Genomic DNA, 64,269 nt, shown 5'->3' on the forward strand with positions numbered 1-64,269 from the left:
AGCTCACAGGAAGTGCACCCTTTTCAGCTGTTTGCAATACTGATATTGGATTTCACTTAGAGATTGAGAAATGATATAGTCCATAATCAAACAGTTTTATCTATTAGGAAGGCTATAGATCAGTTGGGCTTCCTCTATCAAGAATATCTATCTGCATGGCAAATGAAACTGAATGAAAAGCAACCACAGCTATGGCAAAACCCTCATCTCAACAATGTAAGCATTTCTTTTGATGCGGCAGTTAGGACTACTTCCTCTTTCGCCTCTGCAGTAAGTCGTGATTCTGGAGGAAGTGTAATTGAAGTATGGACAGAAGAAATTGGAACAACAAATCCAGTAGTAGCAGAAGCAATTGTGGCAAGACTTGCAGTTAATATGGCTAAACTTTTAATGTTCCCAGATGTCACAATTGAAGGGGATTCTCTACTTGTAATCTCAGCAATTCAAGGGTCATCATCAGTCTGGCAAATTTCTACCATCTTTGAAGATATTGCTCTTACCATGCTCTCTCATAAAGGATGGTGTTTTAAAAAAATAGATCGATCTCAAAATCGATTTGCACATTCTTTGGCGCAATGGGCCGCAATAGTGCTGCAATCACTGTTCTTAATACCTTACCGTACCGATCGGTATTTGTAGTACCGACCATTGGGCCGGTACAAGTATTGGGTCGGTACAGGTACTATATATATTTCATACTGGCCCAAATATCAGCCGTACCGACCAATATTTCGACCTGTACCAACTGATATTTCGGTCTTAATTTTTTTATTTTCTTTTATTTTTTCACACTACAAGCTCATTTTTTGATCCCCAATTTAGTCTAAGTTATTTATAATTTATATATATATGTATTTATATATAATTTATTCATATTTTGACTATTATTTTGAAATATAATTTATATACATATATTTATATATATAATTTATTCATATATCGACTATCCCGAAACGGTACACGAAACAGTACCGGTATCGAAATATTTTGTTCCAGTACCTTGACCGGTACAGTATCCGGTACGGTATTCAAAACATTAGCTACAATGCCAGTACTACTGGCTTATGTATTTACAATAATTTCTTTATTTTAACTTATAAAATATATCACTAAACTTTACTTTTATATATATATATATATATATATAATTTTTATAATATATCTTACATCAATTTATTGATTTTTTTTTTCCATATCATTTAAATAATATTTTTTTATTCTTTTTAAACATTTCGTTTCTACTAATAAATTTATAATATCCATATATTTTTTTATATTTACGATATACTATTACATAGAATGTAATATAATTTAGTCCTATACACACAAAATAAGAATATATAAGTCAAATAAAAATATGAAAAAAATAGATAAATAATATTTCCAAGATATATTTTAGAAAATAAAATAAAATTGAAGTGTTTTAAATGATGAACAATAAAAAGTATTTGTATTGAAATGTAAAAGTAAAAAGAAATGAGAAAATAAATAAAGTATAAATAATAAAAAGAATTGTTCGAAGGATGAACAGTATATGCTACATGCAGTAACAGGTTACTGTAACAATTTATATTTTACATGTTCTTTTACATAATCGGATGAAACTCATTTTATGAACAATTCTTTAAATAATTTACATTTTTTATATTATACATAAGCCATTGAGAATGCTCAGGCTTAGATCTCTCCCATCCCAGCTTGAATCATGAATTTTATATGAGATTGAGGTCAAATTATTGATAGGATTTATTATTTTTTCAACTTTTCATAAAAAGAATTTAAACCCATCTCAATTTACTTTATACATTTAAACACATATCTCAATCTATTTACATTTAAATACATCTTAATATGATTAACAAAATATTACTATTTACTAATCAATTAAAATCATCTAAAATCACCTCAATATCTAAACGCACTTTTATGTCTTCTTAATTGGAAGGGATCTAACGTTTAATTTTTAAGTGTGTATGTGTGCGCACGCGTGTATCATGTGTTGTTTAGGAAAGACGTTTATTATGTGATCTCAAAATACGATAATGTGATACTTTCAATCTATCATAATATGTCATTACATCAATTTTAATAATATGACAGTTTATAATAAATTACAAATACCATATATTTATACTATGAGATTAGTAATAATTACTCTTTGCTTAGTTAGGAAAGACATTGATGTTAAAGTGAGAACTTCCCTTATCTCTTGTTTCTTTCTTATCAGACCCGAAACACCACACATGACTACGATATTTTATTCTCTTTCTTTTTCGAATTACACTTAATTTTATGCCGTAGATGAAATGAGATAAAAATTAAAAATTAAATAAAATATTATTAAAATATAATTTTTTAATATTATCATTATTTTAAAATTTGAAAAAATTGAATTAATGTTTATAATATTTTATATAGGAGTTTGAAAAAGTTATAATAATTAAATAAGATGATTTGTATAACCAAATGGGGCCTAAATTAGTCAACTGTGCAACATTTTATGATTTAGAAAAATCTTCCCTAACTTTTTGCAAATCTTCTATATTTTTGTTCCTCCTTGATCATGATGTTTTTTGAAAGATTTTCGGAGCAGACGATTCAACCATATTAACTGATCACTAGTAAAGTACGTACTACATGACTTTATTTGCAACTTCCAATCGGGTGAGAAGAACAAGGAAAAAGAAAGAAGATGATTAAGAAGGTACGTAAAAACTCACATACTTGTGTTAAAAATAAGACACAAGAGTCGTGTATATATATATATATATATATATATATATATATATATATATATATATATATATATATATATATATTTCTCAACCTACTGCTGTAATTCAAACTAAATTTGAGCAAGTCTCCCTATCAGTTCACCTCTAAAGAAAACACGTACACCTGGGAGAGGGAGAAGTTGATGCCCCTCGCCTTTTCCCTCCCTGTTATCATCCATATACTCAGTTCATGTTAAACCATCCCTGTCCCTTAGGCGTCCCACCATTGAAATCTCCTCCCCCTGATCATCATGATGATCTACTTGTTGATGTGATCGACCACTTTCCAGCTTCTACCAACGCTTGAGGCTCATCATGTAGCCCTGCATGAGTCCCATGCACCTCCTAATTATTTGGCTCATTTCAGACTTTTTTCATCGTCTGACCATTTTCTCAGCCACTTTACTCTTAAATATCATGTTCTATTTATGTATTTTTTCCTCTTCATTTTGCCTTTTTTTTTTCCTCAATTTTGTAAGAATTTTGGAGTTCAAACCTGTGGCCATCCACCAGTGTCTCCACCACGCACGTACTATGCTGTTAACGGCCTCCTAGTACTGTCCCAATAATCTACCATATTCAGTGGTAACATATGATCATTTTGACTGGTACACGTGAGATATGTGCTGCCACCGATGTCCAAATCTACCATGCTCCATTCATGCTGCCGCCAAGCTACTTTGTGTGAAATCACCACTTGTTCAAAAAATTTAAATAGATAGGAAGATATATATAATTTTATTATTTATATCATATTCTTAACATTCATTCTCATGTGTGAGTCAAACTCCTTCTCAATGAGTAGTCCAACACGTAAAATATTTAATTAAATGAGATGAAGTGTAGAAACTTAAACACCACTTGTCCTATAAACTTAATCAGATTAAAAAATATAGATTTTATTATTTATATCATATTCTTAACACTCTTCAGTTCTACTACCATTTTGGTTGTACCAGCTACTTTGCTGGAAGTTTTATACTCTTCCTTCCTGAAACATTGTTTAATTTGGAGTCCAACATATTTTTTGGCCCCGTTTGGACATGTTGAACCGAGTTTAGATGAATTGAGTTCTTTATGAATAATAGTGAGTTGAAATGATGAAGTGAGTTTTATGGAACCTATTTAAGATGAGTTTATATGTATTTGGATATTAAGATGAATTTATATATATTTATGGGAAGTTAAAAAAGGTTATAAGACCCGTGTATAAAGAGGTTTTGATCAGTTGAAATGGATTTAGTGATTTGAGGGTTAGGTGTTTAGATATTAAACTCAATTTAAAATAAATCAAATTGAATTGATCTCAATTCTGTCTAAGTTCCAAATGGGGCCTAACTAGAACGTACAGAGCACACTTCACTTGAGTTGCACTAAAAACCATTGACGTGATGACACCTTCTTATATCGCTTCATGCCAAGAAACATGTGACCGGCCAGTTTTGTTTAGTCATTTTCCATTGACTTTTAACTTCTTGCTTTATATTAACCTATATATTTGGAGTATTTGTTGGGGGTTGTCTATATCGTTTATACCATCCTTTAATTTACTTCTTTTCCTTGAAAAAAAAAAAAAGAAAAAGAAAAAAGAAAGAAGAAGAAGAATTTCTTAATTGAAAACACATCGGTAAATCATAATGCTTATATAACAAATGGGACAAGGTGGAAGATGTGAAAAACTCTCCAATTATGCAGTACTGCATAGTGCATATATCTTTAACTTGGCCACAAGTAAGCCAAATGGTGAGGATGTATGTTGGAACCGATTGGGCTTGGAGGTCTAATCAGCAGTGTCATCTTCCTATCTTACACATCAGATAGGCCCCAGAAATTAGTAAACATAGTTATCCATCCCATGCACATAGCCCATTTCACATACCCTCTCCATCCAATCGCCTTCTTCAATTTCAATTATGCAAACAGAAAAATAGATATGTTTGTCTTTTAGCTTCACAAATTCTCTCGAAGCTAGCCTTTCCCTATCAGCTATATATAAGGCCCTGTTTGGTCTGTCCCACTTTTCAACTCTCTCTATGTGATGTAGCTTTCACCATAATACACAGAGAGACGATTAGTATCCCTCCACGCCACCAGAATTCTCAAACAAAATCTGCTCGAGATGAAGAGAGAGAATTAGAAATAACCTGCATGCATGAATGCTGTTATATATGCCTTCAATTGGTGTAAAAAATCTCCACATATTCAGTCTAGATCTCACTGACCCCACACAAAATAGAGTTATGATAAAGAGTAATGCTACATACAGTCGTGAAGTGCACAAGTATCGTGCAGTCGTTTTAAAAAACAGTAGGGTTCACTATTAAGAAATTAATTTTCTTTTCATATGAGTCTCATATTTATTCACTTTTTTCAAAGTGATTGCACGACGCTTGCACACTCATGACTGCAACAATCATTTCTTGATAATAAATTTTATTTTGAATTTTATCGTTCTCAATTATAGTGTTCGATATAACAAATTTTAAGTGATTTTATCTGTAAACTATTTAAATGGAAAACAAATTCAAATGTAATATGTCGGTCGATAGAATTAGAGATGATAAAACATATGCCATGTGTACGCAATGAATCCCCATAATCCTGTGAACAATTCCCCAAAAAAAAAGTTTGACAAGGAGAGATGGAGAAAACTCGATTTGGGTATTTGATAGAAGTTTTTAATCAACTTTACACGCATTCTAGCTTTAGTAGTTCCAAATCTAATCAAATAATTGCTACTATCATTTACAACTTTTACCTTAAAATCCTGTTGATCAACAAGCTGTGGAAATGATGGCTTAATCAATTCAAGCTCAACACAGAATTCTGTACAACGAGCTAGGCCCCCACTAATTAGTCTCCAATTGAACGTATGTACCTACCAATTTGCAATTGGCCCTTCAAATCAATCTACTTCTCTTGGCTGTTCACAGATATAAGCAATAATTGATTGAACCTTTTATTGTTTTTCCCGACTTTTAGTTCTTTAACTTCAGAACCAGTTGACTAAAGATCGATCTCAGCAAGCTATGGATCGAACAGATATGACTTATCCAGTTGCAAGTAATATATAGCATTGTATTTGCATATTAATTAGTTAGAAAAAAAATAATTATGTATTAATCTCACACAAAGTGTTAAAAGAACCGACGGGAAAGCAACCAAAGAGAAAGACATGAGGAAGAAGATAAGAGAAGAGAAGGGAAAGAAAGTAGAAACAGTTGGGGTAGGGCCTAATGACTGCTTGCTTAGCTGTATGGAAAGCGAAGGTTTATTAATAGCGCTTTCCATTCTGAAAGCAGCAGTCTTAATCACTTGTCCTGATTATCTTAACATACTTTCTTCACTGCTATATATACTATCTTCCTCCTTTTTCTCTTCTAAATCATATTCGATCAAAACCTCTAATTGATCTTTCCAAAAAAGTACCATGGTCATGTATTCATCCTTACCACATGCTGTTGCTTACCTTTCTCTGTGTATGCTTGCATTTGGTGTCTGTGTTATGGGACGACCAGCCACTTTTCTTGAAGACTTTAGAGTCACATGGTCTGATTACCATATCAAGCAGATCGATGGAGGGAGGGCCATCCAACTCGTTCTTGACCAAAATTCTGGTAATTACTCTTTTCTTGGGCTCCCATGTATAATATGCCCTTTTTTTTTTTTTTAAAGTACATTAATATTTCTAAAGGTTTAATTGGATATTATCTGAGTAGAAAGTTGTTTACGTTTCAGGATGTGGGTTTGCTTCCAAAAGCCAGTACTTGTTCGGGCGTGTCAGCATGAAGATTAAGCTTATTCCTGGAGACTCTGCTGGAACTGTCACTGCATTTTATGTATGTGTTTTTGCATTTAAATTTTCAAATAACTTTGCTCCCTATATATGAATTCACCTTATCTTGGTATTCATTTTTTTGCTCTGAAATGGTTGGTACTAGATGAATTCAAACACGGATTCTGTTCGTGACGAGCTGGACTTCGAGTTCTTGGGGAACCGAACTGGGCAACCGTACACTGTCCAGACCAATATCTACTCTCATGGGAAGGGTGATAGGGAGCAAAGAATCAACCTTTGGTTCGACCCTTCTGCCGACTTTCACACTTACACAATACTCTGGAACCACCATCATATTGTGTAAGCTGTTAACACTAAGCTTGTTTAATTAATACCTGAGCAGTGGTTGAAGTGCTGCTTTTAATCATGTTGTTGATGGGACTGCAGATTCTACGTGGATGATGTGCCCATCAGAGTCTACAAAAACAATGAAGCCAAAGGAATTCCATTCCCCAAGTTTCAGCCGATGGGGGTGTATTCCACATTGTGGGAAGCCGACGACTGGGCAACGAGAGGCGGGCTGGAGAAGATTGATTGGAGCAAAGCACCTTTCTATGCTTATTACAAGGACTTTGACATTGAGGGATGCCCCGTACCAGGACCTTCTACCTGTGCTTCCAACCCCAGAAACTGGTGGGAGGGAACTACTTACCAAGCACTTAATGCCCTCGAAGCCAGAAAGTATAGATGGGTTCGTATCAACCACATGATCTATGACTATTGTACCGACAAATCGAGGTACCCGGTGACCCCACCGGAGTGTTTCGCCGGCATCTAAATCGCTGAATAGCCGGACATACAGTACCTCCATATATCCACGTACCAAGTGTTACGTACATTAATTCTTATGTCATATTGTCATATATTTACGTACATGTAAAGGTCAGAAGGATATATATATATATATATATAAATAATTATATTCTTGTATTCATATATATGTCAATGAATCCTAAGGCGCTCAGGGTGGGGCAAGAGACGACAAAAGTCAAATCTCAACTTGTGGGCAATATATATATATATATATATATATATATATATACATGTTCTCTGTATTCATTTGGTAGGCATTTTATGTGCTAATAAAGCTTTGGCTAATTGTGAAAATGATATTCTTTATGATTGCGTTTGGATAGTGAAGTAATCTCAGATATTCTGTAAATAATAATAAAAAATTAATGATAGAATTTTTTTTTATATAAGAAACAGTACTTCCATTAATAAAATGAGATTATAGACATTAGTCAAGTCAAATAACTTGAGAAATAAAGTCCGGAATACAATTTCACCACATAGCAATATCATCCACATTTTTCGCATACCAAGCTAAAGTATGAGTTGCCCTATTTTCTTCTCTAGGAACATAGACAAAATTACAATCAACAAAATATGAGGAAGGGGACCTAATCTCCATGTATAACAGCCCCAATAGAGAGCCATCCGTAGCATTTTGCTCCAAAGCCTCCACGGTCAACAAACAATCAGATTCAACTTGAAGTCTTGAGATGCCCATACTAACACACAGTTGAAGACCCCGAAAAGAGGCTTTTAACTCCACAGCTTCTGGATCCTCAACTTCACTCTCAATCTTGGAAGCAGCCATAAGCACCTTGCCTTGATCATCTCTCAATATAAAACCAATACCGGATTTGCACAATTCTCCAAAAACAGCTCCATCAACATTAAGTTTGAGCAATCCCGATGGAGGAATTTTCTAGCAAAAGTGTTGTTTTACTTGCACCCTAGACTTCAATCGAACTTGTGCATAATTTCTGATCAAACTCAAAGCTTGTGAATATCGAATAGTAGTGAAAAATATATAAAAAGTAATGATAAAATAATAAATAATAATGGACTGCTCAAAATAACCCTAACTCTATGTACATGTTTTTCAAACCCTAACCAAAAATCTTTCTTACTTTTCAACTGATGGACCAAAGCAAATTAAAGGTCGGTCTATAATGGCGGTCCATCATGTAGGATGCCAGCCAATAAAGAAATGAGGAAAACGTCGCCTGCAACACGTTGCTGAATTCTTACGCATATATTTTTGTCTTTGACCAATAACAAAATAACCAATTGACTTATTGATTTTTTCTTTTTTCTAAGTGTATTTGCCCTAAAAACTTCACGAGAATAGGGCTATATTGTGATTTCTAAAACAATAAATTTATATTATATAACTCATTTACAAGTATTATATTTCAAATGGAGGATGTAGTTGTTTAAAATTAAAATTATTTTTAGTAAAGCCACACAATTATATATGTATCGTTTGGTTTGAAAATATAAGCTATAAATAATTAGTAAAATAGACGTTTCTGGTATATATATCATTTCAATTCTTAGCCGTAGTCTTTGAAAATAGAGTAATACTAAGTATAAGTTTTAAATAGATAAATTTCGTGTATATAATAGCTCTATTAAACCGGGGTGGTTTACATGCACGAGTGGGAGATTGAAATGTAGAATAATGATAGGGTTACTACTCTATTACTACCTATTTACTATTCTTTTTGTATTTAATTTTTTTTTACTTAATGATTAAGGAAGTGAGTATTAGTAAATTTATATATTTTTTTTATTTTTTTTCTTAGTAATTAAAGATGTTAAAAAAATCCTTAAAAAAAGGATAAAAAAAATAAAAAAATTTGAAATGAAGTTGATTGGTAGATGAAATGTAATCTCATGTTGAAGTCAATATAGGATTCAAATGCATTGTCACGAGTAATGACGTACGATAGGGCACAATTTCTTCACACTTATTAAATAACTTTATATGATAGCATCTTGTGCCTTGTGGTCAGGTTTTGTAATAATTATGTCCTTATCAAATTTCAAATTTATAGCATAGGGTTAATGATGGAACTCACAGAAAAGTATCGGACCTTTTTTATAGAGGGCTTATATATCCACCTATAAATAGTTTTATAATGAGAAAAATCCATGTATAAGTAAATAATGAAAGACTAACAAAATCCAAACACACTCTATAATTCGAAGAGAGATATATAACATGTGGCATTGTTAAAATTAGAACTAACAAGTAGATCTTTTATTGAATTAAAAAATTGTTAAATTTATAAATAATTAATATGTAACTAGTTTATATTTATCCATAATAATCATATATTATATACCTACATAAATTATCAATAAATATAGATAATATGACAGTATATATCAACATTTCATATATAGTTCCTACATACTAATATATAAAATTATTAAATCTTACAGACTAATTATTGTATAAATTATAAAATAGCTATGAGATACATTCAATATATAGGCATAAGTAATTAAATTACATACCATATATTTAATTATAAAATGTGCTATGATTATATTATTAACCAATATGTATATGTGTGTGTGTATAACACATTTATCAATGTATGAATGAGTTTACTCAACGAGTCAACTTGAATATAAACAAGCGAACCTTAACTTAGTCTAGTCGAATCAAATTAACCGAGTTTGCGTCATTTACAAATCGAGCTTATATCTACTGTCACAAGCAAGCTTTTCTTTCACGAATTGAGTTCGATTCGAGTTTAACGGAACGAATATCGAGCATATTATCAAACAAATTAGTTCATTTACAACTTAACTGACAGTGACAAGATTACATTTCTTCAAATTCACTAAACCTCCCTTGAGTTCATTTAGGTGCGTTAATTATCTTTTACAATCATCATAAGAAACGGGATGCGTGAAAGTGAAAATGATCAAAATGACACAATTTGAAAAATACAAAGATTTAATTGACAAGAAAATTCAGAAGGAGACTCAAAATTCAGGAGATTTTTCAGGGCCAGGAATATCAGAGAAAAAAGGATTCATTGTTCTAGTATTATAAATTATATGAGCAATCCCATCTTAGATGGGTGTGAAATATGGGGACCACAACATCAACCGGCTGGATAGCAAGGCATTTAAAACTAGGGACCTCAACACAACCCCTAATGGTTTGACTAAGCTGTCAAGACAAAGGGACCATCCGGTAATACACTTCAGCAAAGCAAACGAGTAAATATGAATATGAATATAGAGCTGTGGCATATAATATAAGATGCTGCCGATATAAATGGAGTAAAAAATGTTATCGGTTCTACCCATTGATATGAATATAAAGCTGCTCACACTCATACAAATATAAACCCAACTATATGATGGCATATGAAGTCTACAGGTTAATTCACAACATATCTTTCAAAGAAATAGCCAGCAAAATGGTCGAAAGTAAGGTCAATTGTAAGTGGGCATCTAACTCTATGCTGTCAAGAGTAATTCTGCATATAATTATGAAGTGCGTAAACGTCACGTAATCGCTTTGAAAAAGAGTAGTACACTATTAAAAAATTAATTCTTTTCATGTGAATCTCATGTTTTATTCACTTTTTTCAAAGCGATTACGCAACGGTTGCACAATTCACTATTGCAAATATCTTTCTCATGCTGCCAATTCTCCATGGTTATATGTAGAATTACTCATGGAGGAAAAACGTGAGCAGCTCTACCTGTCGATGTCAGAGCTGTTTACAAGCATGGTACATACAGCCAAAGATAATGATTGCTGAAACTAAAAGTCTCTGCTACAAACCATAAAGTTAAAATAAGCTATCTCTTAGGCAGGTCCCATTCGACTACAAAATATATTGAAGGAAAAGAGTAGGGTGGATTAGATCAGGACATAATGCATTGAAGTTATCATCAGTATTAGATAGAAGGGTCATAAGTTTATGAAACAAAAGAGTCTCAAGTAAAAATTACATTGGATTCAGCCACAATCTACCATAAGTATGCTCACTATTGTTGATGAATAAATTAAGCGAAGAATATCAGATGCATCAGTGCAATGTGATGCTCACAACAAGAGCGAGGTTCTGATCTTGAAAATTTGTTGTTTGCGGGGTGTGTCGGGAAAGGAATCGTCTGCTGAGTGAGAAGGTAATAAGGACCTATAATTTACTTTCTAGAGTTGGTGATTTTCACAGCAACTGGCTCTGAACAGTATGGACAATTCCCGAATAGAACATCGAATGACCTGTTGTGATGTATGCACAGAATTTTAAATCTAGCAATTATAAGAAGAAATATAAAACTCAGTAAAAAGGACACCGTCGTTGAAAAAATCAGCAACTAACAGCTAAAGCTATTCTCATGCATGAACCAATTAGAAAGCTGTAATGATACTTAAATAGTCATTCTATTAACAAGCCGGTGTGACAATACACCTTACATATCATTGATGTGGCACGATTTGATTTGCAAGATTTAAATTTTCAAATTTTTTCTTACAAATCAAATCTTGTCATATTAGCAGTATGAAATGTGTATCCTACACACGGCTTATGAATATAATTTTTTTTTATAAGTACTTAAAACCCAACGTACTGCCTTGTTGTGGTGATGGAACGCAACCAGTCCCCAAGGCAAATGCTATGGAAAGCCTTATTGCAAGAAGTATTATCACATCTATAGTCAGTTCCACTTCCACTGTTAACTCCCAGCTCATCATCTACATAAATATAAAAAAAGTGAATGATGTGTGAAGTGAGAATAAGTTGCTAAATATATAGAAAATGCAAAGAGCAATACCAACTGGAAGACATTGAGCATAACAAATTCCACATTCAACTTGTTGGTCATTCTTCTGTACATCAATGGGCCTTGGCAGTTGAGTCTCCAGAAGACATGCAATATTTTCCAGGCATGGTTTGTCTTTTGTCCTGTGCAGATGAAGGAGTATACAAAACAAAAAAACATATTACAGATGATTTTTCCTTAATCTCTCTTTCTGAGCAAAGGGTATGGCAGGGTAATGCTACAGTTGTGGATGAAGCAATCTCTTTTCAGAAAAATAAAGGAAAATTCTACAGTATTTCCAGGAACTTTGGCAATACATGATCGCAGGATCAAGCAACAGGTATCTAAAGCTTCACTCATATATCCAGCTCACAAAAAGAAATGGGTATTACATCATTTAATTATGAACCATCAACATTGTATATCCTTTTTATGGGGTGCCACCAACCAAGGGAGGGGAGGGGTTGCAATTACCAAGTAGGAGAATGCAACAGATACTGAGCCATAATCGATTGTTGCTAAATAGAAACAAAGGAGTGTGACCCTTCAGTAGAAACATTGTAATTGGGCACGAAAGCAGCACATCCAGGAAAACTGCCATCTCTTTCGTAAATATATAAATTTTGAAATTTTGTAACCCTTACACAAGAATTATAAATCAAGGGCATACCATTTTCTGCTGTTTCTCTGCCATATCCTTCTCAATGAATCCACAACTGGACCTGGACCCAAAAAACGACACCTACCACAACTTATTCAATACAGAATGAAAAGCTAAAACTAGCGGTTACAATGCCAGGAAATAATAGTGGATGAAATCTCACTCTGGTAAAGATTTAGGGTCATCGGCATTTATATACAACATGATGTAGCAATCATTTCCTATCAAACATAAACTAAAAGATTTAATATCAACTAAAAGAAAAGAGAAATGCTTTATCAATATATTTATAATCTACAAATGGCTCACCAATATTGATTTGGCGATAGCACATTGAACGTGAAGGCTGTTTAGGGTCAGCAACCCAAAGAGATTTGTCAATATCATCCAAAGTAGACCAAAATTCCTGAAGTTTCTCCAGATGCTGTAAACAAAATACTAAATAGTGTAGTTGCATCCTTTAGTGAAAGTAAGAAAATAGTGTAGTTGCTATAATTTGCTATGCAAGAAATACCTTTTGAAATTGCTGCACCACATCCTTTAATCTTGAGCTTATTGACCATTTTAAGTCAAAAATATATGGTACATCCTGACAGAGGAGTCAGAAGGATAACTGAAGTCTATAAGGCGAAAATACAACTACCAAAGAGATTGAAAAAGACCAACCGCTGATACTCTAGGTGGACTTTTGGGATAGGTTTCATCCAATTCGATTTCCACAAAGTGCACCCTGCTCTTTGCATCCCTGCCAATCAAATTTAGGAAAAGGCTCAGCCCACTACATGAATAAGAAGTAAAAACAAGGGAAGGAATTGAGGGAAACACAATATACGTTAAATATACAAATTCACAGCAATTCAGACTTGACAGCAGGCCATGCAAGCATCCTCAGAGGAAACACCAAGTGTTGACATTCAGGTGGACTCACGCCTAATTAAAATACCAAGAAATTTAATATAGATCATCCATCAGCTGCCAAAATGTTCTCACTGTACTTCAGTTTGGACACTGATATGCTCCATTGAAAGTTAAGTGATATTTGTTTCCTCTCTATCAGTGCATCAGGCTTTGCTGAACCTTTTCAATGCCCTTGCTAGTAAAGTACTATACAAAAGTGAAGATCACAAATGCAGTTGCAAAAGTCAGTGGAAGAGGAAGCTGGATTCTGGAAGAAAAGGCAAGATTTTGAACACTGGGATAATCACCCCATTTCTACTCCATTGCATACATATAATAGTTTTTCATACTCTCATAAGAAAAGTTTCAACTTCTCACACGTAACATGCTCAGAAGACTCCACATTCTGTTAAGATTCCCCGGCAATCATGTTTTACAGCCAATTTTTTTTTTATATCTTGACAACAAACATTAAAATGTCAATTTTCTCAATATTTTAGGCTTTTGCTTCTGGCTTCATAGCATGACGTCTTTGGCCAACAAAACAAAGTCTCAGCATAAAAAACCACAGATTAAACTTGAAGCACCAAAGTAATCCTAGTTTCTGTTGTACATGCAAAATACATAGAAATAGGGGGGATTTGGGAAGATATAAGCATGTGAAATGAAAAGGGCTAGAGAAAACTGGGAACCTTCTTCACAAAAGAGAAAATAATTTTAATTGGATGATTGATGCAAGCAAGAACATCTTACAAGATGCGAAAGCTGAGATATGTCAGATCTCCTCCTAATCTCACTAGACGCTCCCATCCAACCTCTTCTATCTGTACATACAATGATCAAAATCAATGCATTCTGTTTTGATCTTTAGTGTAGTACTCAAGTTCCCAGTCATCAACTACACATAATTTTTTTATGACAAGGAACACCAAAGACGGTGCAAATGCAACATGCCTTTTACCCGGGTAAACCTCGGAACCTTGTAACATGCCCACATAACACAGATCGGGTAAAACATAGAAATTTTGCCGATAAGACATGGACCCTGGAAAATTTTTGCACCCAAAAGTTCGAAACTTAGACCTGTGGGAACCGACTCCCAATAACAAAGCCCTTAGCACTGGAGCCAAGCCCTGGAGGTTCAGATCAATTACGTTTTATGAAGTACCATTTCAAGATTAAACACTGCTGATATTAGTTTGTATCAGTACCGTGCAAGGAGTCAAGATCCTTCACGTTAGCTGTACCATATTGGAATGGACAGAAGGTAACAGTATTCATTAATTAAAAAAAAAATATATATGCATGTTGCATTACCAACATGCTCCATTTCAAACGAAGGTTTTGATAACTTTAGGGCTTTGAAGGTTTACAGGGAAATAAAACCACAAGAAATAAGTATCAAAGGAAAATGGCTATTGATGCAATAAAAGATAATAGTGACTAAATTATAAGGCTATCCTCTTTCCAAAAAACCAACTTTGGAAGGCGGATGATTTGCTTTGGAAATATAGAATTTGGGTTCATCCAATCATTACTTTTTCGACAATTCAAGAATGAGTAGAGGGAGTTTTCTGAACTCACATATATGGTTGTTCATGATTCCAAAACCATTTTTACAAGTTAACTGTTTCTTGGAATCTTGGCATTATGAAGGATGTTCAAAGAGATGAACCCATTATTTTTCACAATAAACTTAAGGGACATTATTGAACCAAAACAATACAATATAAAAAATTAAAATCCCTTGAGAAATAGTTCAGATTTGTCAAATATATAGGAAAGAGCAAGAATCATTTTTTCCCTTTGACAAGTACACTCAGTTTCTCAATTTTTACAAAGAAGATATAAGCCATTGTATAGCTTGATTAGATTTTTAAGATGAATGTATTCAATGATCGTAGGCGATGTTAGAAAATAGACATGGGAAGATAATGAGCATAATTTTAACATATAGACTAGATGCAAGTACTGTTATGCCACAACATGAAACTTTCATTCCCGAATGGTAAAACAAAACTGAATACACAAGAATGGCAATAGTATCCATCTATGACAGTCAAATTACCTCGGAGTACAGTGAGCGGTAAAATGTAGATGATTTGGCCAGCCCTGTGCATCTAGTCTGTTCAGTATGTTCCTACAGATGAAAGGAAATAAAAGAATTTTTAGAAGTACAAATCCATGAATTATGTGTCCTATGTACATGGAGATTTCCCCGGCCCACTTTCTCTCTTCTACATAGCAGTTTCAAAAAATCCATTGTTACATCAATACTTATCAAAAGAAACATACATCAATCAATTACATCTTCAAGTCAATTATGTCTTTTCCATTTTTCTTTTTTTAATTTTTTGACATCTTAAGTCTCAAGAAACATTAAGGGCTGAAACCATCTCATCTCATCTCATATAATCATTACAACTTTTCCAAACTCCCACACAGAATAAAATAAACAATTCAACTTTTTCAAATCCCAAAATAAAAATTATATTAAAAAATTATATTCTAATAATATTTTATTTAATTTTCAACTTTTATCTCATCTCATCTCATCTGTGAAACCAAACGTGACCATATATTTGGTCTAAGAAATAAATTTTTTTAAATCCAGTGAAGTTTCTGGTTCTCTTACTATTTGAAGTTTCGTGCAGAATTTCATCATTTGAGTTTCTGGATTGACGTATGTTTCTTTTGATAAGTATTTGAAGTTTCGTGCAGAATTTCATCATTCAATTAAACCAGTTGTAGAATGAGAATGATTGTAACAAGCTTGAAGAAGTGGAAACAATCATGACATAACCAATGCATTCAGAGTATAGATGGGGGATCAGGGATGGGTGGCAAACTGGCAATGATTACAGCGAAGTCGGTTGCAAGGGTGGCAGCAATTGGAATGCACCCAAACATGACTGCAGGACTACGTTGGTGATTTTACGAATAGCATATTGCCAGGCAGTGCAAACCATAGTAGTGAAAGTGAGAAAAGCAATAATTTTGAGGCTAGAAAGGTGGAGATGGTGGACATTATAGTGATTAAGGTAACACAATAATGATACAGTCGGTGGTGGGTCCTTGGTGGTTACAGTGTTATTGTTATCAGAAATGACAGCAATGGTGTTGGTAGTGATTGAACTGGTTCCACGGCACTAGCAGAGGGAAACAGTCACACTGGTGGCGATCATATACTAGCAATATTTGCAGAGATAATCTCGATGGTGGAAACAGAATCTAAGTTTAATACCACGTCAATGTCGTTGCAGGTATTCTTAAATAACATGCTCCTGATTTCGCTCTTAAAATTCAGTGGCGCAAACACTTTAAGACATTTAACCAAACGGTTGGTGCGCTTGCTTTTTATAGTCAAGAATCGCTAATGACAAAACCATAGGAGCCGGGATGAACTAACCAATAAAAACCACATTAAACTGAACATAGCATTCACAAAACGTAGAACTGGAAGTTGTAGCGGCAGAGAAGGGGGATGGAGAAAATGTACCATTTTGATTTAGCAAGAAAAATCTACGAAGTCATCTGCTGAGCCTGTTCCTCTATTAGTTGCAGCAAACACCACTGTCGTCGCAAAGAATAGTCATACTGTATATGTCGCTTTCACCGACCTACTCTCCGTGACCGCAGATGGTTTCACCTTTCTGTGTAACGCTAACACACCTCTACTGCTTGATGATATTTCTCAGTAATCTACTCGCACTTCGAGAGGAATGGTCCTCCGGAAAGGAAATAGAGAAAATAGAGAGAAAAAATAAATAAACGAATTAACTGTTTTGATTACAAGTTTGCATGCGTTTCCCATACTACATATCCTACTACTGACAACGTCTAACCAACTCGTGGGCCTGAGGATAATATAAGCGTTAAATCCTACATACATAAGGACTGAAAGCAATTGGGCTAAATGGACTGAGGCCCGACCAACAACTAACTAACGTAGGGCCATAGGCCGATGAACTAAAGTTAAAATAAGACCAACCCTTATTACAAACCAGACCCAAGCCCGGCAGAACTAAACTAGGTTTGGCTTCAAAGTATCTTCAATCACTTCACTTTTGTCTTCCCACTCCTAAAGGCTTCATCGCTTCTCCTTGTTTGCCAACCCAAACCCTAGGATACCAACCGGCGTGTGTTAATTCTCCCTCCATCAAAACACCTTGCCTGCAAGGTGTAGGAAGGTGTCATTTAGCTATAAATACCCTTCCCAAGTTGCCTCTTCTGCTTCCCGACCCTTCCAACGAACTAAAGTTCGATCTTGGCTTGATTGCCAAACTTTACCATCCTCCGCCCAAGAATCTCCTCTGGTTCAGGCCTTAAGATCCCTTGTTCATCTACTGGTGGAAGATTTGGAATGGCAGTGAATCTGGAACCCAACTTTCGTTTCAACTACAATACGTGCACCGCGGGGTGGATGCAGGCAGTAGGTGGTAGATCAAGAGTGTAGGCTACACTTCCCACCTTTTCTAAGACTTGAAACATCCCGTAGTACCTAGGCAAAAGTTTCAAATCCCGACAGTGGCTCACGGAGGTTTGCTTGTATGGCTGCAAGCGTAGTTATGCCCACTTTCCTTTTTCAAACTCTTGCTCATTTCTTCTGACGTCTGCATATCTTTTCATTATGTGGTGGGCCCTCTATCAATTGTGGCATAGTATTTGTAAGATCTGATCTTTGGATCTAAGGTTTTGATCAACTTCCTCCATTTTATGTTATGAGGCCATGGAGAGAGAGAGGTATTGCAGGAGGTTAGGGTTACATGGCACGAAGACAGCTGAGGAGATCAGGTAGAAGAGAAGTGAAGTGAAGTGAGTCGATGGAAGTCAAGTGAAGTAAAGTACCTGGGAATAAAACGCACAGCAGCAGCCAAGAAGCGCACCGTTTCATTATGTCCAAGGCGCACCGTTTTGTGGGAGATTAAAACTCACCGTTTGCTTTAGTCCGGATTATGCATTTCATATTTGTATTTCTTTTAAGTGTTCTAGAATGTAGTATTTCATTTTCTGCTTTATTTATGTTATGAGTCAGGACACGTGTCCATATGTTAGTGCTTGGGTTAGTTACTCCTGCGTGGGTATTAGGAGGAGTCCGTGGCACAAGACAGGGATCTGACAATTTTTTTTGAAGAATATTGAATCAAGCTGTTGGGAGGTTAAGGGGCCCTCGAAGAACCCTATATCCATTTCGTCTTCATTTCCAGTTTTCCTGAACATTCTTACAAACACATCATCTGCCTGCATTTTTCCACCAATTTATCAACCCAGATCACTATCTTCACCATCCATTTACAACCGGTATAACACAGGATCCTTACAAGTGGTATCTAGAGCCTAACGTCCTAATGGCTGAAAATATCCGCACCAAGCAGCAACAGCAAGATATGCTCCTTCAACATGATCAAGCTATTCATAATATGAGCGAACAGATGCACCAAATTTCTGAGATGCTAAGAACAGTTTTAGCAAATCAGGCCCAGACCACCAACCGTGATCATCAAGAGAGACATAAGGTAGAAACTGAGGGGGAACAACGTCGGCAAGTGCCCAGGGGAGTCAAGTTAGATTTTCCCCATTTTTGGGGAGAGGACCCAGCATGATGGGTTTTCAAGATGAACCACTACTTTACATTTTATCAAACACCCACTGCTCAAAAGCTTTTAATGGCTTCATACCACATGGAGGGGGAGGCTCTCACGTGGTACCAAGATGCGATTGATACGGGGCAGTTTACGGACTGGCAAACCTTCACTGAAGCACTTCAACTACGATTTGGCCCAACAGCGTATGACGATCCAATGGAGTCCCTCACCAGGCTGAAACAAACGTCGACGGTGGCTGTGTATAAGGCTCAGTTTGAGTCTCTCTCAAACCGACTTAAAGGGCTCTCAGACAACCATAAGTTGAGCTGCTTCCTCAGCGGCCTCAAAGATGAAATCCGTCTTCCTCTTCGTTTGCTCAAACCAGCGAACCTCAACATAGCGTTTAGCCTCACAAAAATACAAGAAGAATTTTGGGTTAGTACAAGAAGAAATGTTAAACCATGGAGAGACTGAAATACTGCTCAGCACACCACGGGAAATCAGTGGTCACCTTCTAACACAAGTATCACTCAAACTCCAAAGTCACCAGCCCCCATGAGGAGGGTGTTACCAAGACATATGGATGATAAACGGAAGCGTGGATTATGTTTTCATTGTGAAGAAAAATGGCATGTGGGTCATGTGTGTAAATCTCCAAAGATTTACTTTCTACAAGCTGCTGACCAGAACAGTGAGGAGAAGGGTGATGAAGTGTTTTATGACTCCACGGATATGACAGAAACAGTACCACCAACTACAACAGATGGCCCAACAATTACACTGAATGCATTGACAGGTACTCCTTGCCCTAAAACTATGAGATTACATGACCGTATTGGTACTGTATCTGTGCTCATTTTAGTGGATACTGGAAGTACTCATAACTTCCTGGACCCATCTATTGTTACAAAAGCTAACCTGCCAGTTAATAGTGAGCTAAAGTTAAAAGTGCAAGTGGCTAATGGTGAAGTGGTAGAAACCTTGGGATCTTGTGATGAAATAGCTACGAGAATTCAAGGGGCTTGTTTTCACCCCTCTTATTTTGTATTATCTCTAGCTGGTTGTGATGGAGTCTTGGGAATTCAGTAGCTCGAGTCCCTTGGTTCCATTAATTGGAATTTTTCTGCCCTACAAATGCAGTTTCAGTTGGGGGGGGGGGGTAAACCAGTTATGTTTAAGGGCCTTCAACTACAACAAACTTCATTTTCTAATTGTCACAAAATGTTTCTGAACTCATGTTATAAAGGGAAGGGGTTGATTCTACAGTTACAAGCCACACCTGCATTGTTGGATAATGAGGTGAACCACCCAGAAATCAAGCAAATGTTATCAGATTTTGCCCAGATTTTTGATGAACCTACGGGGTTGCCACCCATTAGGTCTCATGACCATCGTATTGTACTCAAGGAGGGTACTAGTCCCATTTCTACACGGCCTTATCGCTACCCTTTCTACCAGAAGTCTGAAATCGAGAAAATAGTGGCTGAATTACTCAACACAGGTGTCATTAGACCAAGCTCTAGTCCCTTTTCTTCACCTGTTTTATTGGTCCGTAAAGCTGATGGGAGTTGGCGTCTATGTGTCGACTATAGGGCACTAAACCAGGAAACGGTTAAGGACAAGTTTCCCATCCCAGTGATTGATGAACTCCTAGACGAACTACATGGGGCAGCAGTGTTCTCAAAGCTGGATCTTAGATCCGGCTATCATCAAATAAGGGTAGTACCAGAGGATATCCCAAAAACGGCTTTCCGAACTCATGAGGGGCATTATGAGTTCTTAGTCATGCCCTTTGGACTTACCAATGCGCCCTCCACTTTTCAAGGGCTCATGAACACAATTTTTAGGCCATATTTACGAAGATTTGTCTTAGTATTTTTTGACGATATATTGGTGTACAGCCACACCCTGGAACAACACATTGGGCATCTAAAAGTGGTCTTACAAACCTTATCTACACACTGCCTATTTGCTAAATTATCCAAGTGTCAATTTGGAGTGGCCGAGGTGGAGTATTTGGGGCATATAGTTTCTGGTAAGGGTGTTAAAGCTTACCCAAAGAAAGTACAAGCAATGGTGGAGTGGCCAACTCCAGTAAACACTAAAGCTTCAAGAGGCTTCCTAGGCTTGACGGGGTATTATAGGAAATTTATAAGGAGTTATAGCCTTATTGCAGCCCCACTTACTGCCCTGCTGCGAAAGAACTCTTTTCATTGGGATGATAAGGCTAATGAGGCATTTTTGAAACTTAAGGCAGCAGTCTCAACTCCACCCGTGTTAAGGTTGCCTGACTTTTCACAAAAATTCGTTATTGAATGTGATGCAAGTGGATGTGGGGTGGGGGCTGTATTAATGCAAGACGGCCAGCCTATTGCCTATTTAAGCAAGGCATTGAAAGGGAAGGCGTTGACCCTGTCTACTTATGAAAAAGAGCTCCTAGCTCTAGTCATTGCAGTTTACAAATGGAGACCCTATTTATTGGGCCAGACCTTCATTGTTAAAACCGATCAACAGTCACTTAAGTACCTCTTGGAACAAAAGGTGGGCACGGTTAAACAGCAAAAATGGATCACAAAATTACTGGGCTATGATTTTACAATTCAGTACAAGCAATGGAAGGAAAACAAAGTGGCTGATGCCCTCTCTCGAAGGCATGAACCAGATCTGATTCAAGGGAGATTCCTAGGTCTCCTTACATTTCCCACTCCCATGTGGATTGATGAACTAAAAACTACCTATGCAACCTTGCCTGAGTTAAATAAGATTATACAGCTGCTTACTACAGGTCAGCAAGGGCCTAAAGGTTATGTTCTGAAGCAAGGGTTACTCTTCAAAAAAGGCAGGTTGGTAATTGACCCTCAGTCTTTGTTTAAGGCTAAGGTCCTCAATTATATTCACTTAGATCCACAAGCAGGCCACTCAGGCTACTTGAAGACATACCAGAGAGCGAAAAGAGACTTTTATTGGCAAGGGATGAAGAAGGACATCAAGCGTATGGTACGAGAATGTGACACATGCCAGGTAAATAAAAGTGAGACCATTTTACCCCCTGGTCTGCTCCAACCCCTCCCAATTCCCTCACAAGCTTGGGAGGAAATCTCACTAGACTTTGTGGAAGGTTTACCTAAATCCCAAGGGTTCAATGTCATCTTGGTAGTCATTGATAGACTGACCAAATATGACCATTTTGTAGCTTTGGCACACCCATATACAGCCGCTGGGGTTGCACAGGCATTCTTTAAGGAAATTTTTAAACTACATGGGTTGCCAAAGGTTATCCTCTTGGATCGTGATCCTTTTTTTTTGAGTACTTTTTGGAAGACATTATTTCAGTTGCAAGGAACGTTGTTACACTACAGCTCAGCCTACCACCCACAGACCGATGGTCAGACTGAAGCCCTCAATAAGTCCTTGGAAGGTTACTTACGTTGCTATGCTGGTGATAAACCTAGGAGCTGGGCACAATGGTTACCGATGGCTGAATGGTGGTATAATTCATCATACCACACTTCGACCAAAATTTTCCCATTTGAGGCTTTATATGGGTACTGTCCACCTCGGCTCAACTCTTATATTCCCGGGACAGCCCTTACGGACGCAGTGGATCAACATCTGATGACCAGAGACCAGATCAGAATTCTACTCCAACACAATTTACAGCAATCCCAACAAAGAATGAAATACTATGCGGATAAAAAAAGATCAGATCGTGAGTTTAAGGAGGAAGATTGGGTTTACCTCCGCTTGCAGCCCTATCGACAGAGTTCCATTGCAACACGCCACAATCTCAAGCTATCTCCTCGGTTTTATGGCCCTTTCCAAGTGCTGCACAGGGTGGGGAAAGTGGCTTACAAACTGGATTTACCCGAGACCTCACGAATCCACCCCGTGTTCCACGTTTCTTGCTTGAAACCCAAGTTAGGGAACCAGATCTGTCCTCTTCCCAAACTTCCTCCAGTAAATAATGAGGGGGAAATACAGCCAGAGCCCGAGAAAGTCATCGAGCGCCGTCTCAAACGGCAAGGCAACCGAGCCATCACGGAGATCCTCATCAAATGGGTTGGGGCTTCCTCGGAAAACAACACATAGGAGCCACTGTCAAAGATGATGGACCTCTACCCGCACCTTGTGGGCAAGGTCTTTTAACAGGGGAGGATTGTTATGAGGCCATGGAGAGAGAGCGGTATTGCAGGAGGTTAGGGTTACATGGCACGAAGACTGCTGAGGAGATCAGGTACAAGAGAAGTGAAGTGAAGTGAGTCGATGGAAGTCAAGTGAAGTAAAGTACCTGGGAATAAAACGCACAGCAGCAGCCAAGAAGCGCACCGTTTCATTATGTCCAAGGCGCACCGTTTTGTGGGAGATTAAAACTCACCGTTTGCTTTAGTTCGGATTATGCATTTCATATTTGTATTTCTTTTAAGTGTTCTAGAATGTAGTATTTCATTTTCTGCTTTATTTATGTTATGAGTCAGGACACGTGTCCATATGTTAGTGCTTGGGTTAGTTACTCCTGCGTGGGTATTAGGAGGAGTCCGTGGCACAAGACAGGGATCTGACAATTTTTTTTTTAAGAATATTGAATCAAGCTGTTGGGAGGTTAAGGGGCCCTCGAAGAACCCTATATCCATTTCGTCTTCATTTTCAGTTTTCCTAAACATTCTTACAAACACATCATCTGCCTGCATTTTTCCACCAATTTATCAACCCAGATCACTATCTTCACCATCCATTTACAACCGGTATAACACAGGATCCTTACATTTTAGTAGTTCCAAGGACGTGGTCCAATAGTCTTGGGGTGGGTACCCATAGAGTGCTTCAAACGGAGTGATCCTTATAGTGGCGTGGAAAGTGGTGTTGTGCCACCATTCTACTAACGCCACCCATCTTGACCAATCTGTAGGTCTATCACCCGAAAAGCACCTTAAATCCTCTAGTGTTTTGTTGACCACCTTTGTATGGTCGACTGTTTGAGTGTGGTAGACTAAGCTAAGGTTCAAGTGGACCCCTTGTAAAGAAAATAACTCTTGCCAAAAATGGCTGGCGAAGGTTCTGTCACGGTTAGATACTATTGACTATGGCAGGCCATGAAGTTTGAGAATGTTTTTGAGAAATAGTTCAACTATACGTTTAGCTATGTAGGGATGTTTCAAGGGTATAAAATAGCTATATTTGGTGAACCTGTCCACCACCACCCAGAGGCAGTTGAAACCCTTAGAAGTAGGAAGCCCCTCAACAAAATCCATAGTGATGTAAACCCAAGGCTTGTATAGTATTAGTAAGGGTTGGAGAAGGCCACTGGGATGAGTGTTTTCCACCTTCATTCTTGGCACACCTCACATTCCCTAATGAAAGCCTTAACATATTTTTTTAACCCAGGCCAATAAAAGCCCCTCCTGGCCCTCTGCATCGACTTATCATAGCAGCATAGCCTGAATGCCCAGGATCTTCCCTCACACCCTGCCTCGAAATTAGATGGCCCAAGTAAGGTATTTCTCGACACTCAAAATGGCATTTTGACTGCTTGGCATAGAGCAGGTTCCTCCTTAGACTTTCTAGTGTCAACTTCAAGTGTTGTACATGTTCCCCTTTTGTTTTGCTATACACCAGAATATCGTCAAAAAATACTAATATAAACTTTCTCAAATGTAAATGAAATACCTCATTTATGAGGCTTTGGAAGGTAGATGTGGCATTGGTTAAGCTAAAGGGCATTATTAGAAATTTATAATGTCCTTCATGTGTCCTAAATGCTATTTTAGGCACATCAGATAGCTTAACTTTGATCTGTTGGTATCCATTTCTAAGATCCAGTTTAGAGAAGATTTTAGCACTACGTAACTCATCCATAAGTTCTTCTACAACTGAGATTAGAAATTTGTCTTCCACAGTCACACTATTTATGCCCTTGTAATCCATACAAAATCACAAAGATTCATCAGCCTTCCTCACTAACAGAACAGGTGAGGAAAATGGACTCTGGCTGGGTTGGCTAACCCCTGACTTCAACAACTCAATCCTGCACTATTTTTCAATTTCATCCTTTCGATAGTATGGATACCTGTACAGCCGAATAGAAACTGGCTTGGTTTCAAGGCCTAGGTTAATAGCATGATCGTGGGACCTAGGGGAACAATCCCTTTGGCTCCTCAAAAACATCCATAAACTGAGAGACCATTGCTTGCATTTCTTTAGGAGTTTCTAATTCCTTTTGTGTAGCTTTTGGGATTGTTTTAGCTTTTATCACCTATAGTAATATCCCTCTTGTCTCCCATTTATTCATAGTGTGTAGGGACCTTTCAATGGAGGATAGGGAAAATTTTATGATTATTTATGCTATATTGAGACTCTGAATAGTTAGATAACAAGGACATGATTAATTGAATTCCTTTTTCTTCATTTATCTGAGTTCCTTTTTTCACTTCCTATAATCAGTTTAATTCAGATAAGATTTTATAGGACTAGATTGATTAATTCTTAAAGAGAAATACTCGTACGTATGTACGTACAAAGGGCGAAATGAAACAAACACTCTTACAGGCCGGTCCGTAAAGCAAATGAGACAACGTAAAGAAGACAACATGCAGATTGCAGATCATGCATAAACATGCCAGCTAGACCATCATACAAAAGTATCAATTCCTTAATGCACAGATCGAATTTCTTATATCTTGAATACACGTACGTTCACGTGATGGACATATGTATTGAAGTGCATATTAAGAAGTAATTAATAAGATAATTTATCTAAGCTTAAAAATACAGATAATTAACAGGAATTAATGAAGTTGTGATTTTTATTTAGGGTTGGATATAAATTATTACAGTTCTTCTATATGCAACCGCTGGTGCAGAACTGGCGCTGAACCTGCTGATGTGGTAATGCCACGTCAGCTTCAAAAAAAAAAGGGGGGGGGGAAACGAATGAAATATGCAGAAGGAGGGAAAATGAAAACAAAAAGAAGAAGCCGAAGCCCCTGCTCGAGCTAAAACCAGGTCGGAAAAAAAATTGTAAGAAAATTAAACACAGAAATGAGGGAAAGTTTTACATTTCAGAACCAAAAAATCAGAAGAAACGCAAGACCGTGGAAGAAGAAGATATTGAGCTCCGCCTCGTCGTCTTTGGGTCTAGAAGAACTGATAGATCTGCTCGTCTTCGCGTGAATAGTTGTTAGGTCTCCTCCATCTCTGTTCTTTGGCTTCGTGTCTCCGTGGCTAACTTCAGGTAAGACATCCCGCGTCGTCGTCTTCGTGTCTTCGTTTTCGTATGTGGTGTTCTTGTTCACATTTTATTGGCTAGAAACATCTATAAGCATTTTTAATTGTTAAAGAGGAAGGCTCCAAAGCCACAGGGTTCGTCGAGGCCGGCCAAAAAGTCTAGGGACTAGGAAATTTACTGCACTGGTTATCTCCATTAATTTTGTCACAGGTTTCGCATTTTATAAATGTTACTATTTAATTTTGCCGTTTCTTACGTAGATAATGTAGTACTGCAAAGAATGCTTGTTGATATGGTTGCCTTGTCTATTTCTAGTTTCTTATTTTCTATTTGTATTAAAAAAAAAAAAAGGCATTTTTAGTTGTCTTCTTGTGCTTTTCCTTTGCCTTTTGTTCTTGTTCTGTTTTTGTTGGCTTTTAAGAACAAGAAGACAATTCTGCAGGCTAATGGCACATTCACATGTTTAACTACATGAAGACATCATATTAAGAACAAAAAGACAATCTTGTAGAGTACATAATGTGAACAAAAGGGTATGTTATGATTCAATGGGTATGTGGTCATCAAGCAGTGTATAGTTTGGGTTGGTGTAGAGTACCTCTTGCAAGAACAAGAAGACATTTAGATAATTAAGCCAAGAAATATTCTCAAAGATAGATCAGTTGAAGTGGGCATGAGGAAGAAATAGTACTATATTTTTTATTCCACAGTTGATATTTTGCAGAATGCTCGTTAAATTTCATATTAGGTTCTAAATTTCTAGTAATAAAGGTGAGTGATAGTGATAGCATTAGTGAGCTGATTTTTGGGTTTCTTAAGAAAATCAATTTATTTTGCTAAAAATGGTATTCAATGCACATGCTAATTGTTCATGTAATTATGGTAGTTAACTTGTTTGGATCATACCATGTTAGTTTTATATGCTTCAGTAGCATGGGACATATCCTGACTTTTGGTGTGGGCTTCAGATTCAAACAGTATGCTTTGATAACCTTGGCTTATTGCTTGCTGCACTTCTGAATATGTTGTTAAAGAACAGTCTAAGGTTTTTCCGCCCTGGCTTTCCCTTTATCTCATTTAGTTTTGAGATGAATTTATCAGCTTACTAAATATAGTTTGCAAGTCCATTCTTCCCATTTTTATTTGAAAAAATATATTTTGTAACATTGAAATCATTATCAATAATGAAATAGCAGAATCTCCCCAACCAAAATAGCAAATAATGTGGAAACCTGTGGATTGGTGTAACTATCTGCCCATACTTCTGCCAAAATATATTACAGCCTCCCGCCCTATATGTGTTTTATCAACTTGGTTGAGAGAAAACAATATTGACTTCCATGCGTTCGTCACTAAAGGTATTCATTCATGCTCTGAATACAAACCTAGTAAGTAGTAATAATTGCTGTCGTAGTAAAACTGATTGAACAGAATTTAAAACATGCACGGTCCATATCTGTTTTTATGGAGAAAAAAATGCTGCCTGTCATTTGAATCCATCATTTGGATGTGTGCTTGACATGTTTATCGTATTCATTGTAGAAAGTTATGCTTCCATGGTTCCCTAACTTTCCATTAATGCTGAAGATTGCTAGCAGGTTTACCATTTGTTATATACTCGATTTTCTCAGCATTTGATCTTTTCGGAATATATCAGGGGCTTAAACATGTCCATCTGCCGACACTAACTAAGGTGAGTTGGCATATGAGTTACTAAGGGATTGAAATGACAGTTGGCTCACATTTTATTTTTCTTTTTAACTAATATTTGAGGAATCTGAGAGTTCTACTTGATAGTGCATCTCTGTGTGTGTGCAGCCAGTTTGTTCGTGTATTGGGAAGACATTTGTTGGTATTTGTATATTGGGAAGCCATTTGTTGTGGGAAGAGATTTGTTGGTATTTGTGTATTGGGAAGCCATTTGTTGCTATTTGTGTATTGGCAGGTCTAATGTTGTTATTTGTGTATATCAAAACAATAGTCTATTTTGTTTCTTTATGAATACTGGTGTTGTTCCTTAGGAAATAATGAATGCTGTCAATTAGGGCTTTAAAATGAAGTTAGGGATGTTGGTTACGAGCTGGATGATGATGCGTTATTTGTTAGTGAAAATGAAGTTCGCTTTGTTCAAGCCTATTTTTTAGGGTTGTAGTTGCTGTACAAGACAGCTCCCCAGGAATGCAGCTTTTTTAAAAAAGAATCCTCTTCATTTCATGCACAAATATCTTAATTTTACTTAAAACTGATAGCATCCGTTTAATTAAAACATGCTAAGCTTAGTTTAAAACGCATCAACAAGAGAGATTAAAACATGAATGCATCCAGGTTCGATAGCATGCATGCTGCAAACTAGAGATTCTAAAACCCATCAACAAGAAAGATCTAAACCAAATCTGGGTTTTACCATCTATATAAATCAGAAAACAAGATACATTAACCTGCTCAATACATTACTATTTGGTCCATACATTAACCTGCACCTGGGTTTTTACATCAACAATAAACTACTCAACAAAATAACCTGCTTCTCAACAACCAATATCCAATCATCATTGTTTTACAAAAATGCTCAATGGCCAAAGTGAAACAATAAACTGCTCAATACATCAACTACATTAACTATATAGTGAAACAATAAACTGCTCAATCATCATTGTTTTACAATTTCTACATCAACTACATAGTCCAATATAAACCAAAACTCCAATACAATTTCTGGAACTTGTGGAAAAGATCAATGGCGTCTCTTTCTTTTCAGAGTTCAACAAACCACATTTCCCATACATATTGATCAAGCAATTTCTGACTCGGCCATTCAACTCTTGCTCAGGCGTCTATAAATATTTCCATGAATCTCCTTACCAGCTCTTGCGTCTCCTATACTACAAGCAGATATGGCTCCAATATATGTACAAGGATTTGGATTGAAACCATCAATAATCATTAATCTTAAACAATTTAAAGCTTCTTCTTTGAAACCAGTTTAGGAATACCCATCTATGAAAGCAGTCCACAGAATAAGGTTCCTTTCAGGCATTGCATCAAACACTTTGCAAGCATCATCCATACGATTGGATTTTGCGTACAATGAGATCAGATGGTTGTTTGCATAGACATCCGGGCGGAACCCAGATGTGATAATCTTTCCATGGACTGCTCATCTGCCTTTGGGGATACATCTGGTGTCGCCAAAAAGGCGTAGAAGACGACCAAAAATTATCTTGAGGGAGTTCAAAAACTACGGGAAGGTTGCTAATAAACAAATTCGAGGACATCTTTAAAGATCGATAAGAAGCATTATATTAAGTAGAACCCAAAAATAAAAAATAAAAAATAAAAATAAAAACTAGTGCTTGAGAGAAAGATGGGTCCTAGAAAATACCAGATTTACCTTTGCATGAGAATGTTCCATGCAAGGTCGGCAAGGTACCTATCTACAGAGGTTCCGAAGATCTGTGGCTTCGTGGAGAAGACGAAGACAGTGATTGTGGGTGCTTGTGGGTCCGTGGGTTTGTGAAGACCACGACGACTGACTATGGAGAAGACGAAGACTGGGCTGCAGCAGGCTTCGGCTTCGTGGGGCGGTGACTTCGTGGAGGACGATGGGGCTTCCCCTAACCCTAGAAGACGAAGACGAAGACAGTGACTTGTGTGGATGTAAAAGACAGAGACGAAGAAAGAGTGAAAAGTTAAGTTTTTGTGGGGATAGGGGCGAAATGGGAAAGGAGGCGACCAGAGACTTCTTCAGTCTTCGAGGAAAATGCAAACGACGTCGTTGCATTTGCCACGTTGACACGATGCCACGTCGGTTCCCAGGGCAGTTGCGAATAGCATTTTTCACATTATTATATATCATGTATTAATCTTATAAAAGTACTATACTATAATAATAAAGTAAATTAGGGTATAAATGTAACTATATTTGTTTATTTGGGATGAGAATTAATATTTTAATTAGTAACCAAAAATGTATATGAGACAGAAAATTAAATCTCAATTGTGCAATAATCTAACTCTGGGTAAAATTTAGTTCAAGATGGTGATCATGATGGACATTTGGGCTCCCTTGTTTCTGTCATATGGGCTTTTAAACCCAGGTCGAAACTCCTAATCATTTTACATCCATTGGGCCTCATCTTTTGACTTTCTTCTTCATTATCATCATATCCACCCAAGTTGGTTAAGAGTGACGTGTAATTTCATGCATACAATCACGTCACCTAAACTTAAATGTAAAGATTTAATTTTTTTTTTAAACTAAATTACGTTGTATAAGCATTTTACTAGATATACTATCCACAACCGCTTATAAATAGAATAGAAGTGGGCCCAGTTGTGATTTTGTGAATTGATCCAGCTATGTGGGCCCTGCAATGCATCTTTAAAACAAGAAGTCTCCATCTAAAAGGTTGACAAAATCCAAACTCCATAATTGTTCTGCATCTTTCCTTTCCAGGGCCCATGTAGTTTTTTGTGTAAAAGTGGTAGGGCCCAGTTGTGCACCTCCGCTACAGTACATTATATTACAAAATTATATATTGTCACGGGCTTGGGCTCCATCCTCTGGTTTTCCTCGGGCCCCTCTCGTATTGATGACCGACAAAGACTGCTCACGAGAAAAAAAAAAAAAAAAAAAAAAACAAATACTGACGTGTAATTCTATTTTTATAGATCATCCTGTTTTTCTTTCCTTTCTTTCTTTGTTGATTTTGGTGTTCACGAGCTTATGAGTTGTTCAGATAACATGATGTAAACGATTTCAAGTTTCCATTACTAAAGGTTTAGTTGGATATCAATTTTTCTTTCTGAATTAGATGATCTAATTCAAAAAAATGATAAACATATTAATTATATCACGAGCCATATAATATTTAATATTGCTCAAATGAAATTTTCAGAAAATTTGAATTTGAATTAATTATTTAAGGATGCATTTATTTCCTCTATAAATTAGATCATGTAATTTGAATAAAAAGAAATAGAGGGGATATCAATTCAAATGAATTGATAATGTAAAGAATGTGTAGCATGACTTGAATAGTATAGTATAATTGCGGTGTAATATTGTGGGTTTATTCTGTCTAGGTCTTTCTTATCCGGTTTCTAACTGATAAGATGTTGCTACGATGACACTACGATAAATAAATTAAAAAAAAAAAGAGATCAGCTACAAATATAAATAGATTACATAAAATAATTTTCTAATTTAACGTATCATATCAAATTGCATCAGTTCATAAATTTATTTTTTTGTAATTCTTTTGTGGCAAGAATATTTTCCAAAAAAAAAATTATGATCCACTAGAAATTCATAAAACAGGTCCACATCCACTAACATCCCAAGTAGGGATGAAAACCAATAGCTATGTTCGGTTTCGATCCAAAATCGAACCAAATCGATAACGTGTAAACATGTCTAAAATTGGCCGAAACCAGACTGTTAAGGGGGAGACAACAGATGACGTCAGTCTTAGCGTAAACTTGGTCGGTTAGCCAGTGTCCCCTCAGTGGCGCAGTGAGAGAGAGAATGGAGAAAATCAGAGAACATACTGAAAAAGTGAGAAGTGAGAACGAAAATTGTGCGATGAGAGAAAAGAGAGATATGGGAGGTGCAATGAGTGTGAGAGAGAGAGAGAGAGAGAAATGAGATCGGGAGAAGAAGGGGAAGGGGAGTGGCAAGGGTATTCAAACTCTAATTCCGAACAAGCTGTTTAGTTTATTAAATCAAATGGCGTCGTTTCATTTGAATTTTTTTTTTCTAAAACATTATGTGTATATGTTAACTAAAACATCGTCATTTTAATTAATATATTATATAAATCGGTTTAGCAGTTTGAACTTGAATTGGGATCGAATCGACCGACATCGATTTTATTAAATTCTCACCGCCTACAAATCGATTCTCTACCGATTCTGGCCAGTTCTATCGGTTCTTGTACACCTGCAATCCCATGTGAATGGCACAGGATCATGCCTATAGCCCCCTCCTATAATGGTCTATATATAACCTATGGATTACTAGTATGCTAGCTGGCTACTTTTTTTGTTTTTCATATTTATTTTTAAGAACTGTAGGGTTAACTAAAACCAAAGAAAATGTAAGAGCTAAATTAGAAACTATTCATGACTACTGAAAGAGTTAGTTGTTTAATTTAATTTTTCTTAATTAAATTTTAAAAAGAGTAAGATTACTTTTAAGTGTTACGATATTTAATTATATTTATTGATGTGATATATTTTAAATAATTTTACATATGATCAACCATTAAATAGTAATTATTTTTTTAAAAAATATCATATAACAAATATGACGAAGAACGACAAAACTTATATAACAAATAATACTTCTCTTTCAATTTTATATAAAAAGGCTAGCTAGTCCCTAAGCTACAAACTATTAATATCAATTAAAACAAGAATAAATATAGATAGAAATCACTATTGAAAGTATTCATTTTGTACGCATGATGTGGTATCATCTAGACTACATATTTTCAGTATTGAAAATAGTCAATTAAAAATAGTCATGTAGTGAGTATAAAGTATACACTACTATAATAACTTCTCTATAACATTACTCTTAAAATAAAATGGAGTCCTTATGATTTAACTTTTTGTGAAAGGTTGTACAAATTATATCAGCCAACGTCATCCGTAGAATGATATTATTGATGTGATATAAAATCATTGAACCTAACTCATTTTTTATGACTGATGTGATAAACGTTTATATTTATGTTAGGTATGACTAATTAACTAAGGTCCGTTTAAAGTTCGAAAGTATTTCATATTATTTTATTTAATTATTATAATTTATTTTAAATTTTTATATAAAATATAATAAAAATTTCAACTTTTTAAAATCTTAATTCAATTTTTTTAAATTTTAAAACAATAATAACGTTAAAAAATAATATTCTAATAATAATTTTTTTAACTTTCATCTTTTATCTAAAACCATCTATTTCATCTCATTTCTGAATCTAAGCTAAATTTAGGATTTTTTTTTTAATAAATAACTTTTATTGCATGGAAACTGAGCTCTATTGGTTTGTTTTAGGTCTTGTTTGGTTACACAGATGAGATGATAAATCTGTAAATAATAGTAAAATAATTTGTGAATAGTAATAAAATAGTTTGAGTTAAGATGTTTTATGAGATTTTGAAAAATGAAAGAGAAAAAATTGAATAAAAGAATTATAAAGTTAAAAGATGATTAGAATATACTTTTTGTTTTAAGATTTGAAAAAATTGAGTTATTTTTTGTATTTTGTTTAGAAGTTTGGAAAAATCATAATGATTAGATGAAAAAGTTGACAATTTAAAATTAAAAAAAGTTTAAATGGTGTTTAAATGTTGAGATAAGATGAAATAAGATGAAATTGTTTCAAAATGTTTGTGAAACTAAACCAAACATTAGGCTTAATTATTTAAAACTTAAACGCTTAGGACGGCTTCCCCTTTCTGTAATAGCCTATTCCTAGTTGTTTTTCATGCATAATTAATGAAGCCGGACTTTAATCCAAGGAGAAATTTATTAAACCTATAAATGAACTACTATACATGTGTATTTATACAAGAGTTCATCCAAATCAACATAATCAGGCTACACATTAATCCTACATCCTTGCTAGGGTGTATATATATATATATATATATATATATATGCCACCCTAGCTAGTACTTGTATGCCATAATAAGATTAATATTATAAATTACACTCACATTTCACTTTCATGCATCTTATTTTCATACCACTACATAAAATATAGCCCTTTTACTATTTTTGGATCATCCTTTATTTAATAAATAAATAAATAAATAAAGGTTTATAGGCAATACAACTTCATGATCTTATATAATGGGATAAAAGTGAGCGAATGAAAATGAGGTTTTACCGCCAATGCAGATCACCGGCATTGGTGATACAATGAATGGTATACTCTCAAGTATCAATTAGCAATATTGAATGGTAATTTTTCTAAAATCATCTTAAAAATTTTCACCATCGATCTATGATCTCCTCAGAAAGATTGGAGAGCCAATCAATATATCATCATTGATTTTCATATTATTCTTAATTTTCATTTCTGCGTGGTTCTAAACAACCGAGTTTTTTGTCGACTTCTCCTAGTTTAGATAAATAAGAGATATATATTTTAGCTTTTTGTTGGGATAAAATATTTAGGTAACTGTCGAACAAAAAATTATATCAACATAGCTCATCTGCTCTTTATTTTTTATTGATTAAGGTTCTCTTAAGTTCTTGTCTAGATTAGAGAATCTCAAGTGAAAGAGAGATAAAAATATAAAACGGGTCTTATAGAATTTGTTGCTCATTTAATAATGTCCAAAATATTTATATAATGAGAATCAACAAATGCTAAAAAGCTCACTTTGTGTATATTCCTCTCTCTCCCTTTCATATTCTTTTTCTCTTTTCAATACCTTATTTCACTACAAGAAAAAAGGTATTTTTGCCACGACACTAATTCGCCACCATTAACTTTTTGCCGTGATTTTCCATTCCCCCCAAGTCACGACGAAAGATCAATCTTAATTGATAATTTGCCGTGAGAAAAAAAATAGAGTTGCAAATTAAATAATCTAATTTTGTGGCAATTTATTTCGCTAGACAAAGTTCCAAGATTTCATCCAAAATAATGTTAACCATGGTTAATCGTCGTCGAAATAACTATTTGATGCAATTTATACCTGTGGGAAATACATATATGCGGTGAAAGTTGATCGCTGGGAAAATACTCGATCGCACAAAACTTATTTTCAGCAAGAACATCTCGCCGAAAAAGGTCTCTGACAAGATAAAATAAAATGCACTAAACAAGATACATAAAACTATAATGGATTCACTAATATGCCAAAAATGAAACATATAGCTCATCTTGTTACATAAACTAAATTTGGTGAATTAAGCACAATGTTAAACCCTTCACTTTAATTTTTTTTTTATAAGTAATCAAAAATTATATTCATAAGAATTTTTTTTATAAGTAATGAGGCATACCAATGATGCAAAATAATAACATACTGCAAAAAATTAAAAGTGACATGTATGTTTACTAGATGGTTTATCAACACAATTACCATAGCCAATACTGTAAACATCAATTTTCTCCAATTAATCAATAAACACTTACAAGTATTTTAGAAAAAATATGTGTATGGGATCTGTTGAGACATTACACCATCTCAAAGATTAGTATTAGTTATAAACAACTATAGCATAAAACCCTCACTTAGAAACAGATGCAATAATATCATATAAATATGATACAAAAAAAGGGCAAGAAATAATAAACTATCAATGCTTGCACTTGCCTATTGCTTTCCAACTATTAGTGTTGGAAAGAGTTTCATGTCTAATGCCTAATATTAATGTATAAAGTCAAATCTTCTACTCATAAAAATAAAGAAAGTCAAATCTAAACATGACTTCTTAGGATATTTCCATGATAACATTCATAAAATCTAATCATTGTTTTCAATTAAATAGTTTATATTCTACCAAAGGCTATTGACTTCTACTCCATTATAACTATAAACAATATTAGAGAATAAAAACATGAAACTCAACAAGTCAAGTAAAATTCGAGTGCCCATGCCATTTGAGAGACAACTAAAATTCAATAAGAGCACTTGAAGATCCATTTGTTGAGCTAGAAGTCTCATCTCAACCAACTTGTTGGGCTCGAAGTTTCATCTCAACCAAATGTTATAGATTCTAAGGCATCATATATCTTCAAATCCAACACTACTCTCTCACATTTGAGGAAAAAAAAAATAGAAAATGAACAAGATATAAGTACCAATAGAGTGACTTATGAGAGAAAGACTGAAAATAGAAATAGAGGCATACATTTCTTGGAGAAATAGAGACATAAATCATTAGTGTGATTTATGATCATTGAAAGGAACGAACCTTAATCTTTGAGTCAGTCAAGTTCTTGTCATTATCTGATTCGTAAGACAACAATCACTCAATAAGAAATGGATTTCAAAAGCACAAAGGAACAACTTAAAATAACTATAGTCAAGAAACAAGCCTCTAGGTTTGTCTATCCACCACCACCAATTCTTTCCAACTCCACTACCATTTCTTGTGAATATCCTAGCGAAAGACATGTTTGTTATTAGATTGTATTCAAACAAAACTTGTAGCCTTGCATTGAACTAACCTGCTGAACATCAGTACGATTGTTATTAAAGAAGTCAATTAGTGTAGTTCTCGTAACAAGCTATCCTCTAATCAAATTTGAACTCTAATCAAGCTATCATTTTCTTGTAACATAAACCCAAAAACCCAAAAACTTAACCACCCAAAACTTCACCGTGCAAAATAATAAAATGTTAGTAGGAATACAATTTATATATAGAAGGCAAGGAAAATCAATATCTTTCACTATTTCTAACTACACTGACCAATTAAGCAAAGAAATACAAGAAAAAATTAGAGAAAACCCAAGAGATCCACCAAGATTTTATTTTTTTCTTCAATCAGTAGGCAACATGAGCAGTGGGAGAAGATTTGCCCTGCTTTAAAATTAATACAGCCTACATACAATAAAAATATGTACAACTTCCTACAAAAACCAAGAATAGTTTCAGGAAAACTCAAGTTAATATTTCTATAACAAGCATTGGTGAAGTGAATAATTGCAGAAAATGGATTTTCAAATAAAAAGTTAACAATTGGTAGCTTATGAAATGAATTAGCAGTTTAGCAATCAATTTGGGATCATCCCAAAATGTACGTATACTCTGGAGAAGAATTTTACTTGGTGCAACATATCTTAAGATTCCGATCCCCCCGTTATAAATGTTCACACTTTACAGCACTATGGCCCTAGTCCCTCAATAGACCAACAACCTCCACTTGAAATACAAAACTATCTTACAACAATTTGCTCGTATTTCTAATCGCTAAGGGACAATGAAGAATACATTTTCTCCACCACGATGAGAAAGTACGTGAAAGAAGTAAAAGAGCCCAAACCACCATACATATTTCTAACACTGCAGTAGGATCTTCCCAAGTCTTTATTTAAAAAAAATAATGCTAATTAGTACAATAATAATAATCAAGATTAAAGAAGAAAATGGGTTGTCTATCACCACTTCATAAGTGGCCTTGAATCAAAGACCTCCCCCACATAAATATGAGTAAAAATACTGTCAATTGTATATTATATTTGTTCAGTATATAGATTATGTATCGAGCATGTAATATAGCTGAAATAGAAACAGCAAAAGTGTAAGCCACTCAAAAGTACACATAGAAAAGAAGAAAATTTTATCATTAAATAACAATACAATTAGCACTTTATAGAAGAGGAAAATGACCTGGATAATTCCAGAACAAGAGCTTAGGAAAGTGAAACATTTTTATGAATAAAAAAACATAGAATCTGAATATTCAAATGGATTTCATGTTTTCTCACACAGATAAACTGTAATACGAGATAAATGATATACCATTTTCTTCTCAAAGCCTCATTCGGTAGTAGATGATCAAGGTTTGTCGGAGCTTGCAACCCTAGATTTTCTCCTAATCTTCCCAACAGCTGATGAACCCTGTATTCAACCACAACATAAAAAATAAGACAAACTTATATGATCAAAATCACAAAATATATAGAAAAACAAGGAGGCTTCCCCTTTCACACCCCTAAAAAAAATAAAACTTATTAAGTGATTAATGCAATCAGGTTAGGGCTTGGATTTTTTGTAAATGAGGAAGGTTAGGGCAAAGAGGAGATAACGAGAGCGAAAGAGGAACAAAGAGAGAAGAAAAAAATGGGCGGAGGGTTAGAAGCATTCGGGTTATGGCTTGGGCTTTGTGGAAATTGGGAAGAGGAACAGAGAGAGAAATAGGTGCAAAGTGTGAGAGAGAGAAGAAAAAATAGAGGTCTGTTTGTTTTAAATCGTTACTTTTTACGGCAACAATAGTAACCGTAAAAATACTATAAATAGTTGCAATAACTCGTATGCATCCAACTTATTTTCGGCGATAACATTTCCGGCAATTTGTGTGGCTGAAAATATATTTCTCACGATGACATTTTTAGTTGCTGAGATTTTTACAACCCAACAGTCCTAAATGGATTGTTTTTGCAGCGATTTTATTTCCAGCAATAAAAAAATCATTGAAAAATGTCTTTTTTTGCGACAATTTTTTACGTCGACGGAAGGTTTCCACCCAAACAGTGTTTTTTTTTTTTAATAACAGAAATAATCATTAACATCATAACAAATTACATATAAGTTTTGTCAAGCCATACAGTTTGTGCAACACACATTGGAATATCTTCCCACCACATCTCAATATCTTCAACCTTCCAAGCATAGCATGCAAGTTGATAAGCAGCCTCGTTTCCCATTCTTGGCACATATTGAACCTTAAACTCAGTAAAGAGATGTAACATATTCTTCACTTCTGTCAATAGATTTCCAAGACTTGGAAAAGAAACACTCACCTCTTGTAGAGCCCTTACCATAAATATGCTATCACATTCAAGAATTAATTTAGAAAATTCCAAATGAGCATAAAGTTGTAAACCTCTAAACATTGCAAGTAGCTCAATGGTGTCATGATTGAACACTTCATTCTCCACTTTACTAGCAACCATCACTAATTTACCATTCTCATTTCTTCGAATAGCTCCCACTCCAGCCTTACGGAGATTAAAAAAAAAAAAAAAAACATTGCACCATCCACATTGAGTTTAAATAACTAGCAAGTGGGGTCTCCAACAACATATTTTCTCTGCTTTTGAAGTTGGGAATAATGTCGAATCCCAATGGTCAATAACCTGTGTGGGTTCCAAGTATAGATGCTCAGCTACCATCTTATTTCTCTTGTATCATAAAGCCTAAGCTATTAGGAAGAAAGTAATGAGATCATTTATATCTCCTTTATTCAATAAGAGTATAGCAATATTCTTGATAGACATATAATCATTTTCGAGATCCTTCATAGTAGAAATATGGTTATACCAAACTTCTCTAATAGCAGAACAATAAACTAAAACATATTTTAGATCTTCTAAACTATGTTGGCTGAACACACATGTAGGTTCAACCTCGACGCTCTTTTGCCTCAGATTTGCTTTTGTTGGAAGCCCTTCCCTATAAGCTCTCCATGCAAATATTCTGATTTTGTTAGGAATCTTCATCCTCCAAGTCTCTTTCCATAGCTGATTATGATCTTGAGCATTTATGCTCTCACCTTTATTTCGTGTGGAGATTATGAAGAATCTATAAGCACTTTTAACACTAAAGGTCTCATTCTTTTCATGTTTCTATATCCATGTATCTGCATGCTTTCCAAGAAAAATAACTATTTTCAGAATATGATTAGGAGCCACCCTTATATTGAATAGAGCTGGCTCTAACTTTCTCTACATTCCACCAACTCGAATTTCTATCAACAAGGGATGCCATTCTTTCTTCACTATTGTTCTCCATAGTCATTCTCATCTCTTTATATAGAGCTTGGTGCCCAGGAATCCACATATCTTCCCATATTTTTACTGAGGATCCATTCCCAATTCGCCATTGATAGTCTTGAAATAATAAATGCTTTGCTTCCCAAATTCTTCTCCATGCATATGATGGATTAGTGCCTATTCTTGATTCAAGAAAACTGACATTTGAAAAGTACCTTGCTTTGTAGATTTGATGCAGCAGAGTATCTTCTTGTTGTGAAATTCTCTAGCCTTGTTTTGCCAAAAGGGCAGTGATAGAAGTACTCAAATCTCAGAAACCCAAACCACCATTGAACTTTGATTCACACACGTGCTCCCAACTAATCTAGTGAATTTTTCTCTCAATTGCTTTCTGACCCCACCAAAAGTGAGCCATCATATTTTCCAACTCAATACACAGGCTAATAGGTAACTTGAAACAGCGCATTGCATTAGTTGGAATAGCTAAAGCCACTGCTTTAATAAGAACTTTTCTATCTCCTTGAGACAAGATCAGCGTCTCCTTTAGCACTGCAACATTCTCCAAACTTTCTGTTTAGTCGCCGGAAAGAAAAGTAGCAGCGAAAACTACTTTTTCTTATAGTGTGTATCTTTAATTTTGTCTTAAATGACCATTATATTCTACATTTGATGAGGATAAGAAGAAAAATGTTATGCAGAACAGGATCACCCTGCTTTTATTTAACTGATCATTTTTGTATATAACTAAATTAAGACATACCCATGATATAAGCTGTATTAAGTTGGGAAATTAGTAAGCAAATAATAATCTACTATTCTCTGATCTTTCACACATTTTACGTTACTCATGATGAATATGTCAACCTCATCATGAATCCAACCTTTCCTACCTCTATTTCCCAAGAAACAAAGAAAATTAGAAGAAGCCCTTGATGATCATGATCAACTTCATGCCTGGTATCTATCATGTGGCCTCCAAAACCATGAAAGACAAACGCTTACTATGAAAGACAACATTATTGTATTAATCTAAACCAAATGATCGATGCACAATCAATTAGTGTATTAATCATATATATCCTATATATTAATATATGTACAATCGAACTCAACCGAAAACTCGACAGGCCGACAAAGTAGCCAACATAAGACATGTGTGTTTCGTGTTGATCTTTTTTCCTTTTTTTTTTCAATAATTGCGTTTGTGCGCTCACTTACATAAAGCGAGTCTATATATAAATAATCATCAGGCCCGTAAGAAGATTTTGAACGTTCAAAATCTTTTGTCTAAAGCAACTTTGCTTCTCTTCTACACACGTTTTCCAATGCAAGTTGGCCCTCATCATGTGTCGACACACATCATGACAAGTGACAATTAATTCTTTTGAATTAGCTAAAAAAGTAGAAAAGAAAATGACATGAATCACAACTTTCACATTTTCTATGGGTTTTTCCCCTTCATAATTGATTACACATTATTGATGGTCACAAAGGCCGGGATTGGATACTATATTAAAACTTAACTACAATTGTTAAAACAAACAGAAAAAAGGAGAAAATAAAGTCAAATGAATGCTCCAATCCTTTTGAATTTCTTGGTTGATCGAGTATCAAGAAAAACAAAAGGTTGATTAAGTATCAAGAAAAGAACTTCTTAAAAGTAGTTTGGTCAATGGTTAACTTGAGAAATATTACTTATCATTCAGCCTGCACCATACACTAATATGTGATTTGTTATTTTTATCTTTATATTTAAACACACGTATTTACACATCAATATGTTAAGGGCATGTTTGCATGTTTAAAATATCTCGAAATTTTGTGAATGATAGTGAAATGATTTAAGTAAGGATGTTTTATTTAGTTTTGAGAAATGAGAGGAAAAAATTGAATAAAAATATAGTTTAAAATAAGTATTGTAATGGAGTGTGTGAAAGTGAATATATATAAAGTTAAAAAATTATTTGAATGTAATTTTTTAATATTATATTTGTTTTAAAATTTGTAAAAATTATATTGATTTTTGTATTTAAGTAATGATTAGTTAATGATTAGATGAAAATATTGAAATTTTGAAATTGAAAAGTATTTTGTACTTGAGTGATGTTTGAAAATGAAGTTATATGATAAATTTTGAGAATTCACATGTTTGTCAAACATAACCTTAATTAATTTTGATGGTGACGGGCATGCAAGTTAAGGTTATCTCAAATATTATTGTAGATAAGACTTCATGTCGCTAAACTTAAAAAAAAAAAAAAAAAAGGGATATAATACTCTCAGTAGGAAATGGAGAAGGGGAGAGAGGGTAGTGGTCATCTTGTCATCATGGTATTTTATTGGGGATAATTATATCTATACAATATATTTTATAATACATATTTTAAAATGAAAGTATTTTTGTAAAGTAATGTTATTTTTATAAAGTATTTTTACAATCTTATAAAATTGTCCCTTATTTTAAAATATGATTGTATAAAATATTTGTATTTATTGGAAGCTAAGGGCTCATTCTGGTACAGAAGTTATCTCATCGAGTCTCATCTCATCTTAATATTATAATTTTTTTAAATTTTTATATAAAATATAATAAATAATTTAATTTTTTAAAATCTTAAAATAATAATAATATTTTAATAATAATTTATTTAACTCATCTAAAATTATTTTATCTAATCTTTATCATTCTATTTAAACTATATCTAAGAAAGATTTTTTGTTTTTATTTTTTAAATTGTAAGAGATAGAGAGCGCGTAAAGCAAGCTTGCACGTACTTTCTAAGGTTCAAAAACAAATAATTGATATGATGACGATGTTGATAGAAAAATGATGATGAAAATGATGAGTTTTCCGGGAAAGTACCTCTTTTCCACGAAAGTCCCTCTCATTAATTATTGGTCCGCACCATAATGAGTGAATGTGTGAATAAAATAATTAATAATAATATTATTATTATTAATATTACTACGGAAGTTCCCTCTCATCAGTAGTCATCATTCATGCATTGCCTGTCGGCACTAATCATGTTGGCGTGCCTCTAACGTTTACATTCTACCTCTCTCTCGCTCTCTCACTTTCTTGTTTCTCCCATTAATCTGCGCCCTTCGTTTTCGGCAAATTGCAGTAACATTATTTCTCAAGTACCATTATTATGTGATGGAAAGTCAACCACGCGAAAGAAACTCATGAATGTAATGTAATATATTAAATTATAAAATTATTTTTATTATAAAATAAATTTAATAAATTTTATAAAATTATATTAATTTATAAATTTATTTTATATAATCTCTTTATATTTATAACAATTCTTTTACTGGATTAATTTTAAACTTTTACTATTAAGTATTCATTTTATCTCATTGTATTTTATCTTATTTTATCTTATTATTATAATTTTTTTAATTTTTATATAAAATATAATAAATAATTTAATTTTTTAAATTTTTAAATTTTTAAATAATAATAATATTAAAAAATAATATTCTAACTTTATTTTATTTAATTTTTATTTTTTAATTAATCTCATTTCATATCACTGTTCAAAACGAATAATCAGAAGGCAAAGGGTTCGGGGCCCACAAAATTAGTCTTGTCTGACTTTCAAGAAAAATGTGAATTATAATTAATTTAAAAAAAAAAAAAAAGAAAAAAAAAAAAGAAAAGAACTGGAGAGGCCCATTGGGACATCACGTGGGGTGCGCCCCACCAGTCCCCTGAAAGGGAGAGCATCTCACGAGACCATAATCCTCTCTATCTGGAATACTTTCTTCAAATGAATCATCCATTCCTTACTTTCTCTACACGCCTCTGACCACCCATTTAGTAGACCCATATGATATCTCTCTCTCTCTCTAATACACAAAAACAACTGAATTAGAGAGAGATACACGTGAGCCAACCTCCTCCCCACACCTATCCCCTGCTTTTTACTTAATCATAACATCCAACTGATAATTTATGAGTATCCCATGATCTTTCTTCCTTTTTTTATATATATGACACTAAAAACATGCATGAATGTGGCGTGGCGTGGCGTGACTAATTAGTCATCATATTATCATTAATTATAACATGACAGTTTAAATTAGACATTAAGTTTTTAGAAATTTATGTAAAAGGTTAATTATAAGCTTCTTTTATAATTTATTGTAAAAGGGAGAAATCGTACGTGCAAAATACCTTAATTAATTGCCAAAACAAGTTATCATGCATCCTTATCTCTCGTAGCTAGGTTTAATATATCCTGTAACCAGAATATCATCATGTATTATATAAGGATCTATATATATATATATATATATAATATGTACGTGTTTAATTTATTGCAAGAAGTTGCAGCTCATGCTCACTGTCTATTATATCCATTTTTTAAGGTATTTGCGACGAAATTTGGTACTGGAAAAAACCTATTTTCTTGTAGTGTGAAGAGGTGTCTGAACTTGAAACAAAAGATCGAATAAATCAATATTAATAAAAAAATTAATAATATATATATAGTACTGATATCTCTTCGTAGATATATATATATATAATATTGTTTAACAGTACTTTACAAGACACATATATATATATAAAAAAAAAAAAAGGAAAGAAAAAAGAAAGAAAGGCAATTGATGATGATCAGTACGTAACGACTATTTAATTTCTACAACTTAATTACACTAGTTTTTTGCTACAAGCAATTCCCTCGAGACCAGAAAAAAACAGGGGTTATGAGAGGATATATATATATATATATATATGATCTATATTTTCTCTTCTAGTTAATCCTAACACCCTATTAATTAATCAACAAGCTGCAGAAGGATTGGTGAAGGGATTGTAGAAGTGAGACTTAGGAGCCATCGAAAAGGTGCTGATCTTGGAAGCGTTTTCGCCGACGACCCCTGATCCAATCCTTTCGCATGATGGGCACATGGTGAGGGTGGCCGCCGGCATGTGCATGTACAAGGGTTGGGCTAGTTTCAGTGCCTTCAGCTCGTGTAGCTCTTTCTGTAGCCTCCTGTTTTCATCTGTCAGTGTTTCGCAGCACTTCTTCAGAAATTCACAGTCTACCTCGGTTTGCTTTAGCTTTGTCCTACAAATAACATTACTTATTTATTGCTCACGGAACTTGGAAAATATGAATCCCCAAACAATTAAAAAAAAAAAAAGTATTGGAACAATGAAACCCTCCTATCTAAAAACTGGAGCCCGTTACTGTAGTTTATGGGCAGTTTTTTATGGGGACCCTTTTGGAAGTTCTCCTGGGTTATGGAACCTTTAGTTTTACTTTTTTGTAAGGGTTAAGGATGATAGATATACATACCTGGCCCTCCTGTTCTGGAACCAAACTTCAACCTGTCGAGGCCGTAGATTTAACTGCCTTGCTAAAGCTTGCTTTTGCTTCTGTTAATTCGATCAAAACATCAACCCTAATACTTAGAACAGATCGAAACAATAACACCGAAGAGAGAGATCTAGAGAGAGCGAGAGAGAGAGAGAGAGATTACAGGGTTGAGCGTGCTATGTTGCTTGAAGCTTTCTTCCAAAAGAGCAGACTGTTCCTTGGTGAGCCTAAGCTTCTTTCTTGCATTAGGACCATCTTCATCTTCATCACTGACTCTTGAAGAGACTCTCTCTACCTCAATTTCTTCGCTGCTAAGGTCTCTCTCCCTCTTGACCCTGCCACTAGAGAAGGAAGAAACAGCACTGTGAGGCGAAGTTTGTCGGTACAAGTCAACCGGTTCGTCACAACCTCTGTTCACATCAATTTTTTGGGGACTTGGTGGCCATAACCCTCACCGGAAAGACCCAACGTCAAGGACGGCTCAAAATTCATGGTCGTGAAATTTAGGCACGGTTTCTTTGGCGGCCCTGCCTTTGATGGAGATGGAATCTCTTCATGTGTTGCTGATGTGAGGCCTAACCCTAGAACGAGGCCTGTGTTACAAACAATATGATCATCAAAACCCATTTGGAGAAGACAATCTCTCTCTGTTATGTGAAATAGGGGGAGGAGGCCAGAGATAATATGGTTGAAAGTTATGGGAGCAGAAGGGTTATAAGAAGGGGAAAGAGAATGAATGAGACTTTTGTGGGGGCGTTGGGTGGGTGGGTGGGTGGCTATGATTATTAATCAAAGGTGAGAATGAGTATAGAAACGAATCTCAGCCTGGGAAATCATCAAAGTTCCCCCTATCTCTCTTACATAGGTTGACCATTTGAACCCCACTAAATACCATATTGTTATCAGCACTCTTATAATAAAGAAAATATTACAATTTCCTTTATAAAAAATTAAAAAAAAAAAAACAACAGAGAAAGTTCTCTCTCTCTATCTGATCTATCTCAAATACCCTAGAATACTACAGTACTTCAAATGGAAGTGGGAAACACATCAAGAGGATGATTCGCCCGCCCCTTCGCTACCCATTAGCGTACCAAATTTAACTATTACGACCACTTTCTTTTCCCATGCTTCCTTGAGTATAAAGTTTCACTTTACATCTACCAATTATTAGCTCACTTTTGCCTCGTTTTACTTTAGTCCAAGCAGCCTTGGATCTCTCTCTCTCTCTCTCTCTTAAAATTACATACAATTTTTTGCACTCATTCACAGATTACTCAAGATATTTCCAAGAAGAAAAATAGGAGATGTAAAAGCCATGAATGGATATATAAGTTCTTTTTCTTTTTTTAATAACAGATCGACCACATGAACTGTCTCCCACTCATGATCGATGCCTAATGCAACTATAGCTAGAGATCGAGATGGGTACCATGTCACTTTGCCTCACCTATATGGCATTCTTTTAATTAATGAGGATCGATGGGTGGGCCGTTTTTTTCTTACGCATCATGAATGCCAAGATTAGAAAGGGATGTGCACTATCTCTAGCTGTATTCTTTTCTTTTTCTTATTGTCTTCAGGCTATGTTCTCGACTAGTAGAGTTGTACTAAGATCAGTGGTTTTGATCTCTTCCTATGTGTGATGATGTGTGAAAAAGAAAAGAAAGGAAAGGAAAAATATTTTTAAAAAAAATGGAAAGTAGGTAGATAACACCATTGGATCGAGTTTCAAAACCTATATATATTAATACCATCCTACCAGATTATGATTCATCAACAAGAATTATTGGGGGAGGGGGGTCTCTTTGCTTAACTAGAAAGTTGATGTGCAGAATTGGGGACCTACTACTGATCTCAATCTCTCTCTCTCTCTCTCTCTGTGTAAATATATAAACAATGAGCACTTTCAATAATATTGCTTTTGTCGGCGATGCTGATGAGAAGTTAGGTCACCCATAAAACATGAACATGATAAACCTAATTAAATAACAGAAACTAGCAAAATAATACATATCGATTAACAAGCTGATGATCATGACAACGGCCTAGCTAGTCTAATGGTATTTTATATAACTTATAATTACACCCTTAACTGTTACAAAACAACTATATATTATTAATATTATTCATTAATTAAGAAAACTTTACCTCATACAACAATTAATTATATTGTTGAGAACCCCAGCTAGCTAGTTATTAATTAATTAGAAGGATGAGAAAGTTGTGCTCATAATTATAGCCGTATTTGTGAGATCATATCCAAGCATGCATGCGCGCATATATATAGCTTCCAGCCGTACGTTTAGTTTTAAAATTGGATTAGTAGTACTCGAGATATCATGACAGCACATTAGATCTACTCGAGATATCAAGAATTAATATATAGTATATACTGTATCCTACTATACTCTATTACATGCCGTGGTACATACAGTATATAGCATGACAGCATGTATAGTCTATTTTGAATTTAGAGATGAGTTGAGATAGTTTTAAATGAGTTAAATAAAATATTGTTGAAATAATATTTTTAATATTATTATTATTTTAGGATTTAAAAAAGTTGAATTACTTATTATATTTTGTATGAAAGTTTGAGAAAGTTGTAATGATGAGATGAAATGAATTGAAATGAGTTTCGAATTCAAACGGAACATTTATATCGTTAAGTACCATGCATTTATTTGCTATACTTTGAGTCGGTATATATGCATGATCATCATGCAAATCAGACGGTGGAGGCCGGGACAACAAATGTCATTGAGATTGAGATTTAACTTCTTCTTCTTCTTTTTTTTTTTTTTTTAGCTAGCTTTTTCTTTTTCAAGTCTTAATGCCTAAGCAAGCAAAAAGATTGAACATATTATATTTTATATTTATATAAAAAAAAGGGTAATATTACTGATCATGATCTTTACTTTAGTTTATCATTTCTATTAATCACACTGATAGATATTTAACTTTTTTTTTCTATAAGAGTCATTAAATAATTACATGATTAGAGTACTGACTTTTTTTTGTCTTTCCAATTAGTGATACCCAATCATCATGTCAACGGTGTGGCATTCCATAAATATGGCTCGTTAAAGGATTTAGAGAAGATCATAAGAGGGCCCAGCTCTTTGTTGCTTTGCTTAGATAAATATAAAATTGGTGTTATGATAGAGCAAGTGAGACAGCACTCCGGCCATTTTTATATAGAAGGATTATCCATAGTTTTTGTCTGCGACTGGCTGCGCGCAGTTTAACATTTCTGGATTAACTAAGTAGCTAGATATAGATGTTGACTTTGATACATGAGTTAGTAATTGATAATATAATTAAAAAATAATAATTTATGTATCAATGTATACACCAACTTTCAATTCAAGGGATGAATATCGCACATGATATATATATTCCTATAAAAAAAATTCTTTCTAATTAAACAATTAAATAAACTCCAAATCTCATCCTCTAGAGGATGAGATCTCATCCATATATATATATATATATGTATGTATACAGAAGAGACTCGAGCAAGTGACAGATAAAACCAAGTTACTAGCTAGTGGTTCTGATCATGACATCAGTACCCCCCACCAGCTAGCCTTATCCCCCTCCCAGCTTGTTTACTCTCTCACATAAAATCTTGTTCGAAACGTACGTGTCATTCGAAGAGGGGTGACACATGGATGGCTAAGAGGAGGGGAGATTGTGTTAAACACATGGCCCCTACCAATGATTTGGTCTTATGGGCATTCGATTCCGTGATCTGATGATTGTGGAGCGCATCGGGTGAGAATACAATATATATATATATATATAGGCAATATTAATTAATTAATTTGTGTATTTCTTTTTTCTTCTTTTTTGTCTCTTCAGCTTTAAGGCGGCGATGAAGTTTGCTAATTTTATATAGAGTGGGGTTACTATGCCGCCTCACTCTTACCGCTGGCCGCCTGGTAGTTTTGTCTTTTTTTTTTTACATTTTTTAATACATTTAAATATTTTTAAAAAATAAAAAAATACACCAATACATTTAAAATTACTTCCTTAATCACTAAATAAAAAAAAATTTTTGACCAACGGTCAAATTGAGCGATCATAGTGAGGCGGCATAATAGATTTTCTCTTTTATATAATGTTTGTGTTAGCTGTTACAAAAGTACTCATGATGATGTTTAAGTGCATGGGTGTCTTATAAATTATATATGTCTCTTGGGGCTTGCTCGATCGATGTCTACCGCGCGAGTTGAACAGTAGTGCACGGTGACAATGCATGTCCCATGCATGCTAGCTGCATGCACTTTCCTCTTCGATCGGAACAGTAGTGCGCGCGTAATTCACAAGTACGTCCGCAAGAATAGAATAAAGAGTGTTTTGTTACCTAGAAAAAGTACTGCTTGCTTATTGCTAATTAAATTGCAACCCCTATTAATTTATGTAATCAATTATTCCTATGGTTGGTACAGAGATTATCCCTAGCTAGCTCGCTAGCATGCATCTTACACGAGCTAGGTAGTTAGATACGTACATACAAACTAACGAAAAATTTAAATCGCTAGCAAGATCTTTGAGCATGCATGCATGCATGGGTTCCATAGGACTTCCCAACAAGGCCCTATCTATAACCAATATCCATTAGTAGTACAATAAGGGGCGTTGTTGATAAACACATTGCATTTCAAAATTTCTTATAATTTGATCATTCCGGTTTAAACATCACTTAAACATAATACTTTTTAATATTAAATTTTCAACTTTCTTGTAACACCCCGTATTTCAGTGTATTTTTACTGAAGGATTATTTTTATTGTTCAAAAATTTATCCTCTTATTTTAAAATTGGTTGGATTTTTAGTAAGTTTATTTCTATGATTTTAATTTGGTGAAAATTATTTTTTTATGTGCTTTCCAAATATTTATTTATTGTTATGCATTTAAATTGCTTTTAATATTTAAATTAATTACCGTGGGATTTAATTATTTCAATTTGACTTTACCATTACGTTTAAATTATTTTATTTAACTTGTGGTTTTAAAATCGTCTCCGTTGGATCTTTTTTGTGACCCAAGTTATGAGGATTGGACCTCATTTCTTTTCCCTCCATTTTTCTTTCCTTCCTTTTTCTTTTCTTTCTTTTCTTTTTCTTCCTTATTTCCTCTCCTTCCCGCGCGATCTCTCTCTCTCCTCTCCTCCGCCCGTTTCCATCGTCTCCTCCCAGCGCCGCCGTCGCACCGCCGTGCGCGACACCGCCCAGCCGACCAGCTCCCCCTCCCTCCGGCGACCTCACCTCCCAAATCTCAGCCCCTACCTCGCCGCCGGTAGCCCACACGCCCCCCACGAAGCCGCGGGCCACCTTCACGCCAGCGCCGCCGTGAGCCGGCGGTGGCCCTCACCGCCCAGCCCATTAGCTTCCCCAGCCGCCGGCGACCTCACCCCACCAACCTCACCTCCATCCGTGCCGCCGTTAACCACCAGTAGCTCTTCGAAGCCGCGGCACTCCTTCCGCCTTTGCGCCGCCGTCGCACCACCATTGGCCACCATCTTCCTACCACTTCATCCCCGACCTCTTGGCAACCCATTGGACCCAACCCCACCTCCGATCCGTCACCGGTGAAGCTCCACCAACTACATTTCCGATTTGGGCATTTTGATCTTCTACCGCCCATTCCGCCGCCACCCACGGCAAACCACCACCACCATTGGCTTCACCGACCTCCCTAGGCCCTACCCTATCAATCTTGGGTCTTCGTTTGTCCTCGTTGAAAAGTGGGTATCTGTGACCCACGGCCACAGTGTATTTTACACTGTGGTGTTGCTCAGAAATCACCACTTGCAACTTCGAGATCCTCCGGAAATTATTATATTGCACTGTAAGTATTTTCCTTAAAGAACTTTCGTGATTTAAATATATTTTTGCACTAACACATATTATCTGTGAATTGGTTTGTTTTGCCGGACTGAGTCCGAGGAGTTTCGGGGGTCGGATGGATTGTGGACGGAGTTGTGTTTGTTTGCATTGTGAATTGTGGTTGTTGGTTATGACTTGTTCACGTACATCGCATATTGCATGCATGATCATGTTTGTAAAGAAAACTGGGTTTTCGTGTATTGCATACATGTTCATGTATTTATTGGATTTGGATTTTCATGTGAGTAAAAGGAAAAGAGACTGTAGGGATGGTGGTAAGCAGGGATGGTGGTTGTGTCCCGCCTGTGATTCCGCCTACAGTGCTCTGTTAAGTATTTATTGTGTGTAAAGGAACTGTAGGGATGGTGGTAAGCAGGGATGGTGGTAGAGTCCCGCCTGTGATTCCCGCCTACGGTGCACGCGATAGGGATGGTGGTAAGCAGGGATGGTGGTTGTGTCCCGCCTGTGATTCCCGCCTACGGTGCACGCGGTAGGGATGGTGGTAAGCAGGGACGGTGGTAGAGTCCCGCCTGCGATTCCCGCCTACAGTGTTCGATAAATGGATTGTTTGTGTGAATCATTTTATGAGAAAATGTTTTACGGTTATTTTGGGCCAAAATGGAATTTTTTGGCGTGTGTTGGAAATAATCATTTTTCTGGGAAAAAAATGATATTTTATGGCTAAATGTATTTTGCTATATTGTTGGTTGCATTAATGTATTTTTATCCCGAGAGTTGTTTGGTTTATACTTACCTGTGGTACCATTTTATGGTATCGCAGATTTTGATGCAGATGATGATGACGAACCTTAGCTTGGCTCCGTTGGAGGAGTGATCTGGGATTGCTCCTGTTTAATGAGTTATGTGTTTTTATCAATTTATGTATTTACCTTTTGTATTATATTTGGGATGACTGTATATTTATTTTTTTAAAGATAAATTGTATTTAAATATTTATATTTAAATTCTGGTACTTATTTGATTATCCGTTGCGTTATTTTATTTGTACACTGTTGCATGTACACACACTGGCACTTCGTTGGGATGTGTGACCGTGTTGTCACCATCCTGGCGTCTCGATCCCTGTGTATTTATATAAGGGGGATTGGGGGCGCCACATTTCTCATCTAATCATTACTTACTGATTACAAATTTTTCAAATTTTTAAATAAAATATAAAAAAATAATTCAATTTTTTCAAATTATAAAGCAAAAATAATATTAAGAAATTATATTCTAACAATATTTTAACTTTATAATATTTTTTATTCGATTTTTTCCTCTTCTTTCCCAAAAGTCAATAAATTAAACATCTTAACTTAAATCATTTCACTGCTATTTACAAACCATTTAACTACTATTCACAGATTTCTCATATTATCTCATTCTCTAAGCATCTCCTAAATCAATTATATATAGAAGAATTCATTACAATTAGCTAGTATATATGCAGGAAAGCCTACGATAAATGTCTTATATTTTCTTCGTGGTATTTTTTAAATATATATTTATATTAGAATAAGATGATCTATTGATTGGATAACTATCATGTAGGACCTTTATACACACTATATGTATCCGCGCGCCTCTATTCAAATTTAAGCCTTAAAAAGTTAAAATATAGATAAAATTTTAAGACATGATCTCAATTAATTGTGCTGAGAGGTGCACACACTCTCGGTCTTCCTCCGATCGAGGAGGCGAATTTCTGTACAAAGTATTTCACCTTAAAAAGGTGGGAAGAGAAATACAAATGGCCCTTGCCCTCCAAATGTTCCTAAAAAACTAGTGCCCCCTAGTGTATTTTTTTTAATGTTAAAAAAATACATACACATGACACAAATTCACTAGTGGTAATTTTTTTAAACATTTAAAAAAAATAAAAAAATAAAAAAGAAATAAAATGTACTAGAAATAACTTTTGGAAGGCAACCAAGCATTTTCCATTATTTAAAGAATTATACATGATAAAGTTGATTTGAAGAGAGAGAGAGAGATCATCAGCAGAAACTCGAAGTACTTGCAGAAGATCGACAGAATCATTAAGCATTGAACAACAAATTAAACATGATCCTAGTATACTCAGAGTTGAGACATAATAATCTAGAATGATTTTTCATGAGAGAGAGATGGATATATATATATATATATATATGTAAGCATCAACAAACGCACCGACTTTTGCATAAAGCAAAAGCTAGCTTTAATTGGGTTGCCTCATTGGCCTAGGTAGCCCCGGCCACTTGAACTGTCTTTTCCAATACTTGTTGGGAGTGAAGCTTTCATGCACAACCATCATGCTTTGCGTTTAAAAGTGGGGAAAAGCATATTATATAGAGCCAATATGTCAGTAATCCTACCCCCACCATGCATGGTCATTGCATGCATGCCCCGATCTCATACATCACAATTATTTGACAAAAATTATTAAGTACTACTGCTTTCAAAATAATATTGATGATGACATGATATTTTTATTTTATGACAACATGCCGCATGCATGGTATATAAGATAGAAATAATATCATGTGTTTGTACGTATTTCGATAATACTTAGTAATTATTTAAAAGAAAAAATAAAGAATAATATGTCTGGGCAGGCATGCATGGCTTGGGGCCGGGGTGGGGTCCTTAAGAGCAAAGCACCAATTGATTTAATTTGGCGGTTGAAGAGGGCGGTAAGGAGCAAACAGAGTCGAGGCTATGCCGGCAATATTGTAGCACAAAGTTAAGGCAATAGGGGGCCCCATGCATAGGATAAGTTCCTGTTGGAATGGAGTGGAAAGAGTCTTCTCGTTGGGGACATATGGGTTGTTGCTGGTTGGAGGAACATCACATATATATTGCTTTGTGCACGTGACATGATCATGTACATCCCATCTAGGTCCATCTAACCAGCTAGCTCATGGGCTCAAAATGCCTAGCTTGTATCATACATATTCCTAGCTAGATATATAGATCATAGATGAAGTTTTCCATGAATACCAATCAATTTATGCTCCCTGAATGTTATCATTCATGCATTATTGTATCCTTTAGAATAAAAGTTGCGGGGTCCAGATCTTTATATATATATATATATATTGGGAGGACTAGTGCTGATATTTCATGATCCATATCTCCAATCATTTAACATGGTAGACCCCAATGGCTGGATGTTACGCCTTCTTAGTCAATTCTTATATCATTCATCCGGCCAGATGGAAGCTAGACTTAAAAAAGAGATCAGATTAATATTCTGATTTCATTTTTTTTTTTCATGCAATATCATAGTTTTTTATATATATATTTGCAAGTCTAAATGCAATAATAGAGTAGTGGGGAAAGAAGATTCTAGATCCTATAGCATTAATTTTTACCAGCCATGCAATATGGGATTTTTCGTTGATAGAAATTATGTTGATGTAGCAATATGTCATTTGAGGTAATATTAATTAATGGTAGTCACTTGTAAAAAAAAAAAAAATGCAAGAACATGATATTTTAGTAGTTCACGAAGTCTTGATCAATTTCTTTTAAGTCATGATGTTTGAATTTGCAGTACTCAATTAAGTCATGAAAACACAAACCATATATGTGTGGTTGTAGTTTAATTGGCATGCAACTCGCGAGCAGATGACACATTTTGAATTGTACTTTCTTTCCTTTTTGATTTAATTATTATTATTATTTATTAATTCATTAATTGCCAGCTTGTTGAGAATTTGGTATCAGATCCATAAATTCACAAATGAAATGACGTTGCAAAGCGTGGAAGATGGAGATCCTCTTATTTATGAATAACTAGCCTAGCTAGCTGGCTATAATTTAGAGATCATGCAAGATCAGCGAAGAGAATTTATTTATTTTAATTTTGACTTATGCAAAATTAGCTGAAAAGTCACAACATATATAGAGGTATGTATATATACATACATATATATATATATATACACATATATTATCCTGCCTATGGATGAGAATAATGGAGAGAATATATATATATCTATATATACCACATTCTCATTCTATTCTGATCATATTAAGTAGTGTGTGACATATTTATCACTATTAAATGATAAAAAAGTATATAATAAATGATTATTTAATTGTGACAAATGTACCACATCATACTTAATGGGATGAAAGTGAGATGATAGTATGGTATATAGAATTTTTCTATATTATATGTGTGTGTGTGGACGCATGCCGAGCATTATTATTTATAAGGAAAATGGATTTTTGCGTGCAAATTAATTAAAATGGACTCCATCATCGATCTTGCACTGTTCAGTTGCCTTTTGAATGGTGAATTGAAGTGGCTCACAGCCACTCTAGAAATGGGAAATTGATGACACTAAAAATATTAGCTAGCCATGCGACTTAAAACACTTGAAATTAATTATGAAGAGAAATGGAGAGGCCAGGCCGGCAGCTACTACTACTACTTCATTAAATTTAACCATATATAGTTTATATATCGATCTTTGTCCATGCATGAAAGCTGCCTTTTCAATCACCAGGACAATAAAATAAAAAGATCTCTGAAATCATCATTAGGTTTTTAAGGTCTTAATTGTTAAAGATTTGGGATTTATATATATTAGAAATTAAGCATGCTTGCATGTGTTTAGATTAAGAATTATTAAGTAGAATTTTTTTGAGGTTTTTTTTTTTTTTTTTTGGAATTTGTAAAACTAGTGGGGCTAGCTTAATTGAGATATTTTTGGGAAAACTATAAATGAGATTATGTAACTTTGTTTTTATAACTTTGTGGAGTTATTTTGAATATTTTAATTTATATATTTTTAATCACAAAAACTAGAAGACAGATATATTATTAGATAATAATGTTTTTTTCTTATGAAATTAAGTTACTTTTGGTGGTCATCAGATCAAAATGGTTTGAATTAAATGATATAATAAAATAAATTTAAAAAATAATTTTGAATCCCAACATAAACTTTTATTAATTTGGTTGTCAAAGAGAGACCGGTCGATGCAGATCACTAATTAATTTGTAACAAGAAAAATGTTACTTTGTCCATTCTATTTGTTTCATCATTTTGACACTTTATATATTTTAATTATTTTTTTATTTAATGGTTAAGGAAATGACTATTAATATATTGATATTTTTTAATATATTTTTTAAATATTTTACAATGATAAAAAATTAAAAGAATTACAAAAATAAAATAAGATTTTAAAGTCAAAATGAGCGGTTGCATATATAGTAGCACCGCTCTTTGTAACAATAACGTCAACAGATCTTTTATCATTAATTCATGTGTTGACAACCGTGTCGTACCTAATTATGAGAGAGTTAATTGTAAAAATTCTCGAACTTAAGGATTATAATGCTAAAATTGAAAATTGAAGGAGCTTCTTGCAAACTCATGATCATGGATTCATGAACACTCGAGAAGTACTAGTTTTGACTTTAACCCTTAATTAAGTAGTAGTAGTACTATAACTATTTAATTATTTGTGTTTTAGTTTCCATATATCTTAGATTATTAGATTTTAATATATAGTTTAATTTATAGCTAGCTTGAGTAATTAGATCTATTAATCCTTTGACCAACGGAAAAAAAATTACGTTGCATATATATATATATATATATATATATATAAATATATATGCACATGATGTCATTATTCCTCAATTTCCACGCGTGCCATGCATGTGTAAACAAAAGAAGCCGAAGTGCTAATTCAGGTAACAGGTGTTTGTAACTCCATACTTATATCCGCAGCTATGAACCACATGGTTTCCTTGACATTAAATTTGGTGTAATTGAGATTTCTCGATTTTTTCAATTTAATAAGTACTTGTTAAATCTTTTGAATTTTAATTTATCTCTTGACATATATGTTACGATATTAATGCAATGAACTTGAGAACAAATTACATATATTGAAGATGAGCAATGCTATGTACAATCTTCATTTGGAGATTGCATATGCAAGTCTAGTCAATTTTGTTTTTAATATTTTTTAAATTATAATAATATCCTTACCAAAATATTTTTTTATTTATTTAATGAATGGTTTGCATATGCAATCCCCTAATGGAGACTGTAAATAAAATTTCTCATTGAAGATTTAATAGTTAATTCTCAAATGCAATGAATTAAAAATTTAGTAATATAATTTATACGTTGCCAGCAGCTTTCTCTCTCTTTCCTCATTTGAATTGTAAAGTACTCGTCTTCTCCCATCTCTTCCATAAACAAAAGGTTTTCCAATTCCAAACCCTAGCTAGGAAAGGATCCAGAGTGAAAAGCTCGCTTATCAAATCTCATAATAGGCTCCAGCTCCCTCTGATCTCTTATTTCCCGGCCCTTCCCCACAACGTCCTTGTGCTATTTCCTTTATTTTTTTATTAAATTAGTTTCTCTCTTTATGGATGGCTGATAGCCAATCTATTGCATCACCCCACCAACGACGTCTTTACCAATCGTCATCCATCTATAATGAGTCTTTGCAATTTGTGCTCCATTTCAAGCACTGTTGGGGCAAATATACCAGGCACAGCTTAAGATCAAGCCTAATTCTCCAGCCATGATAAAGCTGCCATCAATAAACTAAAGGGAAAATAGGTAAGGAATAAGGCAAGGAAAATCAATAGAGGAAGAAAGACAATTAGTTATACATAAAAAAAGGAATCATGAAGTGACATAAAACCGAATTTCTCACCAACTATTGACAGAACCTCAAGACAGGAGACATCATTTTTTTTTTAAATATTTTCTAGGCTAAAGGGGTCCTTAACCCCATTGTATAGTGAGATATGAGAGTCTATGAAAGGCTGTAAAAATATGTTGAAAAATATTTTGAAACGCTTTATAAACTAGAGAATATGTAAAATAACAAAAACAAATTAGAAAGAAAGAACTCGGTGTTGAGGCACGTTGTGATGGACGCTTTTCTTAGAGTAGATCCTCTTTGTTAAACTAGAGGTGTGTTTTAATTGTTTTGTTGCCACCATGATTTCAAACGAACCAATTGTACCTGACAAATTTGGAGGAATCAATTTTAAGCATTAGCAAAAAAAGATGAAAATCTTTCTTACAATATTTGGATTATACTTTGTTATTGAAAATGATCCTCCTTCTTATGATTTACATGAGCCCGCACGTATTATTGAATTGCAAACATATGTAGAAAAAGATAATTTGTGTAGATGTATGATTTTAAATCATTTAAGTGATACATTTTTTATGTTTATCTACATATTAAATCTGCCAAAGATCTTTGGAATGCTCTTGATAAGAAATATGGTGTACAAGATGCCGGAATTGATAAGTACACCGTAAGCCAATTTCTTGGTTTCAAGATGGATGATTCAAAATCTGTGGTAGAGCAAGTCCATGAGTTAACTATTCTTTACCATGAATTGGGCCAAGAAGCGTCTCCAAGTTGCTTGTACAATATGCAAGTTGCCTCATTCATAGAAGAATTTCGGCCTATCTCCTAAACATAAGACTGAAGATATGACCATAGAAACCTTGATCTCTGCCATTAGGATCCAAGAACAACACTTGGGAAATGATCTCATCCCTTTATTGGTTTCTGATTTTCAGTCTAAAGCAAATATTGTAGAAAGCTATAAAACACATAAGAATCCAATACATCAGAAATCCAAATTCAATAAGGGTAAAACTAATTATGGGAATAATTTGAAACCAAAGTCATATATTAACAAAATGATAAAAACCCATTTGTTTCAACTGTAACAAACCGGGTCATTTGGCCAAAAATTGTCGCTATAAGAAGAGAAAATATCAAGGAAATGAACAACCAAGATCGCCTAACCCACATGCTCATATGTTGCTTTCCGGGACCGACTCTGTTGGAACCGATGAACGGCATGTACTAACCATAAGTCCCCATGTTTATCTGGCTTGTAGTGCTACTGATTGAATAGTAGACACATGAGCCAATGTACATGTCACTTCTAACCGCAATATTTTTTCAACATATCAGGATACAAGCGGCATGAAAGTGACGATGGGTAACTCCACCTCTGCACAAGTATTTGGAGTAGGAAAAATTGTACTCAAATTAACATTTAGAAATATTCTTTTTTTAGAAGAAGTATTTTACATACCAGATGCAAGGAGAAACCTAATTAGTGGATCTTTACTCAGTGAGGTAGGCTATACATTATTATTTCAATCTAATAAAGTTATTATAACTAAATTTGAGTTATTTGTGGGGAAAAGTTATGTGAGTGGTGGTTTGTTTGTAATAAATATTCAAAACAATATAGTAGACAAATTTGATTCTAATAATAAATTTGCATTTAGTACATGTTTCTTTTCAATATGGCATGCTAGATTAGGCCATGTTAATTATCATAATGTTAAAAGAATGATGGATTTAGAGATTATTCATAAATTTTCTGTTGATTTGGATGAAAAATGTTTAATCTGTGTTCAATCAAAACGGCCTAGAAAGCCATTTAAATCTGTTATAAGAAATTCATCGTTACTTGGATTAATTCATAGTGATAGTTGTTATTTAAATTGTGTCTCCTCTAAAGGTGGTAATAAATACTTCATTACTTTATAGATGATATGCCTAAATTTTGTTATGTTTACTTGATGAAAATAAAAGATAAATCATGTAGTAAATTTGTCGTCTATAAAATTGAAGTTGAAAACCAATTGGAGAGAAAGATTAAAATTATCAAGTCTGATATAGGAGGTGAATACTTCTCTAATCAATTGGTTCAATACTGTGAGGAGAATGATATTATACATGAAGAAACCACTCTATATTCTTCTCAATCCAATGGTGTTTCTGAAAAGAAAAATAGAACTTTGGTAGATATAGTCAAATGCATGCTTTCTAGTTCCGGCCTACCTGAGCAATGGTGGGGGGAAACAATGCTTGTATCTTGTTTTATTTTGAATAGAGTACTATTTAAGGGATCTGACAAGACACCATATGAATTCTGGAAGGGTAGAATACCCAATATTAATTTATTTAGAGTTTGGGTTGTCTTGCAAAGGTTAATGTTCCAAAAATTAAGAAAAGGAAATTAGGTCCCAACACAGTAGATGCAATATTTGTTAGGTATGCAATTCATAGTTCTGCATATAGGTTTTTGATTATCAAATCAGAAGTCTAAGGTATTGATCCCAATACTATCATGGAGTCTAGGGATGCAATATTCTTTGAAGATCTATTTCATTTAAAAAATAAGTTAGAAAGATCTCTATTTACAGTAAGTTTTCTTTCCACTAGTAGTCAACCTACCATTATATTTAATCCTGATAGTGTATTAAGATTATAAAATGAACTTGGAAGAGGAAAACAAGTTAGAAAGGTAAATAATTTTGGACATGATTTTTATACTTATTCTATGGAGGAAGACTCATTGACTTTCAAGGATACCATGCTTTCCATTGATTCTACTTTCTGGAAAGAAGCAGTAAACAGTGAGATAGAATCTCTTAAAACTAATGGCACTTGAAACTTATGTGATCTTCCTCTTGGATGTAAAAGCATTGGATGTAAGTAGATTTTTAAAAAGAAATTGAGACCTGATGGTACTATTGATAAATTTAGGACTCGTTTGTTTTCAGAGATGAGATGAGATGAGTTGAAATTAAAGTTAAAAAGTTGAATAAAATATTGTTAGAATATTATTGTTGTTTTGGAATTTGAAAAAGTTGAATTGTTTATTTTATTTTGTGTGGGGATTTGAGAAAGTTGTAATGATGAGGTGAGATGAGATGAGATGTTTCCTGAAAACAAATAATAAAGTTAGGATGGTTGCAAAGGGCTTTACACAAAAAGAGGGTATCGATTATTTTGATACATATTCTACTGTTACTAGAATAACCACAATTCTTGTTCTAATTATTCTAGCAGTGATGCATGAACTTAAGGTCCACCAAATGAAAGTAAAGACCGCATTTCTTAATGGCGATCTAGAATAAGAGATATACATGGATCAATTAGATGGGTTTGTGGTTCCAGGACAGGAAAGGAAAGTTTGTAAACTTATTAAATCTCTCTATGGTTTGAAGCAAGCTCTTAAACAATGGCACCAAAAATTTGATGAAATAATTTTATCTTATAATTTCAAGAGAAATGAATCTGATAAGTGTTTATATACTAAAATAGTTGATGGTGCATGCGTAATGCTATGTCTTTACGTTGATGATATTCTCATCTTTGGTACCAATATAGATATTGTTCTTGATGTTAAAATTTTTATCTAAGAATTTTGACATGAAAGACATGGAGAGGCACGGGTAATTCTTGGTATTAAATTAATGAGATCTCGTAATGGTATTAACATAAATCAATCTCATTATATTGAAAAGATTCTTAAAAGGTTTGAGAGATTCGAATGCAAACCTATCAGTACTCCTCTTGATCATTGTTTGTATTTAAGTAAGAATCTTGGAGATCATGTGTCAAAACTGAGATATTCTCTAATTATTGATACGTTACTGTATATTGCTAATTCTACTAGACCTGATATTTCATATGTTGTGAGTAGACTTTGCATGTATAATAGTAGGCCTGATGATTCTCATTGGAAGGCATTGGAAAGAATTCTTAAATATTTGAAAGGAACCATGACATATGGTATCCATTATTTTGGGTATCCCACTGTATTAGAATTAGAAGCATATAGTGATGCTAGTTGGATAGTTGACATAGTAGATCATAAGGGAACGAGTGGATATATTTTTACTCTCGATGGAGCAGTTGCGACTTGGAGATCTTCTAAGCAAACTGTGATTTCACAATCTATTATGGAAGCTGAATTAATAGCCTTAGATACTACCGAACATGAGGTAGAGTGTCTTAAGAATTTATTATCAGAAATTCCATTAGTTAAAAAACCAGAGCCAGCTATTTCTGTTCTTTATGACAATCAGGCTATGATAAGTGTTTGTAATAATAAACACTTTAATTATAAGATGAGACATTTGAGTATTAGGCATTCTATGATAAGATACCTGATAAAAAATGGATACATGACTTTAGAATATATAAAGTCAGAAGATAACCTAGCGAATCCTTTGACGAAAGGACTGGCAAAGTCGAAGGTTATACATATATTAAGGGGGTTGGAACTGAAGTCCATTAATTAGGTCACTGGTAGTGGCAACCCAACCTTTCTGACTGGAGATCCCAAGAAGAAGGTTTAATAGGAATAACAAACTATTTGAGTGACTGGATAACACTATTAAAATATTATTATAGGTTCATCCCTAGGGTGTAAGTGCTACAAATGCAATGACAAAGGAAAAGCGAAATGTTTTAAATGAGTCCAAGACTGAGGCGAGGTATTGAATTGCAGGTATCCTTGGAGGACTCACCTATGTGAGTGTGATCGTAGGGCCGTAATCTATGGTAATTGGGCTATTCCCTAGAGCGCTCATGAATCTAAGATACGGTGCACGACCTTTATGCACCACCTTAAAAGGAACCTGATATATGTCGTACTATGTGTGTGGTGTGGAGAAGCCTGAGTTAAAAGGTTCTGGTTCAAGACTTAGTTCATCACGGATATTTCAGATGGAAACATGCTAACATTAGATAGACGTTCAAAGCTGCAAGCTACCTCTATTGATGCATAGTACTTAATCCAAAGAAAATTGTATTCTATTTGGTTCTTTAAAATATTTTAATCAGGTGGGGGATTGTTGGTTTTTAAATTTGGAAATGATTAAAATATTTGATGTAAAGTAAATATAATGTGAACCATTACCTTTGTTCAATGTATTAGGTCGGCTGACTAGATTTAGATGAAAATGTGTCTTTGTACTTGAACCAATGTTTGTCTATTAGGGATATGAGCCTTAACCGCTTTCCAACCAAAGGGTTGTGTCCTTTGGTGAATTAAAAACATTTTCAATGTATTATCTAATATTTGAGAAGTTGTGACTTCTCAAAAGTACTCCTTCATTTTAGTTGTGGCTTTTCACAAATACCCTTTCATTTATATAAGTTATGACTTTTCATAAGTACCATTTCATTTATGTGATGTGATTTTTTACATGTACCATTTCATTTATATGATATGACTTTTCACAAGTATCATTTCATTTAAATAAGTTGTGACTTTTTACAAGTGTCATTTCATTCTAGTTGTGACTTTTCACAAGTGCCATTTCATTTTCTATAAATAGGAAATCTCACCCACAAATTCATGATCTCCAAAATTCTCTACAAAAATTAGAAAAATATTTCCTCCTTCTTTTTGTCTTTCTTTCTTTGGGCTTTGGCTATTTTATATCGGATTCGATGATCTCTTTTTGTGTGCACCGACGAGAAGATTAATGGGAACCGACGTTGTTGTATTTTGAGAGTAGACTGTCAAGAAGTCTAGTGCATGTTTATAATTGGAGGCGGTGGAATCTACTCTAATGAAAGCGTCCATCACAACATGCCTCAACACCGGGTTCTTTCTTTCTAATCTGTTCTTATTATTTTACATATTCTCTAGTTTACAAAGCGTTTCAAAATATTTTCCAACAAAATACTCCCATCATAGTAGACTTGTCCTCCAAACAACTTGTGGACGTAGGCCATATACCGAACTACGTGAATCTGTGTATCTCATTCTCTATTTACATTTTATGTATTCTTTCTCTATTTACATTTTATATATTCTTTCTCTATTTACTGCTATGGATGTATATACAAACACCAAACTAATACCCCAAACCACTGTCCTGGGCTTCAGATCACTTCATCAAGATTCGGGCTGTCTTCATGGGCTTAGAATGTTCTAGTCTGTGGGGCAATTTTTGTCATTTACAAGTTACATGTAGGACTCATGCGCCGCCACACCTCTACCTCTTCAACACTCACATGCACCTCACCTAATAATGTTCCCTAGATGCCGATTTGCCCTCTAGACCATGATCACCATCCCATATATAACTCCCATGCGAATGGACCTCATATGCTAGTACAATCATGCAACCACCTTGCATGGGAGTCTTTTGAAACACGGCGGTCGTTTGTATCGTTCTCATTTTC

The 64,269-nt window shown here is 34.6% G+C and overlaps 3 protein-coding genes across 5 annotated transcripts; 1 reads left to right on the forward strand and 2 right to left on the reverse strand.

Moving 5' to 3' along the window:
* The first annotated feature begins 6,104 nt into the window (after window positions 1–6,104).
* Window positions 6,105–7,719, forward strand: LOC121261862 (probable xyloglucan endotransglucosylase/hydrolase protein 7). The gene is made up of 4 exons (XM_041164266.1): window positions 6,105–6,391; window positions 6,513–6,613; window positions 6,716–6,912; window positions 7,000–7,719. The coding sequence occupies exons 1-4, from the start codon at window positions 6,205–6,207 to the stop codon at window positions 7,388–7,390; spliced, it is 876 nt and encodes a 291-aa protein (XP_041020200.1). The 5' UTR covers window positions 6,105–6,204; the 3' UTR covers window positions 7,391–7,719.
* A 3,503-nt stretch (window positions 7,720–11,222) lies between these two features.
* On the reverse strand, window positions 11,223–17,453 carry LOC121261864 (E3 ubiquitin-protein ligase FANCL). Of its 3 annotated transcripts, none has more exons than XM_041164268.1 (11): window positions 17,262–17,453; window positions 15,831–15,902; window positions 14,516–14,586; window positions 13,532–13,610; window positions 13,380–13,454; window positions 13,175–13,289; window positions 13,029–13,086; window positions 12,875–12,946; window positions 12,257–12,347; window positions 12,013–12,136; window positions 11,223–11,662 (listed from the first exon to the last, which is right to left on the reverse strand). In XM_041164268.1, exons 1-11 carry the CDS (start codon window positions 17,262–17,264, stop codon window positions 11,607–11,609), a joined length of 816 nt encoding a protein of 271 aa, XP_041020202.1. In that variant the 5' UTR covers window positions 17,265–17,453; the 3' UTR covers window positions 11,223–11,606. The 3 variants fall into 3 exon arrangements, with proteins under 3 accessions (XP_041020202.1, XP_041020201.1, XP_041020203.1); XM_041164267.1 differs by having other exon boundaries at window positions 11,274–11,662; window positions 12,217–12,347; XM_041164269.1 differs by lacking the exon at window positions 13,029–13,086 and having other exon boundaries at window positions 11,274–11,662; window positions 12,217–12,347; window positions 12,875–12,926.
* A 27,203-nt stretch (window positions 17,454–44,656) lies between these two features.
* On the reverse strand, window positions 44,657–46,152 carry LOC121261865 (homeobox-leucine zipper protein HAT22-like). Its single transcript, XM_041164271.1, is given in 4 exon segments — window positions 44,657–45,116; window positions 45,348–45,427; window positions 45,532–45,795; window positions 45,798–46,152. Coding segments are annotated over 4 exon segments (831 nt in total). The 5' UTR covers window positions 45,996–46,152; the 3' UTR covers window positions 44,657–44,827.
* Between the last annotated feature and the right edge of the window lie 18,117 nt (window positions 46,153–64,269).

The sequence above is a fragment of the Juglans microcarpa x Juglans regia genome, chromosome 4S (assembly GCF_004785595.1).
Source record: "Juglans microcarpa x Juglans regia isolate MS1-56 chromosome 4S, Jm3101_v1.0, whole genome shotgun sequence".
NCBI classification, from domain to species: Eukaryota; Viridiplantae; Streptophyta; class Magnoliopsida; order Fagales; family Juglandaceae; genus Juglans; species Juglans microcarpa x Juglans regia.

Coding starts and splice junctions, on each gene's coding strand:
- LOC121261862 (XM_041164266.1), top strand. CDS start 6,205: ATGGTCATGTATTCATCCTTACCACATGCTGTTGCTTACCTTTCTCTG. Junction 6,614..6,715: donor GAACTGTCACTGCATTTTAT/GTATGTGTTTTT, acceptor GGTTGGTACTAG/ATGAATTCAAACACGGATTC. Junction 6,913..6,999: donor TGGAACCACCATCATATTGT/GTAAGCTGTTAA, acceptor ATGGGACTGCAG/ATTCTACGTGGATGATGTGC.
- LOC121261864 (XM_041164267.1), bottom strand. Junction 14,587..15,830: donor ACCGCTCACTGTACTCCGAG/GTAATTTGACTG, acceptor TTGTATGTACAG/ATAGAAGAGGTTGGATGGGA. Junction 13,455..13,531: donor GTCCACCTAGAGTATCAGCG/GTTGGTCTTTTT, acceptor CTCCTCTGTCAG/GATGTACCATATATTTTTGA.